Genomic DNA, 72,089 nt, shown 5'->3' with positions numbered 1-72,089 from the left:
ATTCAACCTATTCCTATGCATTACGGGTAAAAGGACTCACCCTGCACTAGGCCCATGGATGGAGGAACGAATTTACTTGATTTAGGAATTGAGTATATGTATTACACCGACATGTCCCACGCCATACAGACCTGCAAAACACTCCTACATAACTCATTTATAATGCTTTAAACACACGCTCGCTAACTGTAAACAGTTAAAAAAACACATAGCACACCCTACAGACATGCCAACGGCTCGTAAATAAGCTAAACATTTACGTCTAAATAGCCAAACAACTCCTAATTTTCGGAAATAATTTCAGTGCATAGGCTGATGGAAGGAGGAATGAGTGTACTTTATTTATTTGGGACATAAATTTTTGAAACTTTTGCGTCTCATAGGTTTCGATATGTAAGGCTGACCTAAGGAAGGTTCTGAACTCCAGTAGTGCACTACACTTGCCAACACAACCACACCCATCAAGATATTCATTCCAATCCAGTCCTGTAACTCCTCTACAGATAAATTTGTCCACTTATTTGTTGACTCACTCACAGTCTGACCAGATTGCCGTTTTCCGCAAAAACTGCTCAGACTGAGCTGTGCTCCTCGGGAAAGTAAGGAAGGACTGTACTCTATTTATTTCAAGCCTTTTTATTTAGTCGTGGAGTATATTTGTCACAAAACACCCGCACTGATCCCACTGTGGTCATCTGACACAGGCCACAAACACGTAAACGACTCCTACTTTCACCACACAATAGCAGACTGCTCTTAAATAATGCAGTCCACAAACATCCGCAGACGAGCACTGTACTCTTAAACTCACCAAGTAAAGCACAGCACAGTGCACAGACATGCTCGAAAAATGGTGCAACAGACGCGCCCAAACACCTCCAGCTGCCAAAGTGACCAAAAGTCTCTGCTCGGCCTCCCCCAAACATGGCCTCCTCACAGTCGCATTCGCGCCTAACGCTGGAGAAAATTCATATCACCTATATGCCTTAGATTACGCTCCAAGCCAGGCCGCATGCCGGTGCAGCCGGTGTAAGGGGGGATTCCACAGCCTCCACCCAAGTTCAGCTTCCGTGCCCACTCATGACAGCCGACCAGAAAGGGCACTCTCCTCTGACACATGTGAAAGCTGCATTGTTCTTCCCATGTTTACCGCCGGTGTCTCAGGTCTGGACCTGCCCTCACGTCTATTGTCAGAATAGCCCATAGCTCTTTGAGACACGCGATTAACGACGCCGTGAAAACACTATAGTGACGGAAAACCTATCACTCTGATCTGCGCTGCAGGGCGTGTAATGATTGACAACACTTTATTTATTTTTAAAACAACTTATTTAACCATACAGTATATCTATCACACTATCACAAAACACCCACTCAGATTTGCCCTAGGCCATGTCGCACAGCCCACAGATATGCACCCAATCATAATTTCAGTACACGCAATAGCAAACTACTACTAAATAATTCTTCACACTGATGTGTAGATGCCCTCAGTACTCATAAACTATCCAAATAACGCATAGCAGACTCTGCAAATCCGCTTGCAAAATAACTCAGCACGAGTGCGCAGGTACCCCCTCCGCACCCTGTCCAAAGGATCGTGAAGTCACCCATCCGTCTCATTCAGACCTCGCACAGCCCCTGCTCGGCTTCCGCAAGCGTGAGTTGGCGCAGTCGACAGACTGTTCAGCTGTCAAAGTACAGACAGACGTCCGTGCAGGTCCGCGATCCATCACAACCCCTAGCCGCGACCACCGAATGTTGGTGAAAGTCAACTTTATATCAACGTAGCATAATTCCAAAGTGCAGCCTCCATATGCTAGACACATCATAGCACAAGTACACGTCTTTACCTCCTATGACACACCGAGCATTGCACCTGACACGACATTACACGGCCCTTTAACTAAACATCCTGCTACCGCTCGATTTGGAGCTATTTTTCCGCTATTAACCCTTGTCACTAGTGGTCGAATATCACTATCTATAGATTTCATAAATTTACACATTAAAAAAATTCTCGTGCCACGATTTAGAGACTCCTGTATCCGAACACATACCATAATTCAACAACTGTCACTTGCTCTTATCTAATAACTCATACATCAGGTCTGGTGGGGGGGATTATTTACGCAAAAAGGTGTCGAACTATGTTGTGTATAAATATAGCTCCGTTCTTGTTCTTCTTAACTGTATGCTATTAAATTAAGGCACTTTGTGAGCTGTTGCTATAGATAGATATGGTGTGCTAAGCTCCAAGACTTGGTTACATTTCGAGAAATGTGGTGCACTTGGAGGGGGTTAGGACTAGGAAAGCTCTATTCAGTCAATATATGTGGAGTGTAGCTGTATTCATCTGCTCGGTTGAGGAATAATTGGGTAGTGATGTTGTGGGGTAGGTTGGTCAATGCCGAGGTGAGCATGGACTTTTAACGTAAGATGGCGAGATTGCTCTTTGACCGCCATATGCAGAGAGATTGATCGAGTACTATGCACGAGGTCTTAGAAATATGTATAGCATTGTATGGTATACTTTGATCGTTTTTATATGTTCGAGAATTAAGTGTGAATGGACGTGCTAAGCAGCCATATGAATGTTCGCAATGATACTTGCAAAGTAGAGGAGGTATGGTTTAGCTATGATACTGAAATTAGGAAAACAAGCAGTCACATGACATGGACTTAATGTAAAATTTTTCGCGATATCAGCTGTGATGGATAATATTACTGTGGATCAGTGGTGTCTTATACATCCCCTCCGTGCATTGGGTATGACATAATGATTGACTGGCAATGCTTGTTTGGGTTGGGGAACAAATTTTGGTTGATGGACCGAACCTTCCAGGGTTGTTAGCACCGACCGCGGTGATGCTGTACTCGTGTGCAAAAATGATCAATCACTAGAAATGGAATGCAGAGTTATCAACTGTTCGGTAACTGCGACATATGAGTTTAAATATAGATGTGGTTAATCACTTTCGAGGGGTAGAGGGTAGTTCGGAAAGTCGCCACAACGCCACCAGGCTCTTCTAGTTTCCTTGTGTTGTGGGTGTCCTTTATTTAAAATCATTCAATGTTATGCTATCAACTGTAAGAATATGATTTACAAGGTGCAAGGTATAGTTTCCTGTGAGAGGCCGTGCATGTCCGTGTTAATGTCTGTTTAGAATCAGACACTGACTTCGAAGTCACGGCAGAAAGACGAAATGTTTGGCAGTGTGCAAATGCATGTTAGAAAACACTGTTTGAACAAGTCTCAGAGGTAGCTTCTCATTCGCTTAGAGTATGGGTGATCAAACTTTAAAGTGGTCTCTGCAGCGTCTGTATATTTAATATGATCTTGTTCTTATAAGCAGCTGCAGTTTGAGGTGTCAGACTTGGTGAGTTGTTAGGAATTTTTGGATAGTCGCACACCGAGTTATTCGGGGAGAGTATTGTGAGTTCCGTTTGTCCACCCTGGAGGTGGATCGCATTGGTGCCTTCGTGACTTGTAAATATGATGAGCTTTTAAAGCAGGTAATTTTTTTTCACTGTTTGATGGTAGAGAATAAAGATGATAGGGTGTTGAGAATCTGTTGTATTGTATCTAGTTTGGGACGTGCAACATTGCGCGTATTTCCGGCGAATGGTCAAAACAAGGTCCTCTTGCAGTAACTAAGGTTGTTCTGTTTCTATACAGGCTGCAGAAGGTAATGGATATGTCTTTCTCCAACTTAAAATTGCAGAGATCGGATGGGTGAAGATAAATGCATACTCATCTATGCTTAGAAAGGGAGAACGCGTTTTTTATTAAGTGAATTCTGGAAGGAATGAAGATGGTCTTATATATGCTAGTGTTTAAGATTTGTGAGTGGAAATTGTCAGCGAAGGGAGAATGACATCGGGTTCGCTGGTTGGGGGAGACACTGTTTACATGTCCTATAGGAGATGCAGGGGCAGGTAGAGATCTGCGCTATTGAGGAATCCATTTGTGCACTGTATGTCGTTAGACAATAGCTGGAGAGCAGGTATAGAGACAGCCCACTTCAGCAATCTGGACTTGGGGCTGAGTGGACGGCTGTTTAGATGGACAGATATGTGGCTTTGACATGCCCCGCTGGCGCTCGGACGCTCACTTTGTAAGGTGCTATGGGTTTGGTTTGAGCATTTAGTACTAGTTTTGGTGGTTATTGGATTAGGAACTGTAATATTGAAGGTCATGTCCTCAGCAGGAATGCTGTGTAATTGAGTAAGAGTGTTTACGTATTTGAAGATATGTTTCGCGCTTGGAGATGTTAAGTTGATGGCTCAATTTAGGTACCACTGTAAAAAATAGCTGTCTGCAGCTGAAAGAAAGAAAGAAAGAAAATGGGGTGCCTCCCCCCCCCCCAAGACCTAATGGATAAGTTATTAGATTAGATAAGAGCAAGTGATAGTTATTGAATTATGGTACGTGTTCGGATATAGGAGTCTCTAAACGGCAGCGTATCAATTTTTTTAATGTGGAAATTTATGAAATCTATAGATAGTAATATTCGACCGCTAGTGACAAGAGTTAAGAGCGGAAAAATAGCTCCAATTCGAGCGGTGGTAGAATATTGGGGCCATGGTAATAATATTTAATTCAAGTTGGAGGTGGTAAATATGGACCAGGCTTTGAATATTGGTGTGAGTGTGATATGTGCTTGGTGGTCTGTATAAAAGTTTCACTCTTTTATTGGGTTTGGTATTTCGCGGGGGGGGGGGGGGGTGTAAAATTAATTTTACTCTTGAAAGTGCGAGAAAGATGAGTTGATTGGTGTTTAGATAGAGGCTACGTTTGTAATTCGAAGAGAGGGGATGAGAATAGTAAATTGATTTATGAACTTGGTTTGTGGGGTGATATATGAGCGTCAAGATAGGGTTGAGAACGTTTGCGTACATTGATGGTGGAGGTGGGAGGAGTAAATTAGATCTTTTTTTTTTAAAAAAAATGATGTAAAGTAAGAATAACACTGAGAAGGTTTTAGATGGCTGGTCACGCACGAGGCGAGAGCAGGGATGTATAGTTATGTTTAGTTAAAGGGCCGTGTAATGTCGTGTCAGGTGCAATGCTCGGTGTGTCATAGGAGGTAAAGACGTGTGCTGGTGCTATGATGTGTCTAGCATATGGAGGCTGCGCTTTGGAATTATGCTACGTTGATATAAAGTTGACTTTCACCCGAATTCGGTGGTCGCGGCTCGGGGTTGTGATGGATCGCGGTCCTCTGACAGCTGAAGAGCACGTCGACCACGCCAACTAACGCTTGCGGAGGCCGAGCGGGGGCTGTGGGCGGCCTGTAATTAGACGGTTGCGTGACTTCACGATCCTGGGGACAGGGTGCAGACGGGGGTACCTGCGCAAGTGTGCCGAGTTATTTTGCGAGCAGATTTGCAGGGCCTGCTATGCGTTATTTGGATAGTTTACGAGTACTGAGCGTACGTACACATCAGTGTGAAGAATTATTTAGTAGCAGTTTGCTATTGCGTGTACATAAATTATGATTGAGTGCATGTGTCTGGGCTGTTCGACATAGCCCAGGGCAAATCTGGGTGGGTGTTTTGTGATAGTGTGGTAGATATACTGTATGGTTAAATAAGTTGTTTGAAAAAATAAATAGAGTGTTGTCAATCATTACACGCCCTACAGCGCAGATCAGAGGGATACGATTTCCGTCACTGTAGTAAGTGTTTTCACGGCGTCGTTAAACGCGTGTCTCAAAGAGCTATGGGCTATTCTGACAATAGATGTGAGGGCAGGTCCAGACCTGAGACACCGGCGGTAAACATGGGAAGAGCAATGCAGCTTTCACATGTGTCAGAGGAGAGTGCCCTTTCTGGTCGGCTCTCACGAGTGGCGGCGGAAGCTAAACTTGGGTGGAGGCTGTGGAATCCTTCCTTACATCGGCTGCACGGTCACGCGGCCTGGCTTGGAGCATAATCTAAGGCGTATGGATGATATGAATTTTCTCCAGCGATAGGCGCGAATGCGACTGTGAGGAGGTCATGTTTGGGGGAGGCCGAGCAGAGACTTTTGGTCGCTTTGGCAGCTGGGGGTGTTTGCTGGCGTCTGTTGCACTATTTTGCGAGCATGGCTGTGCACTGTGCTGTGCTTTATTTGGAGAGTTTAAGAGTACAGAGATCGTCTGCGGACATTGTGTACTGCATTATTTAAGAGCAGTTTGCTATTGTGTGGTGTAATTAGGAGTCGTTTACGTGTTTGTGGCCTGTGTCAGATGACCACAGTTGGATCAGTGTGGGTGTTTCGTGACAAATATACCCCATGACTAAATAAAAGTGCTTGAAATAAATAGAGTGCAGTCCTTCCTTACTTCCCCGAGCAGCACAGCGTAGTGTTGTTGTGATGCCAAGTGTACTGCCCTACTGGAGTTCAGAAACTGCCTTAGGTTAGCCTTAAACATCGAAACCTATGAGACGCAAAAGTTTCAACTGAGTTGTCCCAAACAAATAAAGTACACTCGTTCCTTCTTCCATCAGCCTATGCACTGAAATTATTTCCGAAAATTAGGAATTGTTTGGCTATTTGGACGTAAATGTTTAGCATTATTTACGAGCCGTTGGCATGTGTAGGCTGTGCTATGCCTTATTTTAAACTGTTTACAGATAGCAAGCGTGTGTCTAGAGCATTATAAATAAGTTATGTAGGAGTGTTTTGCAGGTCTGTATGGCGTGGGATATATCGGTGTGAGATATATACTGCATTCCTAAATCAAGTAAATTCGTTCCTTCATCCATGGGCCTAGTGCAGGGAGTATCTTTTTACCGGAAACCCGTAGGAAGAGGTTGAGTCCTGGTGGCTTAGTTTAGTGGTGATGACCTACATTTGCAGCAATTTTCTTAGGTTGGTGGCGGAAGGGCAAGTGAGCTTTGTTTACTCTCAGAATTCAAACTTGCCGCTAGTAATTAGGAAGAAGTGGCGGTCGGGTGGCTGGGTTAGTACAAGTGCCCTTTCTTTCGACCACTTTCCTTAGGTTGGTAGAGAAAGCGAAAGTGCCCTTTCTTTACTGCCCGAATTCAAACTCCGCCGTCCGGTCCTCGAAAAGTAGTTGAAATTATGTAGTTGAACACATTTGCATACTATATGAAATTGTAAATTGAATTATTTAATATGATTAAAATTGATATGGAATTAAGTACGTAGGTAACTGATAGGTTAGATGAGCGATGTGGGAGTGAGCAGTGAGCATGTTTACAGAAGACTATGTCCGTCGCGTGTATGGAGGGTGTGTAACGTAAGCGGGGTGGCGGCCTGGTGGCACGGCGTGTGTCCACTTATAACGAGCGTGCGAGAGAGAGTCAACTAGCGAGCGTTCTCGTGGCGACCAAACATGCTGTTATACAGTAATGACAGATTCCACTGTCGAGAAAACATAGGCGCCAAAAGTAGCACAGCATTCTCGGTCGCACAAAGACACGTGGTGGACGGTGAACGGTCGGCATCGACACGCTTCAATGTGGCCAGGAAAACAACTTTCGCACCAAAAGTGTGGCTGGGCATAGTTTGTGGATCGGCTGACGGTTGTGTGATTCAGCTCTGAGGAAAAAAAATTTGGACGGAATTGTGCATAGGTGACGAATACACTTGGTGAATGGAAAAGGGACTGCTGTGACGTCAAACTCGGCAAGTTCCAGCATTTCTAGCGAAAAACATGTTTACGATGTGGGAGCGATTGCTGGTCCAGCAGCTAGCGTGGGCCGCCCCCCTCGCCCCACCATAGGCATCAGCAGCACGCGCGCTGGCCGGCGGGGCCTGGCCAGAGACACCTCACCCGTGGCGCCTGGGGCTATGCAGCCGCTTGCTCGGCGACCGTGGCGCCTGGGGGACGGGGCCAGGTGCGGCGACGATTTCAACCAATTCAGTTGTACTGTGGACGTCGTGGCGACTGCACTCGGATCTCGAACATGTGTACTGATTGTGTTGGAGAACACGTGATGACCGTACTGCTTGAAATAAAGACTTCAGTCCCTTTCCCCTACAAAATCAAAGGCATGAGTTAGGTTAGTATAAGTGCTATTTATTATTTGACGCAATTGTGATGAGCCACAAGTGAAAAGGTTAAGCTACCTCGAAAGTTCGTACGTGTGATAGATTATAGTTTTGGGATTTGAACGTGTGCTAGATTTTTGTTGTGGATGTAAAGCAAATGGCTTTCTCGCCGAGAAAATCGGACATCTTGAATAAACAATAAATGATAATAATAAATAGAAGTACAGTTTTCGAAACATTGCTGTGTTGGAATTTGAATTTGGCCCAATTTTGTAGTGGAGGTAGGCAAATAATAATAAATAACATTAATAATAATAAATTATGAATTATAATTAATAATAATCAACAATAATAAAGACAACTACGGTTTTGCAGCAGGTCAATAACAATAAATAATAATAAATGACAATAAATGATAACAAATTATACTAAATGATAATGAATGATAATAAATGGTAATGAATTATAATGACTGTTTATAAATGGTAATGAGTAATAATGAATAATAATAAAGAAAAGTAATGTTTTGCAGCCATTATCATGCTTGATTTTGAATTTGGAAGGAATTATCTAGTGGAGGCAGGTCAATAATAATAGATGTTAATAAATAATAATAAATGATAATAAATGATATAAATGATAATGAATGTTAATAAATGATAATAAAGACAAGTACGGTTTCGCATGCAATATCCTGTTGGAATTTGAATTTCGCGTCTATTTTCTTTGGAGGCTTAGGTTAGTGGACGTAGCCCAATTGCTCTATTTTCCCGCCAAAATTCAAAATTCCCTCCATTTTTTCTGAGATTAGGTTAGTGGAGCTAGCACAATTGGCCTATTTTCCCACCAAAAGCCGCCATCTTGGATGATGTCATCGCCGTCATCTTGAATAAATTTAACAACAATGCTGTGTGTCCTTGAACATACTTAGTACCACTACTACCAGCATAGGATGCCGCATAGCCTATGAGGCTCTGCCGACCAGTTTGTAATGAGAACTTCTCTTTATTAAATGCATGGATAAAATATTTATCGTCAAATAGTACTGGCTACACACATGGTACACATCCATCATTAACCTTTTTACTTTCCCATCCATTTTTTTTCCTTTTTCGTTTTAATTCTATTTTCTTTCAATAAAATTACTGTGGCAAATGATGAAACTTCTTGTCTAATTTTATGAAATGTAAATTCTCACTTTTTTACTTTTTTGAAGAGGTAGGCCAAAGGAGTCCTTTCCAAAAGCATTTATTGCTCTCTCCTTCAGTTTATTTAATAGGAATTATACTTGCGGATGTTTCTGAATTATTGATGTATTTATTTTCCTACGCCAATTTGCGACAGCATTCGTTGTCCTCTGACAGTCCTTAAAACATTCCACATTTCAATTGCTGTTCTAGGATTTTGCATCCATGGACTGATCACATAATGTGCGAATTCAATGAACTTCTCTCCATTGGGCATTTTCTGTATTATTTTCATCCACACTTCACTAACACTGTTTGGTGGAAGATGTGCCACAGCAGCAGACATGCGGCAAAAAAATCGGACTCCTTCTTTATCCATTTACGTATGTTAATCCAAGTTGTTTTATTCGACGGACATTAATTGAAGTGAAAATTGCAGACATCAGTTGAAGCGAAATGAACGTTGACATTTAATCCCCTAATGCTCGAATAAATGTCTAGATGAAAGATAAAAATCAAAAATCTTGGTGCTTTAGACGTGCCCGAAACACTAAGGTGAATGTAGCACTTGTCGGAAGCGTTAGTAGCTTCACCAACAACCAGCATCTACCGACACTGGCATTCAAAAACAGATAACATTCCAGTTATTTGCTCGGCATTGGTATAATTTGAATTCGCAACACTCGGCCTAAGCGATTAATTATAGTCATTTCTAAGCCTGGCAGCAAACTGTGCGGTGGAAAAGATCTCCGGTCGGAAAACCTACAGTGCAAGAACTGCTTGCGCTCGTGAGTCTCAGAGTCGTAAACATCACGGTCGGGTCTGAGAGTCCAGGTAGCCCGCTGGGCGCGGTGTATCCCAGCGAGACGTGTCGCCGGCGGATAATGGGACACAAATTGCCGGCTTTGAATTTCGAAACCTGTCGTTTCAATTCGAGCCGCGTTTTATCGCCGATCCGCGCCGCCTAATGTATTATCTACTGGGCTGCGAAAAGGGGTTGGAGAGGTTGCGTGTGTGTGTGTGGGGGGGGGGGGGGGGGGACACATGGTACCCCCACCATTTCGATAAACGGGCCTCCCCATCGCTAGCGTCAACGCGAACTCGCTGTCACGCGCTAAAGACGGCTGCGGTGTATGGTTCAACAGCGTCTGGTACTCATAAGACGTAAGGTGTGTAATAGCTAAAAGTCTTTTTGTGTGCTTATTACGTGGAACAAGTGTCTGAATGAAGAAACTGTCCAGATTTATTTATTTTAAATGGCATTAACTGGTAATGTAGATTTCCTATTCCACAACTTCCGTGTAGACGTTCGTTGTCCAGGGTGCAGGGCCATAGCTTCATACTTACGTTTGAGGCGATCTTTCAGCTTTATAAATAACTGGCTGTTACGCGCGGCTGTCCTCGCACAACAGATGTTATGGTGAGCGACGTTGAGTAAGCAAGCTACTCTGTGTGCAACTGTCAGCTGTCCTCACGAGTCGAATAGGTTTATTTCTTCCGGTTTGTTTTAGAGTGCAAAAAAGAACTGGCGTCATACGCGCCCAAGCCAAAGCTATAAAACACGAAAACAGAGAAGAGTTAAAAAAAACGACTACGCGTCAGTCCCGATTGACGTAAGAGACGACAGCTAAAAACAGCTTGTTACTCAAATTAATTATCGTGTAAATTTATGCTATGTTCATGAGTAATTATACAGATAGCCCATGGATCGCTATGACATTCGGAATCCCTCACAAATTACCGGTGCTGAACGCATGCAAATTATGTTTAAAATGTTTTGAATGAGACTGGTAGAAAAGGCTAAAAGCATAATATAAGCAAAAATCATTAGATAAACGACAAGTTAAAATTTAAGACATGTACATCAACGATTCTATTTGATGAGAAAGTTCCTGAACCGTAATTGTATTTCATATTCGCAAAGAATTATGAAAGTAATTGACATAGCATTTATATTATCAAATGGTAATTTAAAATATGGTGTTTTATGTAAAACTACTTATCAGAAGCGCGGTACAGCGTGTTTCAAAAATAATTTTCGTATTTCCAACGTATATCCACAGAGGGAAAAAAATTGTAACAGCAAGGAGTTGTGTGACAGGAACGAAACTTGGTAGGCTTGTTTCTACGTCTGAAAGATGGCGTCTCTTCGTGTCTGCTGCATAGGAGTAGTGCTGATAGCACCACTATGAGAAAGCAAATCAGATTTGCTTTAAATACACGCTGTAACAATCGTGAGCGTTAGTTGCCTTCAAGAGTGGAAGAGGTGAGTTCATATTAGTCAGGATAAATTATCAAAATATAACAATATCTGTTTCTGGTTCATTTACTTTTTTTATAATTTTATTTTACCTTTAAATTTTTCGCGGATGGGTACTAAATTTTATGTATATGTAAAGTAAAGTGAGTTATATTTGTGGTTGAACATCTTTGTATTGTATGTGAGTAATGAAAGTAAAATACTATGTAACATGTTTATTGTGTTAAATACGTTTCTGATGACCTTTCTTATTTAAAAATAATTATGCATTGTTGCTAATATAAATTTGACAATTTAAGAAATGGTCACACTTAGCAACAATACAAGAAATAGGAGTTATGTAAAACCCAGTGTGCTTTTGTTTAAAAAGAAAGTGGCCCTTGGGAATGGAAACGGCGGCAAGGGCGAATTGTCGCACTACCTACATCAAATGCAGGAAGTAAGACACACAGTCTGTAGGCAGCAGTGATTGAGGTAACACCTTTGTGGAGCAAGAGAAGCTTTGATTGGAAAATTCACACAAAATGCATCGGATGGAGACTGCAAATGGCTTATAGCATAGCTGCGAGTTGTTGGGCTAATGTCAGGGGCAGCTACTGTATAGGTTTGCAGGTTTGCGCTAGCCCTCAAGGAATATTTTTTTTCAACTGTGTTTGCCTTCTGAGCGTTCAATACTAGTGGAGAGGTAGCGCACCGTTTATCTCTCTTGAAATGCCCGGGCTCCAAATGCCGAACGCAGCAGAGTTGGACGGAATGTGCCGACGGTGACAGCGGGTTGCACTGTGGCTGCAAACGCGTACTTGGGTGTCTCAGAGGGGATGTGGGGTGCGGGGGCAGCGCTTGGCAACACTGTACTCGTATGCGGGCCTTGGTGTATAAACACCTCACCCAGACCACCCTGCCAGCCACAGAAAGAGGGCTCGAACTCTTCCGAAGGGAAACGGAACTATCACATCTTCGACAAAAGCGGGGTTCTCGCGCCATCTTACCAGTTCAGGTGTACCTGCGAGTGAACTATTTCCTGTGCGTTGTGTTAGTTACTTTAGTGTGTGCTACAGTGATTATCGAGGCTCAAGTGATAAGTGAATACGTGAAATAGTGAATTAGGTAGTTTCATTGCTTTCTGAAACCCTTCAGTTCATGGAAGTTTGAAGAAAAATTTGAAATCAAGAGGCTAAGTAGGCCGATTCCTGCTTTAACAATTTCGCAGACCGTTAAAACGAGAAGTCGCCAATTGGCTCTGAGCACTATGGGACTTAACATCTATGGTCATCAGTCCCCTAGAAATTAGAACTACTTAAACCTAACTAACCTAAGGACAGCACACAACACCCAGTCATCACAAGGCAGAGAAAAATCCCTGACCCCACCGGGAATCGAACCCGGGAACCCGGGCGAAAGTCGCCAATTCAATAGGAAATATAACTCTGAATTATACAACGAGCATGAATGGCTGTGTGGTTGTGATACGAAAAATGCCTTACTTTGTTTTCCTTGTTTATTATTTGGAGGAGATCTTTCATGGTCTAAACACAGAGTCTGTGACATTCAACACCTTCATGACAAAATTAGAAAGCGCGAACTTTCTTCAGTCCATGTAAATAACGTTTTGAATATGGCAAGTCTAGGCAATGTAAATATACCTACCCAATTAGACAGTGGGTACAGAAGGTCCGTGGCATCACATAACCAAAAAGTTACCTATACTAGGTATATATTGAATCTAATTATTAACTGTATTCGTTTCTGTGATGCATTTGAACTTGCCCTTAGAGAACATGATGAGACTGAAGATTTCTTCCAATCCAGGTGTTTTTTTGTTCCTTGATTAATTTTAGTGCAGAACTAGACTGTGTATTAAAATCGCACTTAAAGAAAGCCACAGTTTTCAAAGGAACCTCAAAACCATCCAGAATGAACTCCTCCAGTGAATGCTTGAAGTCGGCCAAGAAGAAACTAGAAAGGAAATTAAGGGTGCTGAGTTTTTGGCCGTAATAGCTGACAAAAGCAGTGACGTAGCCTATATTTTCTACATGGTAATAGTGTATAGGTACAGTCGTGTTCAAAAGTATCCGAACGACCTGAATTGCATTTCGCCTGATTCGCATGCAACCCACATGACGCAGCTGTCTAGCAGGTCCTCTAATCGCTCCTTGGTACAGTCGTTTGACTATTGAAAATGGTTCCAACAAGTCACCACTAGAAAACACTGCTCTGTATCGCAATAACTCAAGATGTAAAGTAATACTACGATACTACAAATATCAGGGAACACCTTATCACAGGTAAGACTGTCCTTAACGCTTGTAAGCTCACATTTACTACGATAAACGCATACCTGAAATGTTACCACTCTCATTTTTACGTCAGATAGGTAATGCACGTAGTAAGTTCGTCGTATTCATGATTTCCTCTTCAAAGTAACATACCTTACTTATTATGTAACACAAAATGACATTAAAAGTTTAAGTTATTCACGAGCAGCTAGTTGTGAATATGTATGAACTTCAAATGACACGACGAAGCGTCTCGTTCTGCATATGGATTCAAACCCAGGTCATGCAGATTAAGCAAAGATATCGTGACTGACGGAAACTAACGGTCATTCCTGATTATGCATACAGAGAGTGATATACCTCGATTTTAGACAGTATCAATTAGCAAATACCAACTTTAAATTACATAACGCAAACATTTTTAACGGACGCGAATTCCTACCCAGTACCTATTGTCCGTGTTAACGAACTACGAGAGATGTTAAATATTGCTTCTTAACAAGTAACTTACTTGCAATGCCGTGAGGTAAAGCTTTGTGTTGGACAGGGATTCGAACCCAGAACCTAATCTACTGGCTATCGAAGCACAATCAACTGTGACATATCGGATTTTCTCGGCAGTAGCTAGATGTTTTAACCGAAATGACGAGACGAAACATTAAATTTTTCCTTCCCAGGACTCCAACCCGGTACCTATCGCTGTTATATTCTAGAGAAAACGAACGTTAAATATGGGTTTGTTGCACCAGCAGCGACATGTAAGCATATTTGAACTAGAAATAATATGACGAAGGGTTCAGTGCTGACTGGGAATAGAGCTCCACACATATCATTGTTGACTACACACAAAGAGACGTCAGCTACCGAATTTTTCTCCACCAGCAGCTCGGAATAACGTCTTGAATTTACAGTGATCTCGCAAATAGTTCTGTCTCTGTCTGGGAGTCAAAATCGTCAAATATCGTTAGTGTTGACAACGAATGAAAATACATTGAAAATCGAAATTATTATCCACCAGCAGATAGGCGTTGTCATGCTAGAGCTTGATAATACATAATGAAATCTTTAGTGCCGGGCCAGGATTCGAACCCATTCACGCGCAATATGTGGAGAGGTTGAAGAATCTGCAGTTTTGAACAAACAACTAATTGTAGCCGACCTGTATTGTCACGAAGGGATCAAATTCCGCGTTAAGGGCGGTCTGAGTTGCATTCACAGTTCAGAACCAATTTTATCGACATACAGAAGCTCAGATAAAATATGGAATAAGTGTCCTGTGAGCCTACATAGCGTTTGTTTCGTCACTAGAAATAAATAACTAGTATAAGAAAGGTTACTGGTGATAGAGTTTATACATGTCGCCACTCCAGACTTTATTGTGGCTCAATCTAACGTCTACTTGGTAGAGGAGGAATATCATTTTTAATGTGAATTTCAGACCACAATGCCATTATATCTTCTTCACTTGGTATAGCCAGAAGAGAATGGAATCTGCCTCTCCCTATCTAAAATCATTGACCAAAGCTGGAATCGAACCCATACCATAATTATATGAACCTATCATCATCCCAACAGACCACCAAATCCGTTTCTCAGTGCCTCATTTTTCTATCTAACGCCGTTGTGTCACACTGGCTTAGACATCTGACACACAGGCTCCCTGTATCAATTTGCAGCATGTTCAGTAAATTCATTTACTTGGTTGACCGAATCAGCATGAACTAGCTGCCTCGGCTACCCAGTGCATACATTCAACTTTATTTTGTAATCGCCAAAATAAAATCACGTAACTGCCACCAACACAGAACTTCCAACAGTGTAGGATGCAGAAATTTAAATAGAAAGTGTTCCTTTCCACTTGAGCTACTCTATTGCGCTATCTGTTTGTTGAAAACGTCGTGCAATGCAAAAGAAAAGGCATAACTGTTTGTCTCTCTTAAGTATTCTCCTGGCCATATGCATTATCCCACAGCGCTGTGGAATGCAGAAGTTCTGGGGAACTTGACGTCTGGAGGTGCTGCAGCTATGTCTCAGATAGTAGCGTAATGGTAAGTATCGTGCGCGGTTGCTAAGAGCTTGTGAGTTCGAGTACACTCACTGCTATATTTTTTAAAACGCAATTCTGCTGTCTGTTAAAGTTATTAATCTATTGGAACTTGTAACATAATTCCCTTCACTTCTCAACCCAAAATAGTCGCGTGTGTGGAAAGGGCAAACTTCCACGACATTTTATTCTTTTCAAGTTTAATAGACAACCAGGCAGCAGATGCCACTCGAAACTTTTTTTTATGTACGGGTAGAGCGCATCGTGCCAAATTACGTCGGAAAAGTGTTTTCTACATTACCTTGTCGTCTGGTAGTGGAATTTTATTCTTCTTAAAACCTTGGTTGACAGCTTTAAGTCAGAACAAGTTTTATACATGCATGTAATCAATAAACCGCATGTGCATTATCAGACTGTTATAGATAACATCAGAGAATTCGCATATATCGTTGATGATTAATTTCTCTCTCATGTTTACTCAAGAGGTATGCAAATGTGGCGTTTCATAAATAAAGTTATGTATTCCTAGAAACGCAAAATTTGCTTGTCAGCAGCGGAAAGAGGCGTTACCTGTTGTGGAGCATTGTAAATTTTTAACCATTGTACCGAAAGTATTTTCTTGCGATTTCCTTATCGATGTTTGATATGACTGTTTGTAGCTCTTTCAGAGAAGGGATAAAAACGCTATACTCAGTGAGATTTTAACTGCGAACCATAACAGACGCTTTTTCACAGGTCAGCTGGTAAAGAATATGTCTCTTAGCTTCCTGTTACGAGACCAGTTGTGTCTAGAACTCGAAAACCACTATTTGAAGGACGAGATTAGTAGCGATTTCCACGTGCTGCGACTTTCCTGGGCTGAAAACCGTAAATTTACAATCTTTTGTTACATCTCGAGTGATAATAACTCAGATTATTCAATGGACATGACAGGTAAAATCAAGTGAACTTTGAGGCTTAATTCCGTGCACACCAGGAAGTAACTCTTCGATCACAGAGTTGCCAAACATACAGTGCCTTGTTGCCAAATCTCAGTTACAAAACCAGCAGGAAGACGACGAACCGATGTGATCCTACAGCGGGCTGGGAAGTAACCATAGCTTGTGTCTCCAAGTCGCGGCTGCTGCGGCCTGGAATACGTAATGCGTCTGATTCACATTTCTGTAACTAGGTTTAGGGACTGGAGCGTAGTTACTAATAATGCTCAGAACTGACTGCAAACTAAGCATCAGAAATGAGTACCTCTCATAGTTGTTTTTATATTTCTTTCGTAAGTGTACTCAAAACTAAAAAACTCATTCACACACGTTTTCGTGCCTCGCCGATAGTCGAATGTGTGTGTGTGTGTGTGTGTGTGTCTGTGTGTGTGTGTGTGTGTGTGTGTGTGTGTGTGTGTGTGGGTGTCTTTTACAGAGAGAGAGAGATAAAAATCAAAAAGAATGAGAGAGAGAGAGAGCGAGAGAGAGTAAAAAATTGTAAAGAAATTGAATCATGGTATGTAAAGAAATCTTTCATTAAAATGACACGTTCCACATCATTACGAAATATCGTATTCATGATCTATGAAACAAGAATTAATCTAATGTAATCTAATCTAGTCATATCATACTGATGACTAGCATGAAGAGTCATGAATTACCGAAATTTTTGCCAATACCAGTAACCAAATAGTAACTTGAAAATAAAAGTCGACAATTATTGTAATAAACCGGGACTTCTATAAAGACCCTTTCGTCCCTGTTAACTAGCCACAAAAGATGTCTGATATACCTCTGTTCTGAAGTAACAAAGTGTGCATGCATTAAAGATGAAGTGCATGATGTGAAGTTCTGTGACGGAGTTAGGAACCCAACACGTAATCGGATTGTGAACTAAGTAAAATCAAATGTTACGTATTGGTTTTTCTTACCAGCTGCTAGGTGTTTGGATTAAAATAAGAATACAAACTTTTGTGTCCAAGCGACAATCGATCCTGCACACCTACCGTGCATCCACGAATATAGCTTAAGCATCAGTTGTTTACTCACCAATAGTAAGATGTGTGCGTGTTTGACCAGAAATAACGGCACCTATTGTGATTGTTGGCAGCACATGAACAGAAATTAAAAATGCACGTTAATTTTCACTAACAGGCACGTTATAGGGCTTGAAATGAAATTATGAATATTTTTGCACTGTATAAGGATTCGAACCCACATACTTGCCGTTGGAGGAGACCTAGAGAAGATTGCAGTCTTGAGAAAAGGAACGAAATGATTGAACTATACTGTTCCGAGAGATTCAGATCCTCGAAAGAGGAGATACGAATTCGAATCACAGTGCAGCACCAAATTTTTCAACGTCTCTATTTCATTCAAGTACAAGTAAAGTAAGAGCCCTATTCCTTTAATTGCTATCGGTTCATCAAATAAAATAAAATTTTCTAATGTAAGTAAGTTTACTGGCGACTGCATTTCTGTTTACCATGACTTCCGCTATGTCGTTTCCCAACGTAAACCGGCTCTGCCCACTTTTTAGAGAAAGGAACGTGATGTTTAATGAGGATTCTTGATTATAACGTCTTTCTGTTGATGTTACCAGGGCTAAAGTAAATCTGTTTGTGCCTCTTAAAAGTAAATGCCTGACCCCACGCATTGCACCTGTGATAATTCGTTCCGCCAGACCATTGTGGCTACATTTCCCAGCCCCATGAGTGTGCTGTAACAGATGATGTGCTTATCTTACAAAATATAGTCATGGTGGAAAAAACTCGAGTCTATTAAATAGTTAAGTAGAAGCAAGCTTCTGAAGCAGAGATTATGCTATTCTCATGTCAGCAGGATGTAAAGACTCTTCTAGGCATCACAGGCTCTCCGTGAAGCCATTTTGGAATTTTCACAAATTTTGCAAATTTCTTAGTTCGAGATAATCCACTGAGAAGTGTGAAGTTACCGGATAATTCGATTATTACCGTCATTATTACTATTATTTTCTTCATACCGCTGCTGGAACACTGTACTTGAAGATCTTTTGATGCCTTTTGCTCATTATAGAAGTAGTTTCCCAAGAACAGGTTCTTTCCCTGTCTACGGAATCCTTATCATGTTAATATTAAACATCAGTAAATACTCGTAGATTACATTAAAACTGAAGCAATTGATGGCGACGTTACTTGATAACAAAAACACGCTGCCTTTCGTCTTTTACTTGCGCCTAGATATGGCTATGGGGTACTGCCAAAGCATAAGGCAAGAGATCTTACTGCCTTCCGATATACGTCGCTGTCAATTCTTCCATATGATTTGGTCGACATGACCTGTTTCAAGTTGTGTATGACAGACAATGTTTTAGAAAATCTACTGTTTTCCTTTGCAATAAACAGAAAGATTTTCATTCTAAGCTATCCAAGTACAAAATTTTTGCAATATTAGTTCAAATTTAATATTCGTTTCTATGATGTAGGAAAACTCGCACCCGACTCGTTGTCCTTATACTTAGTTCAAATGGTTCAAATGGCTCTGAGCACTATGGGACTTAACATCTGTGGTCATCAGTCCCCTAGAACTTAGAACTACTTAAACCTAACTAACCTAAGGACATCACACACATCCATGCCCGAGGCAGGATTCGAACCTGCGACCGTAGCAGTCGCGCGGTTCCGGACTGCGCGCCTAGAACCGCTAGACCACCGCGGCCGGCCTTATACTTAGTCGCTGACCATAAATTCTAGCTCAGAGTGACACCAGATTAAGTAACCTAATGTAGCGAAGACTGTTTGCCAGTGCTCTTTCTCACCGAAAAATACGCAGTTCACTTATTGGGCTCCATAAGTACACTGTAACAGTAATTTCTGTGTGTTGCAATGCATACTCATTGTAGAACATAGTGGTGCTCTCTCTTACACTTCTGTATACAATATGCCTGGCCTAAATGGGCCTTTAATCATTACAGGCCCTGGGTAGTGCAACATCATACTGACAACGGTAATGTGCTTATACTGACAATCTGACTGTTAGTTTTACCTGATTTTGTAATCATTTAAATAAAATAACCTAACCTTCCAGTGGGAGACATTTCGTCCCCCTTTTCCTTCTGTGAATTTTGTCTGTAAGCTTTTTGCCTTCCAACCAGTGAAATGCGATAGAGTACGGCCGGTAAACGATTCACAAACCACGATTTAGTGCCGTTAAGACGATTTATTTAAACGTCATAAGACTGCACATAGGTGCAATCGATTTCGAGGTGCAAAGTGTTTGTTATCTTACTTTTTTGTGACAGGTGGGTATAAGTGATTTCCACAGACTTTTTATTGTACTGAAATAATCTTTTGTCACAACGAAACAAGGTAAGTTCGTATAAATTTTGTAGGGAACTGTAATCGTGATGGAAGATTATATACCTGAATGTTTGACACAACGGGTAGGAGAAAACGCTGCATATTAACCAAACCCCGCGCCTCCTCTCCGTATCCTCCTGTGACACGAGGACGGGATTCCCCTTGCATACCGCTACAGAGCTGTTCCTAGCACAGCTGAGAATTGGCAGCATCGTCACAAACATTAGGTAACACTGTGACAGTGCAATCACTTCCGCGTATGGTACTGAATTGACTCGCTAAATTCACTTGATATTCCCTTTCCATTTGAATGACTCGTGCTATATAATCCTCATGTAAACTAAGACACTGAGGCAGAAAATTCAATTTTTTGCCTAAAGTAATGCTATTCTTCACATAAGTGACAACTTTTATTATCTTTCACGATGCGTTATGAGGCTGAGCGACCAATACCATGATGAGAGTGGCGTAAAGGTAGCAGTGTGTCCGTAGCCCGGTGGTACCGCCCGTGTCTCGTGTCAGAACGGCTCAATCAGTCCGACCATCTGCCTCTGAACACCGCATGCGTCTGAGTTTTCTGGGACCCATTTACTGCCTACCGGCGGGGGCTGAGGCACTGCATTGTCTCGCCTTCTGCCGACAACGTCTGCTCCACTCTGCAAGCTCGATCATGTAAAATGCTTTAATGTTGTTGAGAGGTGACCCATAAAATCTGTCTACGATTTGTGTTTCACTCTTGATAGCAAAGAAGGCACAAAACCGATTCTATTTGATGAGTATTTTACTACACTAGAGTGCAATACATCAATGTGGCACACAATTAATTTCATTGTTTCTGATCCAGTGCACTACCATTAAAGCGTCACATTCTTTTCTGTTTCATTGCACAGAAGGTTCTTCAAATAATTTATTATTGTCATGGATTCATATGTGTTAGTCAAGGTACAGAGAGTAAATGCAACAGAATGTGTTTGGTTTCTTTATTTGATTCTCTATGGTAAATGGATGCAAAAGATTGTGTCAATACCTATCAGAACCTGCTCTATAGCTACTCAGGCAAATTGCTTGTTTTGAGGTCTATACCTAAATTAATGGAGAAGTGAACGCTGTTCACAAATGATACTTAAAATATTCAGTGGATTTAAGGCGACAAAATTGCCCATATTTGAAGCTACCCAGAGAAAAAGTAAGCTGCTAGAGCCACTGTTAGCAAATGTCTGCAGGGAGTTCCTAATTGCTACTGTGGAAATTTAGCATAGAGGCCCTATAGTAATCAAGAGGTTCATTTCACTCATACTTATCACCATGGCATGTGAGTCTTAAGTGAAGAACAATATTGAAATTCGTATCGCTGATGGTCGATTCGAATTTCTTCAGAGACGCTGGTACTGCGAAGCAGCTTGGCAGAGGTTTTCTTGAAGTGAAATGATCAGTATAAAACGTTTGTGCATTAGTATCTAAATATTTTAGCATTTAAGTTTGTTGCTTACAGAAAATAAGTTTCTATATGTCCCCCCTGGAAAATGTTTTTTTGCGTCCTTGAAGTTACCTAATGGCGTTTTTTCTTTTAAAAACATAATGTATAAGGGTGCAGTAGTCAAAAAGAAATTCAAGTGTCTGCACCAACATTGTTTACGTGGAGTAATATTTATCTGAAGAACCAAATTAAACATTAGTAAGAAAGTGGGCAAAATTCATACTTCTGGTTTTCCAATACTTCGCCGTTTCATTGCCTGGATAGGCTGGAGACCTTTAGTATATGTTTTAAACCATTGAAAGAACTTGAAACTGAGTTGTCCTAGCTTCAGTATAATATTACTCATAGTGCGTTTCTATTTAACTGCAGGGTAAAATCTCAGGAAAAGAATTGAATAGTCTGATTTACTTACCCATTAGACACAACACTCAGTCAAATCCTGTAAAAAGGGTAACACTATTGATTAGCTTTTCCTATTAAGAGGACTATCCTCACATAGGGTACTTTATTTGAAAACTAAACTAAATTTTAATAAGACGGTTATACCAAGGAGGACTATTTGTTCTGTTGGGATATAGTATACGTGGCAGCATAGAGAGAGAATTTCCTGTTATTTTGGTAAAAGCATCCTAAATTACAATAGTAAAGGTAGGGTTGTAAACAGCTCACTGAGCTTGGACGAGGTCATGTACTTGGGCCGCGAGAGGCTGCATGTTCCTTCTGCGATACTGAAGGAAGACCCGGAAAGAATGTAGCCACTCTAGATGATCCTGGCTGGCAACAGTGGTCACGAGAACGTACAGTCGCAAGAAGAGAGGGCTCCAGATGGCCACGTGGCATTTTCGAGAGCGACGATCATCGTTTTCGGCGTCTCGCTCCGGCTCATCGTACTGCATCTGCAGCAGCTATTTGAGCTTAAGTTGGCACCACAGTGACACAAGTAACTGCTACAAATCGGTTACTTCAAAGACCCCGAGCCAGGCGCGCTGTAGCGTTCATTCCACTGACTCTTCACCACCGCCATTTGCGACTTTAGTAGTGTGAATCGAAATCTCGTTGGAGGGCAGAGTGGAAGTGTGTTGTGTTTTCTGATGAAAGCTGGTTCTGCCTCGGTACCAGTGATGCCTGTGTGTTTTACGACCAATGCAAAACCTCGGTAGAGTTTCATTCAGATATTTACGCACTCGGCGTCTCCAATGAGGTGGTGGCCAGTCTTGAAAAATGAAGTTGCCTTCGTTTAGCCTCGGAAACAAACTGTTTTGTAACATAGCGACATACTGCTGCTCGTTAGCTGTATTTCCACTGAAGAAGAATGGACCGTAAACAGATGAGTACGACATCGCACAAAACACGTTCACTTTGGATGATTCTCGTACACGTTCAGCGTGTACATGTGGGTTCTGTAGGCCGCAAATTCGAAGAATGTGTTTGTTTACTTTCTCACTAAGGCAGAAAGTCGCTTCATGACTGAACACGATGCGCTGTGCGAAAGTGTTATCATTGTCAATAGCATCCTTAAGGTCGTCGTAAAATGTTACACGTTTGCGTTTGTCGTGATGGCGTAGGTCCTATAATACCTGTAATTTGTACGGCTACGTTATCAGTCAACGTCTCAAGACATACCATTTGGTTGTTGTAGGCAGTTTCAACTCCCCACTGGCATGATGAGTTAATTTTGTATAGGTACGATGGAAAGGGTTTGAATTCGTGCGACGTTTTCGTCGGAAGCACGATAGTGGCCAGAACCCTTTACTTCACATACACATCCTGTGTATACAAACTGTCGATGCCATCTGTGAATGTTCGATCCATTCGAAGGATCACTTTGGTACCTGAGCGTTAAATGTCTGTACACTATAATCACGGTATTACAGTTAGCGATCTCCAGAACGCAAAATGATTTCTGCTGTGGACTAGTCATTATGCAACATCTGACGGTGACCCAAGGTCCCAGAACCCCACAAGTGATCTGCTGTGAACAGCGAACGATTTGAAAGGCGGCCACTGTCGACGTAAACTTTCGAGCATTTGGTTCTAGCATACCTTCCTTTGCGTTATGTCACAAACATTAAGTCTCAATTAAGCATGTAACTGCAAGATAGCAATTAATTTATGAATCAACGGCAACCGGTCACTGTTTACCGTTTTGTTTTTCATGTGCCACAAAATACACCATGGCTGTTTGTTCACAACCAAATGCAGCTTAGTACGTTAGCACGAGCGCGAAGTGCAGCATGTCGTTGTTTATTGCTGCACATTTTTGAATTGAAATGTATTTATTTTCGAGGCTCACATCCACCATTATTGTCAACGATATCAGCAACTGTGAAAAAAGGAATGTAATCTCAGTGATGCATCTTTCCTGAAAAAAATAAGCGCTATGACTGAAAGTCCACAACACAAAGCATCTAAACATATGAACGAGTCTGTGAAAGATAATACTGTTACTTTCCCCGAATTAATTCGTGCATTTAAACGCTACACAATTTTCACCAGTTTTCTTCACGTACACTAGAATGTGTTTTTGTTACAACTAATAAATTCTGTATGTGTGAACCAACAAATATATAAAGATCGATCTGTATCCAAACAAGACACAGTACTTTTACCAGCAGTATGTCATCCAGTCGAAGATTCAAATATCCCGCGCCTACAGCTCCCTCAGTGAGTCTAGTTATATTTCATTACAAGGCCTTTCTGGTAACTAAGCGAACAGTAGACACCCGACAACTAGCGGCGATGAGTACAAGCTATACAGTATATGCGTTCCTCCAATAACAGCACCGTATCTCAGCGGTCGATAATTTTGACAACACAATGCTTTGTAATACCGATACGTACATTCCTTTTGAAACACCCTGTATTTCGACCTCCTGCCTCGATTTAAAAACACCACTTTCTTCACAACTTTTTTTTCTAAAAATGTTTCTGAATTAATTCTCATATCACATTCTGAATGATCTGTTGATGGAAGCCATCCCATACAAAACCTGCTATGTCACTTAATAAGAGATATGATTCTGATTTCCTAATGTGTTAGTGAAGATGGAGATAATTTCTAAAAGAGAAACCAAATACGAAAACCTATGTCATGGAAAGGAAAGCTTATAAAGTGTAATGATTGATATAAAAAGGGACACATAATTTCAAGAAATTTTGTACAGTGTGCGAAGGTGTCTCTCATGTTACAATGTACCCTCCTGGAAATTGAAATAAGAACACCGTGAATTCATTGTCCCAGGAAGGGGAAACTTTATTGACACATTCCTGGGGTCAGATACATCACATGATCACACTGACAGAACCACAGGCACATAGACACAGGCAACAGAGCATATACAATGTCGGCACTAGTACAGTGTATATCCACCTTTCGCAGCAATGCAGGCTGCTATTCTCCCATGGAGACGATCGTAGAGATGCTGGATGTAGTCCTGTGGAACGGCTTGCCATGCCATTTCCACCTGGCGCCTCAGTTGGACCAGCGTTCGTGCTGGACGTGCAGACCGCGTGTGACGACGCTTCATCCAGTCCCAAACATGCTCAATGGGGGACAGATCCGGAGATCTTGCTGGCCAGGGTAGTTGACTTACATCTTCTAGAGCACGTTGGGTGGCACGGGATACATGCGGACGTGCATTGTCCTGTTGGAACAGCAAGTTCCCTTGCCGGTCTAGGAATGGTAGAACGATGGGTTCGATGACGGTTTGGATGTACCGTGCACTATCCAGTGTCCCCTCGACGATCACCTGTGGTGTACGGCCAGTGTAGGAGATCGCTCCCCACACCATGATGCCGGGTGTTGGCCCTGTGTGCCTCGGTCGTATGCAGTCCTGATTGTGGCGCTCACCTGCACGGCGCCAAACACGCATACGACCATCATTGGCACCAAGGCAGAAGCGACTCTCATCGCTGAAGACGACACGTCTCCATTCGTCCCTCCATTCACGCCTGTCGCGACACCACTGGAGGCGGGCTGCACGATGTTGGGGCGTGAGCGGAAGACGGCCTAACGGTGTGCGGGACCGTAGCCCAGCTTCATGGAGACGGTTGCGAATGGTCCTCGCCGATACCCCAGGAGCAACAGTGTCCCTAATTTGCTGGGAAGTGGCGGTGCGGTCCCCTACGGCACTGCGTAGGATCCTACGGTCTTGGCGTGCATCCGTGCGTCGCTGCGGTCCGGTCCCAGGTCGACGGGCACGTGCACCTTCCGCCGACCACTGGCGACAACATCGATGTACTGTGGAGACCTCACGCCCCACGTGTTGAGCAATTCGGCGGTACGTCCACCCGGCCTCCCGCATGCCCACTATACGCCCTCGCTCAAAGTCCGTCAACTGCACATACGGTTCACGTCCACGCTGTCGCGGCATGCTACCAGTGTTAAAGACTGCGATGGAGCTCCGTATGCCACGGCAAACTGGCTGACACTGACGGCGGCGGTGCACAAATGCTGCGCATCTAGCGCCATTCGACGGCCAACACCGCGGTTCCTGGTGTGTCCGCTGTGCCGTGCGTGTGATCATTGCTTGTACAGCCCTCTCGCAGTGTCCGTAGCAAGTATGGTGGGTCTGACACACCGGTGTCAATGTGTTCTTTTTTCCATTTCCAGGAGTGTATAACTTAGGTCAAGACGTAAAATGTAGAATTAATATGAACCACTCGATTTGGAATAGATTTATTAGTCGGATTTTGTCTCGGAGTTCTGAAAAGCGCTGCAAGTTGTATCAAATTATGTCACACTATGGAGCATCGAGGTATGCGGTTCGTACTGTGAGTGCTCACACTGGTGCCATTACCAAGCAAACTTATTTCATGCCGCTCCCGATTTAAGTTCTCTGTCGCAGTTTTGTACATGCACCGTCCAGCCACAGTAATGTGACGACTTGTCAAAAGCCTGAAAAACAACCTTTTGCAATGCGGAACTCTGCAAGACGTGCAGGAAGAGAGTCGACAAGGTTCTGGAAGATACCGACAGGAATGTGGAGCCAGTGCTGGGGCCAGCTGTACACGGATTCTCGGTTGAGGATTGATTTCGCGAACAGCCCGTTCGAGGTGGTCCCACAGACTATTAAATCGGTTTAAATACGGGGAGTTTGGTGATCAAGAGAGTGTGGTTAACTCATTCTGATGCTCTTTCAACCACTCACGTACATTGCGCGCCGTGTAATACGTTCTACTGTCCTGCCTTCAGTCCAGAACCGCGCTGCTGCTACGGCGTCAGGTTCGAATCCTGCCTCGGGCATGGATGTGTGTGATGTCCTTAGGTTAGTTCGGTTTAAGTAGTTCAAAGTCTAGCGGATTGATGACCTCAGATGTTAAGTCCCATTTGCTCAGAGCCATTTGAACCATTTTGAACCATTCACTGACCTGTTGTTGAATGACATCATGCTGAGGAAAACAAATTGCATGTCGCGGTGGACATGGACCTCAAGGTTAGATGCACAGATGCACTGTGCCTTCTAGAATGGTGAGAGCACCTATGGAATGCTACGACAACATTCCCCAGACAACAATACTCCCTCCTACGACCTGAACCGTTCCGACGATTGTTGTAGGATGTTTGATTTCAGGCGTTTCACGGTGATGAGGGTATAAATGGTGATTCATCCGAAGAGATCACTTTGCCGATGAACAAGAGTCGGGTTGGGTGCATGAACCAGGGACCTGTTGCCAAGGCCCAAGTACAACAACGTTCACTGACCAATCGTTGAGGAGACACTGTTGGTAGCCCCTTCGTTCATCTGGGCGGTTAGATGCTTAACAGTTACATGTTTATTCGATCGTTCACATCTCCCCAGATGACTTTCAGCCCTGTTATTTACGGCCAATTGTGCACCACAATTGCCTGAGCTCCAGTTTTTCACAGAGTCATTTTGCCACTCAGAGTGTACTGTAACCACAGCTGCGTGCGAACAGTTTACAAACTCAGCAATTTTGGAAATGCTTCCATCTTTGGCCTGAATGCCAATGATCATTTCCTTTTGGGTTCCACTTCCACATTACAACAACAGCTGCAATGTTTGTCCTGTGTCCCAGACACACTTTATATACCCTCCACTGATAGTGCTGCCACTTGCGTCTGTGAGTGGTAATTGCACGTTGACGTTGAACTTAGACAGTGGTCACATTAATGTGACTGGATCATGTACATACACATGCATAAGATTTAAAATGCACGCTCTTGTCTCAGAAATAAAACAGTTCCAATACCGAAACTCAACCAAGTTTTTCTGGAAGTCATCAAACACATGCGACAACTGGGAATCCCATCGCAAAGATCCGCATTTGGTGACTCTGTCTGCCACATCCCCAACTCGTTTGGAGATAACGGTCGAAAAGGAGGAAGTCTGTATCAACCTGTGCTGCTCTCAAGAGTTGGGAACGAAAGAAAGAGAGAGAGAGAGAGAGAGAGAGTGAGAGAGAAACGTGTTTTGGGTGCTGTCAGTAAGCTGCTTCAGATTTCAGGTATGTATGCCGGTGGGTTCTTTGAAAAGTGCGTGACCGATTTCTTGTCTGGTGAGAGCTACATTTCCCATCATTTGTGGGACACTGCGTCACCATCATCTGAGTTACAGTGGGACAGAAAGTCCGTTCCGGTCAGGTAGAAACTCCAGGTCATCCTTCCATCCCTCCCACGGGCGCCCGACATCCCTCCGACCAGTCGATTAGCAGAGAAAAGCTTTTTCTGATTCGTCTTTTGTCTTCCATTCGCAAAGGGCGCTCTCTGTGATTGCGTTTTTGTTCCTACAGTTTATGCTCCATTGGACAGATGGCCGTTGACGTTTAGAGCGTGAAACGTCTGGAAGCAGATGGGTCCAGCCTGGAGAAGGGAGTGTTACGGTCTGGGAAATGTACCTGTTCCATTCCCTGGGTGATCTCAGCAATTTGGAAGCGCAATCAGTCCTTGGGGACGCTGTCCACCTCAATCTGCAGTTTGTTCTTCCTCCTCACATTGGCATCTACCAGAAGGACAATGCAATGTATAACACAGCTCGCAACGTATGTGAGTCGTTCGAAAAGCGTCAGGATGGGTTTATCGTACCCTCCCCCCCACCACCCTCCCCCCCCCCCAGACACCAATGTTCCCTCATTTAAACCCAGTCATTGAGAGTCTGGGAGACCACCTCGAAGTGGCTGTCCGCGCCGTGAGAATCATTGTACTGCTCGCCATGACACTGGAGTCAAGCACGGTTTCACAACCCTGTTGGTACCTTCCAGAACCTCACTGACATCCTACATGTATCGAGCTACAAAACGTGGTTATTCATGCTTTTGACAGGCAGTCTCATTGATGTGACTGTACATTTTTGAAAATTTAAAGCAAGTTTACAATCTTTTCACTACTTTGAAGTCTTAGCAAGGTCAGGCTAAACATATATTCGGTTTCTTAAAGACTGCATTTCGTTGTAGTTAGCTGCATGGTCTGCTAGAAGTCTGAGGTCGCTATTAACATTGTCGAGAATGTCATTAACATACGGTTACTACAAGGACAGCAACACACCTTTCACTAGGGTACACCTGAAGTTATCTCTACATCCATCGTCGACTCTCCATTCATGATGACTTTCTATTCCACCATCCCAAAAAATCGTCAATACAGTCGCAAATTTTGCTCGATGCCATATACGATCGCACTTTTGATAATAAGAGTAGGCGCAGTGCTCAGTAGAATGGTTTTCGGATATCGAGAAATCCTGCATCGACTTGACTGCTTTCAGGACGTCATGTTATGAAAGTGTCAGTTGGGTTAGACATGATGCATGTTTTCGAAACCCATATTGACTGGCATGGAGGAGGAGATTGTTCTCTTCGAGAGAGATCATTATGTCTCAGCTCGGAATACGCTCAAATATTTTACTTATAGCTAATACAGGTGTTTCCTGGCAATTATTATTCTGATATGCGATTTGGGAATGGAACAGGGGAAGAAGAACAGATAGCCATGCGAGACGCTTCGTAACATGGCTGTGTAGATGTAGATACAGACGGGTTCATACTTCTCCTCTGCAGATGGGGATAACATTGGAGAGGGGTACAGACGGCGTGAAAGACTTTTAGAGTTTGCATTTGATTGTAACAGTAAAAGATTGTGGCGTTTAGATGTTCAGAGAGGCGTGGAAGGGCAGCGGCTCGATTCATTACAAGGGAGAAACTGACGAGAGCGTCGGCAGACAGATGGAGGCCACACCCGCACAGTTTCTCACGCTCCGTCGGTGGACCTGACAGCTCGTGCCGTCGCCTGCCGCCAGAGGCGCTGCCTGCCACGGGTCTGGGTCTGTGTCGCTCTGCTGCCTTTGTGCGGCGCCCCGACCGCAGCTGACACACAACTCTTTGTGGCTTTTACGCCCGTTACGGGCTGATGCTGCGATTCGTGTCCTGCTGTTGACAGCTAAATGACCTCCGATGGAAAATCAGTTATCGGTGCAAACTCTGCGTCACCAGAGACAGCTCCGCTCAAACACAGCTCTGAAACCGCTCAAAGCGATTCAAATGTCAGCATTTTACTCGTCAGATTTTGCCTTTCCTCTATACCGAATGAGCTCGTGGGAATAGAACGAGGATGGGTATACGCCATACGTAGCGTTGGACGCTCGCTACACTGTACCTAGAATCTGACAAGGAAACCTCCCCATTGCACCCCCCCTCAGATTTAGTTATAAGTTGGCACAGTGGATAGGCCTTGAAAAACTGAACACAGATCAATCGAGAAAACAGGAAGAAGTTGTGTGTAACTATGAAAAAATAAGCAAAATATACAAACTGAGTAGTCCATATGCAAGATAGGCAACATCAAGGACGGTGTCAGCCCAGCAGTGCCGTGGTCCCGTGGTTAGCGTGAGCAGCTGCGGACCGAGAGGACCTTCGTTCAAGCCTTCCCTCGGGTGAAAAGTTTAACTTTTTATTTTCAGTTTATGTGACAAACGCTTATGTTTTCATCACTTTTTTGGGAGTGATTATCACGTCCACAAGAAAACCTAAATCGTGCAAGGTAAAAGAATCTTTTTACCCATTCGCCAAGTGTACAAGTTAGGAGAGTCTACAACATATTCCTTTCATGTGACGCACATGCCGTCACCAGTGTCGTATAGAATATATCAGACGTGTTTTCCTGTGGAGGAATCGGTTGACCTATGGCCTTGCGATCAAATGTTTTCGGTTCCCATTGGAGAGGCACGTCCTTTCGTCTACTAATCGCACGGTTTTGCGGTGCGGTCGCAAAACACAGACATTAAACTTATTACAGTGAAGAGAGACGTCAATGAACGAACGGACAGATCATAACTTTGCGAAAGTAAATATAGTAAACTTTTCAGCCGAGGGAAGACTTGAACCACGCACCTTTCATTCCGCAGCTGCTCACGCTAACCACGAGACCACGCCGCTCTTGAGGTCACACTGTCCTTGATGTTGCATATCTTGCACATAAACTACTCAGTTTGTATATTTTGCTTATTTTTTCATAGTTCCACACAACTTCTTCCTGGTTTCTCGATTGATCTGTGTTTAGTTTTTCAAGGCCTATCGAATGTGCCAACTTATAACTAAATCTGAGGGGGGTGCGATGGGGAGGTTCCCTTGTGAGTGACGTTGTTTACTGCAAAGCCTATAGGACAGACGCACTGCGCAATACACTCACAAAGACAGGTAGGAACCATCGAGTGATGCGTCGTGACAAGACGATGGCGCAACGGCTGCTGCCTGTAAGAGCTATCTGTATAACAGACGCATCACCCTTTCGCATAATCACAAACGTACACTACGTGGTCGAAGGTATTCGGACACCTTATATAATGCGGAGCTGACCGCTAGATGCCAGAGATGCGAAACCCTGGGTATAAAAGGAAATGGGGGAGGGGGGGGGGAATGTTTTGTCAGTCCTTCTAATTCCTATAATCAGAGTTCCCTTAGACTTTATACCTGTACAACTGTTCCATGTCGAAGTCGGCTGTTAGCAGCTGGCAGACAGCCTAACACGACGTACGCGACGCCTCACAATCGTTACAGAAGAGAGGATGGTCGAGGTGGCACACCGCTTGACCGGTCGATCTCACCCTCACTCGATGAGTCGGGAACTGCCCGCTAAACGGCCGGGTGTCGGCTTATCTAGCCCCAAGCAGAAGGATATTTCCGGGACAATTTCCACACACGTGATCGCCAGGAATTAATTTGTTGATCGTTGAGACCCCTTCCTCTTGCCTCTAATGGACGTTGGACGCACCTACGTGTTTGTTGTCAACTGTGGTACTTGCTTGTAAACACTTTTGAGTCGGCCAGACTTTGCAGCGGAGCTGGCAACCTGCATCGCTGATCTGTCTGCTGTGTTGCCGCTGCCTTTGGCGTATGTGGTGACCGCAACACAGAATGTGAATGTTCCGAGCAGAGTTCAAGCCGTCATGAAGTTGAATGGTGGAGACGACCCATATTAAGGTCCGCTAAAGGCTGTATGGATGCTTTTGATCAGATAGTACATTTTCATATACAGCCACCAGGTAATAAGGATTGATGAGAACGGTTTTCAGTGGTACTTAGTATACCCATACAGTCAAGGCGATGCAACAGCTGAAGAAATAAATGGACATCTTGCGCCTGCTACCAGATCAGTTTACAAAATTTATCGAAATAGTTAGAAAAGTAGCGATCAGCACTGTCAGTAAAGTTTCCTCACATCAATCTACAGTAATATCAATGTTAATAAGTGTCAAGGCTCAATTGGAAAAGATAAATATTGATGTTTTGATATTGGAGACTGAAATGTTAAGATTTTTTTCTTTTTGCCCTAAGAATGATTGCTTCAAAGTCATTTTGTATGTTAAATTAGTGCAGTCGCTACAGCATTATTACTTGACAACCCACAGTATACTCCTAGATTTATCTCTTAACTAAATGAGTATCTGACATGACCTAGATTTGTTTTTATTACTTTAGTCCATACCCTGCTCCCTTTGTCCATCTCCTCTGCTCTCCTCTCTTTGTCAACCTCAACCACACCCCACACTCTGCCTGTCTCCCCCATCACCTCTCTCGGTCCATCTTCTAAGTTCACTCTCTCTATTTCCTCCTCCCCACTCTCTCTGTCCAGGTGCTCCTTCCCTTCTGTCAATCTCCTCCTCACCTCTGTGAGGCCATCTTCTCTGGCTCCATTTATTTTGCTCCTCACACATTTTATCTCCTCCTTCTTCTCACTACTTCCCCCCCCCTCTGTGTACCTCTTCCTGCCCTGCTTCTGTGAAGCTACCCCTCCTCTCTCTCTCTCTCTCTCTCTCTCTCTTTCTCTCTCTCTCTGTCTCTCTGACCATGTCCCCTTCCCTTTTTTTGACCATTTCCTCCTCTCTGTCTCTCTGTCCATCTCCTCCTCAACCCAATTCCTTTCCCTGGCCATTTCCACCTCCCCATCTCTCTGTTCATCTCCTCCTCAACCCTTTATCTCCTTCTGGTCCCTCGCTCTGTCCATTTTCTCCTTCTCCTCTCTCTTTCCGTCTCCTCCACCCTTCTCACTGTCCATTTGCTGATTCCTGTTCTCTCTGTCCATCTCCTCCTCTACCATGTCTGTCTTCATATTTCCTTAGGCCCCTCTGTCTGTCCATCTCTTCCTCTGTCCTTCTCTCTTGCGTGTTATCACTCCACCCTTAATAGCAGGTTGCTGGTTCATAACTGCACAGTATTTCTTTAATGATAGTAAATAATAAGTCTATCAAGTTTGACTGAGTCAAGAGTTTAGAAGTTTTACACCCCTTGCTTTGACTGCAAAAGCTCATAGATATATTTAATTTATTTCACTCATATCTACTAGTGAACTGCGCCCTGCTGTTTCGTTTTGGCATAGCTCAATGTTTATATCTCCTGAACTATGTGTCATACAATGACATAATTCTATAGGTACATTAAGGGCAAGCCGGTCGGAGTGGCCGTGCGGTTCTGGGCGCTACAGTCTGGAACCGGGCGACCGCTACGGTCGCAGGTTCGAATCCTGCCTCGGGCATGGATGTGTGTGATGTCCCTAGGTTAGTTAGGTTTAATTAGTTCTAAGTTCTAGGCGCTTGATGACCTTAGAAGATAAGTCGCATAGTGCTCAGAGCCAAAGCCATTAAGGGCAATTTGTTGATACTATATGCGAAATGTTGCGAATAGATTTAGTAGCAAAGAAGTAATAGATTTAAAAGTCATGCAAGATGCGACAGTTTTTCACGCTTCACGCTTCATGGTGGTTATAACGTCATATCCCGTAAACTATGGGTCGTAAAGGTAAAATTTTGCAGATACGTTCAACGAGGCCATTTGTATATGAATACTGTCTGGAAACCTTGTCATGAATACACTTAGTAGTAAAGAAGTAATAGATTAAAACATCATGCCCGATTTGACACTTTTACTGCATGAACCGAGAAAATGCAATAAGAAATAAACTTTATCAATTTAATCACTTTTTGGGTGCTGGCAGCAAGCAAAAGTTTCGTAGAAGCTCGAAATTATCTCCAAGTCACTAAGCGATATCATTCTAAAACACTAATTGATTAAATTCTGGGTATTCATATGTCGTGGCCTACACTTGTTTTTCTCCCTCACCGATTTCGTAGGTTAGTAGTTGTTACCCCACAATGATTCTTCGCAGGCAGAAAGTGATATATGACCAAGTTTGGTTGAAATCGGTCCAGTGGTGTAGGGCGAGACGGGAGAATATACATACATACACAGCTACATGCACATGTATATCCACTTTACGAAGTATAGCTGACGCCTATCATCAAGTGTCTGCCGGTTCATGTTATGCAATACCCCCAAGACGCTCTCCCGTAGTCAAACAAATTTAGGGCCATTCCTGCAACCCTTTCTTGTATGCAAGCAATATCCTCTGCTAGTCCTACTTCATTTATGTCCCAATACTTTTCCACACATTTTGAAATTGGTCGCACTGGAGTAATGTAAGTTATTTCTTTCGCAGGATAACAGCATATTCCCAGTATCCTACCAGTGAATCCAAAGCTGCCACCTGCTTTACCTATTTATGATCATTCCATTTCATAATCCCACATACACACAGGTATTTGCATCAATTAACTGACTGCAGGTACGATCCACTGATGTTACGGTGGCAGCGAATCATACTTTCAGGTTTTGTGAATGGCGCAATTTAACATTTCTGAAAAGTTATAGGAAAATTTCTATATATCACAAAGAAAACTATAACATGTACAAACGTTATATGTAAAGGTGCATGGCCACTGCAAATAGAATTACGCTCATATTACGCGCTTCCCTTGAGTCTAAGTAGTAGTCTGCAATTACTAACCCTCTAATCAAATAAATGACTCTCTCATTTTACGTTACTTTTAAATGTTTAATCCGTTTCCCTCGCATTAACATTTTAATCGTGTGCACTTTCACTTTGATTTAGATAACATTTACAAGCATATCCGTCACCAATGATACAAAGTTACGAACAAGTGATGTTAATAAACTGTATCTAAGTTATCGATTTTCCTCGTAGTTATTTACTTTGCATGTCAACCATCTGGAAAAGTATTTATTCTATTCGCTAGTCAAAACTGCACTACTTCCACAGCAAATTTTAAAAGGATGAGAATCAGAGCATTATTAACTCGTGGGAGATGGGGGGCTTCGTAGGCCTACTGACTCAATATTTCAGTGTTATATCCACGTCCTATGATATATGAACTTGAAATCAAAGGTAGCTGTTACTGCTTTCACAACTGAGTGGTTATAGAATTTGTTAATTAAAATTAATTTAATTGATTTTATTCTCCATGTGCCTTGGAAACCCCTCCATCCTGTCGGTAATACAACGGAAACATTACAGGTGAGTGAGACTTGGGTTTTAAATATTTAAAGCGAAACGAACTTTTGCGTTGTTGTCTTCAAACATTTTTTTGTGACGTCGACGGTTTATATTTTTATTTTTTCTGTTGCTGTTAAACAAATAACATGGATAGGCAACGTTTACGTGGTAGTACTATTCAAAGAGTGCTTGAAGAAGTCTTGAATAAATCAACTTTAGATGAAAGCGAAGTGGATTATGATGTGGAGGAAACTGAAACTGATTCTCCATCTGAGAGCGAAGATGAGGTTCAGCCCAACACACCAGATGCTAATGATATCAATTGTGATAAATTCATTGCTAGTTGTGGGCGCGAGTATGTTACAGAGCCACCTCTAGAATATCGGCGTTCTGTACAAAATATGTTGTAGGAAAGAACGAGACTAAGACAACAAGCAAAACCTGAGTCTCCGAAAGAGGCTACAGAGCTCATTTTTATTCCTCCTCAGATAAAACTACACACAAATGAAGTGGCTTCTCGACAAGGTGTTCAGCACACAGATGAAGGTGAGTTATTTTTATATAGGGCTCATACTAATCATGGGTTCAAATCAAGACAATAAGATACGGTATCTGTCCAAGATTTATAGTCTATGCTTCAGGGCTGAAAAGTGTGTTGTCGATCAGCGAGTCGTACCAGATTTTTCGGATTGACTAAAGTATTGAGGTTTGATGATAAGAATACAAGTGAAATTCATCACCTAACGGACAGATGTGTTCCAATGAAAGAAATTTTTGAAAGCTTGAATTCTTCATTTCTATTGTATTTCATTTCTGGCCTACACACAACGGTGGATGAGATGTTGTCTATATTCCGCAGTCGTTGCCCACTTAAGGTATTTCTAAAAGGATAACGTGGAAAATATATTCTAATTCGAATGCTGTCTGATTCTGAGATTAGAATGTGATCAGCATGGATGTCTGTACAGGAATGTCTGGAAATGCACAACATTTAAATAGAACAATGGATATTATAACGAGTCTAATAAAAGCAACTGACAAATAATGTCGCTACGTCACGAAGAATCGGTACTACACTTCAGAGGAGGTTGCCGAGACTCCGTGGAATGATATTCATCTCACACTTGTTGACACCATGCGATCGAACAGACGGCACATTCTTGAAGAGATGAAGATTACAACTGGCCGCAGTGTACGCTCATCCCTTTTTTTTTTTTTTTTTTTTTTTTTAATACTGACCCTCAGACACAGAGGCCACCAATTACTCTTGTATCAACTTTAGTCCGTGAGCAACGAAAATGTGCTTTTGACATATAACTCAGAAGGGATGATTAGTGAACACTCGAAAAAGACTAACATAAGCCATTTTTTATAACTCGACAAAAGGAGACGTGGACATCATAGAACAGATGGCTAGACATTACAGCACGAAGAGAGGAACAAGAAGATGACCTATGTCCCTCTTCTACGCACTCATTGATATAGCAGCAAGAAATGCACATTCAGTCTTCCTTCTCAAATTCGCAAATCCGAAAAAGAATTTCCTAAACTGCAGAAGAGTTTTTCTCGCTAACTTAGGTCTTGAGCTAATAAGGCCTCACGATTTACAATCTGCTTCATATTCACCCATAATTCCTCTACATCTACTTTACTGGATAAGTGATGTCAGTTCACATTTAGCCGGCCGTTGTGGCCGCGCGGTTCTGGGCGCTACAGTCTGGAACTGCGCGACTGCTACGGTTGCAGGTTCGCATCCTGTCTCGGGCATGGATGTATGTGATGTCCTTAGGTTAGTTAGGTTTAAGTAGTTCTAAGTTCTAGGGGACTGGTGACCTCATAAGTTAATCGGATAGTGCTCAGAGCCATTTTCAGGTCACAGTTAAGTGAGTTGCCAACAACTGCTTACGTGCTCTTTCTAGCATACACAATCTGCTAGCCTTCCTGACTTACTTATTTTCTTTCGTAATCATAGTTGCTATAATGACGTCATGGACACTCATCCCCATTTCTGCACTGAAATCGTCGATTAGGTCCGTCCTATTTGAAGCAACAAGCTCTAAGATATTTCAATTGCGTGTGGCCTGCCGAACTAGTTGCTCAAAACAGTTTTCAGCAAATGCGTTCAAAAGTATTTCGCATGACTGTATGTCTGTAGCCCAGAAAAGGATCCATAGACATTCCAGTCTATATTCTGCAGGTTAAAGTCGCCTGCAACTAATATTGCATGATCGCGGTATTTACGCGCTACTGACCGTAGGCTTCCTAAGGAAGACTCTAGAACTGTCACCGCTTTGTCGGGTGGCTGGTATGAAGTCCAACAGTTAACTTTGTTTCACCTCAACCTGTTATATGCTACCAGATAACGTCACTGTCACACTGAACTTCGACCTCAATGGAGAAAATATTTTTTTTTCTTTTGGTCAACTGCAGTGAATACTCCACCCTCCTATGACCTCTAAGCTGTCTTTCTGTTATACCTTCCATGACTCCCTAAATATCTCAGAGCTTTCTACTTCGGGTTTCAGAGCGCTATCAGTCCCTAGAATAATTTGAGCGCGAGAACTTTTCCTGGAGCGCAGTATATTCGGGAACTTTATTGCGAATACTTCGTCAGTTTGAGAGGTAGCATGAGCCCCCTCTCATATTTCTATCTTACTCTGAGTAATTCGATTTTCCTCTCTAATTGCATGTGGTGAAAGTTGCTCTTCCTTCACACACGGACTTCCCACGCAGCGTCTCTCATTACCCGGATGGTCCAATGACAGGTGGGTTCTGCTGATCTTGAAAGGGTTAACCTGATGGGTGTGAGGGAGTCGAGTGGATGATTCCAGACGCAGACATTGCCATAAGAGCGGGGGCGACACGTCCACAGGCGCCTGACAGAGCGGCTGGGCTAGAGATTCCGTTACTGTGCAGAAACTTTGTGAAAACACTTTCTGGCGGGCTACCAGCGAGGCGTGGGAATCACTTGTGTTCACAGGCAGTCTTGGCAGGTAAATTGCAGCGTTTTCTGCAAAATCATAACTATGATTGGCTTGCTCAGGGGATAGCTGCGTGACGTAGCAAAATTGGCGCAGAAATTGGCGCCAAGTATCTCCATTGGTGGAATAGTAGTGCGTTGGCAATAGAGTGGAATTTTCCACTGGTTTTCGAGTTGCTGATTGGAACGTTTAACCACGGCCACTGTCGTGGGGGCGGGAATGTTCGGTGTTCGGCTTGTATGGGTACTCTTGAGGGAGTCAGCTCTCCCCTTTCGGTCGGAGTAAGTTACAAGACTGAGCTCTCGCTGCTCTGGACAGCCTGCCTTCCGTTGGCTGTCTAATATACTTTCATTTAATTATAACTGTTTGACGAAGTTGCTGGAGTTTTGACTTCAACGTAACTTTCCGAGTGTAGTTGGCAATTGAGCGGTCTGCGACAAGCGGCCTATGTTGTCCGTCTTGAGCAGTTTTAGTTAAAGTTGACTGTATCAGAGTTACTGTGTGACTTCGCTTGCTAAAATCACTCACTGTACCGTCAGTGATTGTGTAGCGAGCCTTCTTCGTCTCCCTCAGAGGCGTATTTGTGTTGCTAGGAAGTCTTTAGTCTGGAGCAACCAGGCCAGGAGAATTTGTTTTGGGCTATACTCGAAGACATTATCATCACCACGACGGGACGTCGAAGCAACCAGCCACCGCCTCCGGTTTGCCAGATCGTGTCCTTGCAGTTGAGAAGACAGCTTGGTAATGTATGTCCGCAGCACCGGCAAATCGGGGAATTTTGCTATGTGACAATCAGAGCTCAGCAGGGTGCGCCTGTTCCCGTCTTTTCTAACGTGGTTCTGTCTTAGGTGTCCACTGTCTGAGTTCTCACTACTGTAGCAGCTATTAATGTTGTGTTGGCTGTATGTTTCTCTTAAGATTTGAGTTGCAAGGAATTGGCTCCACATACCACTTGGTCATAAATGTCACAATCTAGTTTATGGACAACTTCACCTTCACATCATTTATTTGAGTATCCAATTTGACGTATTGTAAATGTTTCATGTGTTTTGTTTATTATTTTGAGTTTAGTCATAATAAATCAAATTGTTATTTTGGACAGAACTTTCCTTCTGTGGATCGGTAAAGCAACCTTTTCATTTCTCACTACGTTAATGAAACTTTCGTTTATCAAATTAATTTCTATCAAATTAAATTATTGCAGGCGCCAAACTCTTTTCTATTCCACTTGCAGGGTCGATTACAGTCAGTTCGCGTTTCTTCTTAATCCATGTGCAACAGCCAAAGTCGGAGTTAGAAAAGGGGGGCCTTATAGCATCATTTCCATATGAAGATTCTAGAAGAGTTTAGTGTCAAATACACTGCTAGCTCCGGCACCTCGCAAGTTTGCTCATAAAATTTTGACGTTCGAAGTGTCTTTACTCTGAACGTCTTCTGACTTCCGTTGCTGCGTATCGACTGGCGAGTGTTCATCAGAAAACTTCAAACTACCGTCTAGCCTAAAAAAACCCTCATGTGCACTTCGCAAGTACTCGGCTACCTGAGCAGCTGCTCTCTTTGTGTGGCGCACGCCTGACCTACCCAGGGAAGTTCCACAAATCTGCGTTGGATTTTCTCTCTTTATCAAACGCATCTGGTGAGGAAACCAGTCTAACGAGAAATTTAAAGTATTGGTCGTGCTAGAGTTATGTAAGTCAACGGCCTTGCCGCAGTGATAACACTAGTTCCCGTCAGATCACCGAAGTTAAGGGCTGTAGAGCTGGGCAAGCACTTGGATGGGTGGCCACCCAGTCTGCTGAGCGCTGTTGGCAAGCGGTGTGCAGTGAGCCCTTGTGAGGCAAACCGAGGAGCTACTTGATTGAGAAGTACCGGCTCCGGTCTCATAAACTGACATACGGCCGAGAGAGCAGTGTGCTGACGACATGCCCCGCTGTATCCGCATCCCGTGACGCCTGTGGGCTAAGGATGACACGGCGGCCTGTCGGTACCGTTGGACCTTCCAACGCCTGTACGGAAGGAGTTTAGTTTAGGGTTATGTAAGCTATCTGCTTTTTAATGGACTACATTTCCTGAGGATTCTTCTGATGAAACTCATCCTGGCAATTGCTTTGGATATTTTAAGGATATGACTGCTTCCAGTGATTCTTCTGCAATCGTGCACTCTTACTGTAATCGGTATTACTGTCTATGTATACGCAGTACGTCACATTTGTTTATGTTGAAGGTCCAATGCCACTCCGTGTACTACGGATCGAACGTCTGCAGGTCTTTCCGCATTTGGGTACAATTTTCTAGCGTCACGACTTCTATATATACACCTGCACCATCCGCGAAAAGCCTCATGGAACTTCCGATGTTGCCTACTAGGTCACTTATATGCACTGTGAAATGTAATCGTCATGTAACGTTTCCTTGACGCACGCTCGAGGTTATTTTTACGTCTGCATACTTTTCTCCTTTGAGAATGACATTATGTGTTCCGCTTGCTATAAACTTTCCAATTCAATGACGCAGATGGTCTGATCTTCCGTAGGGTCGTGTATTATTCATTAGGCGCCGGTACCTATTTGTATAAACATACTGTGAGAGTAAGATACCCCACTACCACTACTGTTGGGGGTGCGGATGAGAAGGAGTGACGTAAAACTGTTTGAAAATGACTTTTTGGTATTTATTTTCTGTATCTAGTTGACTTAGAGTACTCTTAAAAGTATGAAGTGCAATTTATCTCTTATTTGTGCTGTTCAGTGCGTCCAATAGCTCGCGAGAATGAGCACTGCACCGAGCTAATAGTTCTGTGGAAGGGTCTTGACACCTAAGATCACGGCCCACAGCTGAATACCACAGATGAAAAACAGATAGAAAAGAGCACAGAATTAGGTGTACTTATGAGCAATACATGTCGTACATGTATATGCTGAACTTCTCCTCCTAAGCCACTGGATTAGTTTTAACAAGTGCTTACTGTCTACAAAGAAATAATGTGGAGATAAAACCAACGTCCCATTTGACTGAGAAGTTGAGGAGGAGAATGAGAGAAAAAGACAGGGAGGAGATCGTTAGACAGGGGGGATGGACAGAGGGAGGCAGAAGGTGGAGTGGAGGAGATTGGTAAAGGGTGGGAGGAGACTGTGTTGTATGAGAGGTTTGTGTGGGAGTAAGACCAGCCTGATATATTCTTTTACAGTGGCTACACATGTGTATAGGCATGCCTGAGAGAAGGCTGAGATGGATACTGGAGGATATGGAAAGGCAGAGATCGGAATGGGATGGACAGGATAGAGAGGGCAGGAGGGAATTAGTAGGGAGACAAGGGTCAGGAGGAGAGGTAAGGGTAGAGAGAGAAGGGGAGTAGGAGATGGAAAGGAAGAGAGGGTGGAGGATGAGGTGGTCATGTAGGGAGGTGAGGAGGTGATGGGCAGAGAGAGATGAGACTAGAAATTCGTCCAAGAGGTGTGTGCATTTTATGTGACACTCGTGTATGCAGAAAAAGCTGTGGGGAAGGTCTAGTATGTACTGTACACAAAGCTGAGAGTTTGTTTGTAGATGGTAAAGCTCCTCCCAGGCCCCTGGACATAGCATCTCATGCCTTATAGACATGACTTGCAGGACAGCCTCCACATCGGAAGCAGGAAATTGTTTTCCATCTGTCCAGCACAACAGGCTTATTCAGATGAGGTAGTATGTCTGCTTTATCAGTGTGCTTTGGTGGCAGCCTACACATCATTGGGAAAAATGGCTTCCAAGGCTCTGTCATACAGGCTCTGCTGCATGAGAGGCGTGTTGTAGGAGTAATATCAGCCGGCTTTATCAACCTCTTTTGCATGGCAGACAGATATCAGCTATGGCCTGAAGATGATGTACTGAATCACCAGCACTGGTTGCCTTAAAATAACATCTAAATGATGGCTGCAGTTGTTTAATTTTATTATGTGCCTGGGGAAAGTTGGAGATGGATAGAGAAGGAGATGGAGAGACAGAGGGGAGGGGGGCAAGACTGGAAGTATTGGGACAGAGAAGCCAGGACAGAATGAATGGGGATAAACGGGAATAAACAGAGAGCGAGAGAGAGGGGGAGAGGGATGTGGACAGAGGGAGCAGGCAGAGGAGATGGCCAGAAAGTGAAGAGGGGAGACAGCGAGGTTTAAGTAGTTCTAAGTTCTAGGGGACTGATGACCTCAGATGTTAATTCCCATAGTGCTTAGAGCCATTTGAACTATTTTGAAGAGGGGAGAGACGATGGGCTGAGAAGTGGGATGAGGGGATGGATAGATATGGAGGCTAATAGATGATAGGCAGAGAGGAAAGGAAGAGACAGATCAAGAGGTGTGTGCAGTATGTGACATATATGTACACCGGTGAAGCTGCAGGGAGGAGGCTAGTTTATTATAAAAGTGCTTGTATGTGTGTTTTACCCATCTCGTAATGATAAATTTCAAATAAACTTAGTACACAAACCTCATTGCATGGAAGGAAGTCTATGGGTATAGGAACTTGAATCGTGAACTTACTTTCAAAACTTTTTCTTAAGAATTTACTTCATTTACTAGCGATTCATCAAGAACATTAACACATTTAATCACACTATGTGAGCGTGGAAGTAGTTGCCAGTGGGTAACAGATGAAAAATAATTTCTTTCAACAAGTGGAATTTTATTGCAAAAACCCTTTCCTTTAAAAAAAAAAACATTTAAAAATTATAATCAGAAAGCACCCTCTAAATATCAAGTTACAATTTATTCAGAGGCAGAAATAACATTTTTTTTTTTGACAGTTTGAGCTTTCGGGCTGAGAACCTTGCCGCTCCCTTTTGACACGGCCCTAGTCACGGCCGCTCACAAACACCTCTGAAAGACTACACTGGTGCAAATCTGCAACACACCAGATTACTTTAAACTAAAAATTTTAACAACTCACACAAACACATAATCTGTGCACCCCGTAGGAGGGATGGAAATGGTACAAAACACTCACATTAAAAAAAATTACTTGCAACCGAAAGTGCAACTTATTTTTAAAGGAAAACTTTTACGTTGGAACGGTGGCAACTTTATATACTAAAATGACCATTTAAATAAAAACACATGAAAACCAGTCTTACATAAAATGTACAAACATGCTCTACATTATACATATACTGCCTCTCAAGGTAATAGGCAAGATACAAACATATTTCAGGAATTCGGCCGTTACACTTCAGGCAATAAATTCGTTAACACCGAATCCGACAACATGACAGAGGCAGCTATTAACGTACGGCAGACCGACAGACAGACAGACACTAGCTGCCTAACAAATGCGGACGACAGACAGATGGGCAAGCTGGGGACGAAAGACTGACCAAGAAAGAAAGTAGAGTTTAACAAGTAAATGAAACAACATCTCACGAATCACTTAACTTCTAATAAACTGCGATGCCTGGCGAAGACCTGGCGCAGCACCCTCCAAAACGCTCTCCCGAACCGTCCGCTGCCAGCCGCTTCAACGGACACAGGAAGGCGCGCCGATCTCCCGTCTCACGGCGTCACAGCTCGCACCGGTCAGCTCGACGTCGTGGTTTCACTCCTGTTGCTCTCGTGTAGGCCGCGAAGCCACTACCCCTCGCTATACGGCGCGGCCCACTGGACTGACGTGGCGACCTCACATGCGCCGACGCTCAAGACGGACAAGTCATCTTGTGTCCGGTTCCAGTACGCGACCGAACAACCGATCGATCCAACCGCCAATGACCTTTGCCCGAGCAACTCGAGCAGACTGGCGGCCTAACACATAGTAGCACTCCGGTCGACCGACAGACACTGACTGGCCCACACCGACCCGGCTGACCAACTGAGCAGACTCGCCCCCTAGCGAGCTCATAGCACCTCTTAAATGCACGTGAGCAGGCTACCTTTACCCTTTCCCACCATAGGGAGACACCAAAGCTGCGATTGCCACAGCGGTGCCACCGCCAGAATCGGAGGGTGACTGCTTTACACTACGCTCTGCGGCGCTCTTCAAAACAGAAACTTTTACCACGGCTCAGAACTATTTCCCATTGGGGTGGAGATGTGGGTGTAAACGGGGTGATGTGCGAGAGGGTCAGGAAGGAGTAGAAGGACAGAGAGAAGAGGGAGTAGTAGATGGATAGAGGAAGAGAAAGAGACAGAGAGAGAGAGAGAGAGACAGACAGACAGACAGACAGAGAGTGACAGAGAGAGAGGATGGAGATAATGGACAGTCATGGGGGTAAGTAGGAGATAGGGGTAAGTAGGAGATGGATAGAGGGAGAGGCGTCGAATGAGTTTGGCAGATAATAAGAGGGAAGGGGATACGGATAGAGATAGGGGGAGAAGAAGATCTGTGTAGTACATAGGATTTCCTAGGAGCAGTGATCGATGTTCAGGGAAAGGAACGATCTTTCAATGTAAAAAAAATTCTAGTCAATACGGACTCTAAAATGCATACTTTCGGACCAATGAGCCCTTCTTCTTCGAAATTGTTGAAAAAAATTCTTCGACTGTAAGCTCTTTGGTTTTCGTATGTTGGAACAAGGTAGTAGGGACCAAAACAAGAAAAAAAGTGCAGCAAACCGGTAAGGAAAAATGTGAAGAAGATACGAGTGTAACATGCCGTCGACAGTGTGGCCATGAGAGACAAATTACAAGCTCGGATTACGAAGGGATGAAGAAGAAAATAGGCAGTAAATTTCGCAATGAAATTATTACGCTATTGCCTGAAGCGATTTGGGAAACCACGGGGAACCTAACTCTGTTTAGCCGAAAGGGGAGGGGTGGAGGGTGATTTAAAGATGCTTCATAAACAACATTCAGTTGTGCTCACACTGTGAAGACTGATTGTTGTTGCAACGTAGCATGAACAGATGGGAATTTCTACGGGGGTGCAGGGGAAACGTGATCAAGTAAGTTATAACTATTGCTAAGCTAACTTTAATCAGTAGAAAACAGTTGTTTCTTACATCGTTTGGCGCTGCAGTGGTCGGGATGGCGAGGGACTGGCTGGGACGTATGGGGCTGACGACGTTCTGAACGACCAGTAGTGTACTCTCGGCGTAAGCTCGAGGAGCTATGCTTCAGCTGTTGCTGTAGACCCATTAGTGTTGGGAATGTAGGAGGTGATCGCAATTCAGGAACTAAAAAATTACAAGGCATGTGGTGAAGACCACGTATTTGCAGAAATCTGGAAGAATGCTAGAAAACCTGTGGTCATCAATATCCACCAAAATCTAATTACAATGGATCACTGAGGAAATTCCAGAACACTGGACCTCAGGAATAATTCATCCATTATTTAAAAAAGGAGACAGAACCAACCCAGATAATTACAGAGTTATAAACCTTCTGGACAGCAAATACAAAATTTTCTCCTGTATAATTTACAGTAGGATCAAAAACATTATGGAACCCCAACTTGGAGAATATCAAGGGGGATTTGCATGATACAGAAGCTGCTCAAACGACATTCTTAGCCTGAAACTAATAACGGAGTATTTTAAGTATTGAAACAAAGTTATTCATCTCATTCATAGATTTTTAAAAAAAGCATATGATAGGCCCACACTTCTAAAAATCCTTAGATCATGTGGCCTCCATCCTAAACTGGTAAGACTAATCAGCTACCTTTACCTAACACAAATTCGAGCGTCAAGCTTAGAGGAGAAATGTCAAAAGCTTTCACAATAAAAACAGAAGTAAGACAAGGTGATGAACTGTCCCCTTTGGTTTTCAGTGTGGCCTCGACTACATCATGACAATTTGATAAAAAGAAAATCCATGTAAAATCAAAATTGGAGGAAAATCAGCAATAAGAGAAAACGGCCATGGGTTTGCTGACAATTTAGCTCTCTTAGCCCATGACATGGAAGAAGTTCGTACTCAGATCACAAGTCTCCAGAAAATTGCTTCAAAAATATGATTACAAATATCCTGTGAGAAAACAGAAATCATGCCCATGAAATCTCTTTGAAGAGAAAAAAATCTTCATAAATGATCAAGCAATTAACATAGTTCCACAATTTAAATATCTTGGAGAAATTATTTTGCGCAACTTGGATGAGGAAGCAACATCGGTAAATAGAACTAACAAAATGAAAAAAAGCGCAATTTATAACCTGGTCAGCATATAATAAGAAATGCCCGTCAATAGACACTAAGATCCAACATTACAAAACTATAACTCTCCCAGAAGCAACGTATGCTTGTGAAACTCTGTTCCAAATTAAAAATGAAAGAACAGATCAACTACTCAAGACTGAACGAAGAATTATCAGTAAATGCATCAATAAAAAATACCAGGTTGATGAAGTCAGGAGAATCCTCCCTAATGAAACTGTCTGTTGTGAGATTGACCCAATCATCAGCACAATGAAGAAGAAAAGAATCTCATATTTCTTTCATGTCTTACGACTGCCTGACAATACTATTTTAAAACACCTAGTGATGATGAGTATCGGAATGAAGACAGAAGAACAGTGGGTCAAAGAAATTCAGCAAGATCTTGATGCAGTCCGACTCAGAATTACTGATGTAGAGAACAAAAACAAAATTAACATTCTATTTACGAATCATAAATTTTCAGCTGAAATGATGCAAAGAAGACCGGTAGAGATTTCAGACGAGTTAAGAAAATTGCGTTCAGAACGAATGAAAAGTTACTGGGCTGAGCGCAAGAAGCAAGTAGTCTAATCTTCAAACAGAAAATGAACATGGAATGACTCGAGTGATCCAATGTAGCCTATCAAGTTAATAATAATAAAAATGTAGATATCGCTTCACAGAACATGTTGAAACGTAGTGATACGATACTACGTATTATGGTATGGACATAGAAGATTCGAATATCTTGCATTGAAGATGGTGACAAAGTGGCCGAAATCAATCTGCAAAATAAAGAATTTCAATATTTACGTCTGACGCTGTCATTTATCAAAAATATATGTCTTCACATTGTTCTTGTTGTCATCTTATAAATAAAATTAAGCTGTTCCCACCTGATTAGGAGCAGAGACTGAGTGAATACCACAACCTTGACACAGTTTCCACATTGTGAGCAATGTGTATGCATAGTTTCACTCGTACACCTTAACCTTATTTACGACACGTGGTCGCCCTCAGAGACTCGATAGAAACCCAAAATGCGTACAGTTCGTTTTTGGAAAAAATCCTCTCGGGTGACGAGACACAATGTTATCCGTATGAACATACCACATAACAACAAAATGCCGAATGGCTTGAAGGGTCAGCGCTTTGACGACATAATCGGCATTCATGCCAATGTAGCGTGTCAGTTGAATAAAATTACAAAAACAGATTTTTCTGGAAGTTTCAAGTGACTGTGTAGTCGTTCTGTGCATTGTACTCAAGAGGGAAGAGACCATGTACAAGTAGAACACCTGAAGCATTCAAAGCACCATCTTAACGTTTCTCTATTCTTCAAATAGGAAGAGGAAATAGATGAAGCTGCTTTGTTTCAATATTGGCTTAATATCAATTTAGATTATTTAGTTACAACAAAAGTTACACTGGGAAGGGTAATAAAATATATAACCTTTGTTATTGATTTGGTATTACTGAGTGAAGACTATGGAATCAAGATGAATGTGAAGAACATCGAGACAGCGATTTATACAAAGTAGTCAATGAATATGAAGTCGGAAGTTTGTAAAGATTTAGTGAAACATGTTTATTACTGTACATAGAATGCAAAGTCGCCAGTTATTGAGGTATAAAACAATAATAATTAAGGCAAACGAATTGTTTCACAAAAGCAGGTGCATTTTCTATGTTTAATTAAATAAATATTTAAGGAAAGGTTTAATAGAGTGTTTCGTATGGAGTGTTTCCCTGTATGGTGCCGAAACATGGGCACTATGGAAGAGACAGGAGGAATGTTTAGAGGCTTTTAAAGTGCGGGTCTGGAGAAAATTGAAAACAGGTTGTGAAATTATCTGATGAAACATGTAATGAAGAGTTATTAGACAGCTTGAAGGAGAAAAGATAAATACTGGAAGCAATTAAGAAGGGCACAAGAAACTGGCTGGGACACCCAATGTGAAGAGACTGCACACTAAGGGATGCATTAGAAGAAATGGTGAGTACAAAAAGTACCATAGTTATAAGGTACCAATGAACTGACAAAACCAATATAAATGTCTCACAAGCAGTAACGAAAAGGAAGACGGAAAACCAGAAGAACTGGACAATGCTGGTCTTGTAGTAAGGGACCTGCCTGAGGGACATATGACATCACTGTGAACATCGTCATCAGTAAGCTTAAATTGGAAAAGAGATGCAAGTAGTTGGAAACAGTATTTTTTTTAAACTGTGCGTAAAGCCAAATTCATGCTGATGGTTTTAAATGCATCACAGTCATTAACTTTCACAGGTCTTAAAATGAGTTTTACTTTTGTTTTAAGCTTACTGCTTGGTTAAAGACTTAGCTACAGCTATGGCTAGACCAGAATGCAGGTGAGCGAGCATGCCCCAGCCCACTAATTCGCCTTACTGCACAATAGTTGGTTTTTAAGAACTGTATCGACTAATCTTGTCCTGGTGTATGAAATGAATTGTCGGAAATTCATTCACACTGTATGGGACCGCCCAAATTGACGACATTGTAAGTGACATTTAAAACAATTGCCTTGTTATTTAAAATCCCTCAGGTAATGATTAGGCAACGCAATGTATCCATTGAAACCAAACAGGTACCTCTGCGACCCGTGTCAAACTCTACTTGCGCTCAAAGCCAATAAATTTCATTGAACGATTTTTGGGTAGTTATTGGACTTAGTGGTCCCAAGCCTCGTGCACCAAAGACCAAGACTCAGAGTCCCTCCATTGCTATGAGTCTCTTTAAGCCTTCGCCACTAATATTCTAGTCCACAACAGATAATCATCTTAGCAGAGTATAATTTGAAAAATCTGTGGTGTCACCGCCAGACACCACACTTGCTAGGTGGTAGCCTTTAAGTCGGCCGCGGTCCGCTGGTATACGACGGACCCGCGTGTCGCCACTGTCAGTGATTGCAGACCGAGCGCCGCCACACGGCAGGTCTAGAGACACTTCCTAGCACTCGCCCCAGTTGTACAGCCGACTTTGCCAGAGATGGTTCACTGACAAATTATACTCTCATTTGCCGAGACGATAGTTAGCATAGCCTTCAGCTACGTCATTTGCTACGACCTAGCAAGGCGCCTTTATCAATTGCTATTTATGTTGTGATGCATGTACCGCCAAGAGAGATGTTCACCAATTGTGGATTAAAGTTAAGTATTCCAGCAGCTACGTATTATTTTTACTAGACGCAACTCCTTTAAGTGTTCCAGACCTCACGCCAGCCTGCGTGAGCATAAACGCGTGCCCTTCGGCCTCCCGTCCTAGTGGATTGGCTGTCTTGCCAGTCCACAACAAAATAACTGTAAATAGCAAAGACATACAGCAGGAGCTACTGATGATAAGTTATGAAATGAGGACAAAAAGGATTAAAACTACACCTGCACTTACTTTCAGTTACATTGTGTTAAAAAGAGACGTTGTCTAACTTTATTTTACCAGACGAATTTCAAAGAGGAACCATGTCCTCACATTAAGAGGCGATTACATTGTGTGTTTCAGATGTTGAAACACTTTGTTTCTGAGTGCGAAATTCTTTATTGTCATAGTTGCAATTACCATAACAGAATTAATGCGTAGATCTGTTTCTCATATTTACGAATGAGTGTGTACCAGCAATTTTCGAATTTTCAGACATATATCACGAACGCTGAAGTGGCACACCGTAATGGTGGCTGCCTGCACCGTCGAGCGAAGCGGCTGGCGGCGGCCCGCCGCCACTGTATCTCAGCGTGAAGGATGCGCCGGCCTTATCGCGGCCCCTGAGCAGCACCCAGCCCGAGAGCGGCGTGAGGAGCGGTGGCCCGCCGGTGACCCGGCGGGGGCGGACCTCGTAAATCAGGCGCTGCCTGCAGGCTGCCGCCTGTGGCCGAACTGGCGACCGTGACAGGATGCGGCCGCTCCGCATGGCCGGTTCAGCTGCGTGGAGCACCGCGTTCTCCACAGCAGCTACATCTGTTGGCTGTAACTACTGAGTGCTGCTGAAGTTGAATGATTACATGATATTAAAAAGATAATGGCAACAATAAAAGTATTAGCTATTCTAGTAATTCCACACTCACATGTTAGTTTATTTCAGGCTATATTTATTCACCTAACTGTGTGATTCATCACTGATTAATATAATTTGTATTTTTACCACCTCCGTTTTGTAAAGTTTCCTGGGATACACTGTTTGGGTTTTAAGGGCTTTGATTCACTTTATAGTGTGTCTGCCCAGGAATTTCTTCTTCGATCGATGAGCCTCTATCCAGTCTCTATTATTTTGTAGCCTATCTTGGTTTTTCACACACTCAGACTGTGGGCTCCAGTGCTTCTTTCTTTATAGGTGTTGTTACTGGTTTTATCATCCAGGAAAGTATCGAATCCATCTTCGAAGCTTTCTTACCTTTACGTTTAATCAATGCTCCTTTTCTTCCATTGAAACCAACATCCATTGCCCTGCAGTGCCAATAACTAGCTGACGTCAAGGTAGCCTTTATAACTGAGCCGATCGTTTACTCAATGATTGCTGTTGTAACAGTACACGGTATTTTAGTTGCTGCAACGAAATCATCACCTATCATAATTCACACCATATTACATTGTCAATCTTTGACAAATGAACTTGATACTCTACGTAATTGGACATGTTTCTGATCATTTTCATGTCATTAAGTGAAGTTGTTCAGACATGTTCCTGCCAAAATGCAATAGTAATCGAAAGCAAAATGTAAATAAGAAAGCCAAGGCAGTATCTGTATAATAGACAATCACTGATAACCTAATTAAGTTCAATACAGGTATCATTTGGTTCCAATTCAGCAAATATAGAAAAAAAGGGTTAAATCTATAGACGGCAGTCTTGATACTTACACACTAAATAATGTAACAAAAGGCAAAAAAGTAAAAGCCCACCGTCTTGCGATAGTACCTATCGGAGAATGTTGTGAAAATATTGCTACACTCTTGCTCCATATGATAATTCTAAGAAACATGAGGAAAAAAAGGAAACAGAATAGTCAACCATCCCGCCGTGAGAGATTCCACAGTTATAGTCGAACGAAATATCCATAGAAAATTTTAGCACCATCTGGGATTGTCTAAAGTCAAAGAATGGATCCAAAACATCAACCCGGTCTGTTCTAGATCGATCTAGTGCTGAAACTGAAGACAAGAGAAAAACGAAACATTAAACTAAGGTTTCAAGAATTCATCCACGAGGATACTGCTACATCGGTACCTGACCACTCACACTCTTACAAACACAATAAACTGAAATAAGTTCCCGCAGTATTGAAGAAAAGACCATTAACGTTGAATACGAGCTTATTATGTGGCTCTGTTTAAGAAAGGGCAAGACAACAGCCCTACAAAACTACAGTCTACAGTCTAAAATCGTGCATCTATTACTGGATCCCGGACAAAATCCTAAGCTCAAATATTGTGTAATTAAAGATGGGAGAGAAGCTGCTGCTATCAGAGAATCAGCACAGGTTCAGGCAAACCAAATCCTATGAATCACAGCTTGTTTTATTGGCACTCAAAATCTTGCAAACAGTAGGCACTGAATAATAGGTAGAATACATTTCTTTCATTTCCGTCAATCATCACAAAAAGTTAGTCCTATAACATCCGGATTGGTCAGCAATGACCATCTTCAAATCTGCAGCAAAACATGAGAAATTTTAGTGTAACCAGGAGGCAGTTTACATCTTAAAACAGTAAATGTGCCATAATGTAAACTTTCATAGACATAGAAACGTGCGCTTAGAACAGGTATGTCGTAGCACACCTGCTTTACAGCATGTCCTTATACACCCCTGGAAATGTAAAAAAGAACACATTGACACCGGTGTGTCAGACCCACCATACTTGCTCCGGACACTGCGAGAGGGCTGTACAAGCAATGATCACACGCACGGCACAGCGGACACACCAGGAACCGCGGTGTTGGCCGTCGAATGGCACTAGCTGCGCAGCATTTGTGCACCGCCGCCGTCAGTGTCAGCCAGTTTGCCGTGGCATACGGAGCTCCATCGCAGTCTTTAACACTGGTAGCATGCCGCGACAGCGTGGACGTGAACCGTATGTGCAGTTGACGGACTTTGAGCGAGGGCGTATAGTGGGCATGCGGGAGGCCGGGTGGACGTACCGCCGAATTGCTCAACACGTGGGGCGTGAGGTCTCCACAGTACATCGATGTTGTCGCCAGTGGTCGGCGGAAGGTGCACGTGCCCGTCGACCTGGGACCGGACCGCAGCGACGCGCGGATGCACGCCAAGACCGTAGGATCCTACGCAGTGCCGTAGGGGACCGCACCGCCACTTCCCAGCAAATTAGGGGCACTGTTGCTCCTGGGGTATCGGCGAGGACCATTCGCAACCGTCTCCATGAAGCTGGGCTACGGTCCCGCACACCGTTAGGCCGTCTTCCGCTCACGCCCCAACATCGTGCAGCCCGCCGCCAGTGGTGTCGCGACAGGCGTGAATGGAGGGACGAATGGAGACGTGTCGTCTTCAGCGATGAGAGTCGCTTCTGCCTTGGTGCCAATGATGGTCGTATGCGTGTTTGGCGCCGTGAGGTGAGCGCCACAATCAGGACTGCATACGACCGAGGCACACAGGGCCAACACCCGGCATCATGGTGTGGGGAGCGATCTCCTACACTGGCCGTACACCACTGGTGATCGTCGAGGGGACACTGAATAGTGCACGGTACATCCAAACCGTCATCGAACCCATCGTTCTACCATTCCTAGACCGGCAAGGGAACTTGCTGTTCCAACAGGACAATGCACGTCCGCATGTATCCCGTGCCACCCAACGTGCTCTAGAAGGTGTAAGTCAACTACCCTGGCCAGCAAGATCTCCGGATCTGTCCCCCATCGAGCATGTTTGGGACTGGATGAAGCGTCGTCTCACGCGGTCTGCACGTCCAGCACGAACGCTGGTCCAACTGAGGCGCCAGGTGGAAATGGCATGGCAAGCCGTTCCACAGGACTACATCCAGCATCTCTACGATCGTCTCCATGGGAGAATAGCAGCCTGCATTGCTGCGAAAGGTGGATATACACTGTACTAGTGCCGACATTGTGCATGCTCTGTTGCCTGTGTCTATGTGCCTGTGGTTCTGTCAGTGTGATCATGTGATGTATCTGACCCCAGGAATGTGTCAATAAAGTTTCCCCTTCCTGGGACAATGAATTCACGGTGTTCTTATTTCAATTTACAGGAGTGTATAATGAAGCCATAGTGGCATCGTCACAGAGTATACACAGTATCAGCTTAGCATCGTCGTACGTATTTGAAATGTGATGTAAACTAGACCACAATACCGCCGGAGTCATACTGTTATTGACTACTCTTCATAACAAACTGCTGTACAGTAGCCACAACATCAGTGGGCCGGCCGGGGTGGCCGAGCGGTTCTAGGCGCTACAGTCTGGAGCCGCACGACCACTACGGTCGCAGGTTCGAATCCTGCCTCGGGCATGGATGTGTGTAACGTCCTTAGGTTTAAGTAGTACACAAGGTATAAAATGAGAGCACATTGGTGGAGCTGTCATTTGGAGTAAGAAGATCCATGTGATAAGCATTGAGACATGATTATGACAGCACGAAGGAAATTAACAGGAATGGTAGTTGGAGCTAGACACATGGGACGTTCCATTTCGTTAGGGAATTCAATATTCGGAGATTCACAGATCGACCGTGTGTCGAGAATACTAAATTTCAGGCATCACCTCTCATCACGGACAACACAGTCGGTCCGCAGCTCGTGGTCTCGCGGTCGTGTTGTGGCTTCCCGAGCATGGGGTCCCGGATTCGATTCACAGCAGGATCACGGATTTTCACCTGCCTCGAGATGACTCGATGTTTGTGTTGTCCTCATCATTTCATCATCATTCTTGAAAGTGGCGAGATTGGGCTGAGCAATGGTTGGGAATTTCTATGGCCGAGCTGTTCTGGGCGCTTCAGTCTGGAACCGCGGGACCGCTACGGACACAGGTTCGAATCCTGCCTCGGGCATGGATGTGTGTGATGTCCTTAGGTTAGTTAGGTTTAAGTAGTTCTAAGTTCTAGGGGACTGATGACGTGACATTTTAAGTCCCATAGTGCTCAGAGCCATTTGAACCATTTTTATTATTCCACTCTCGAAAAGCGCACGTAACAAGCCAACACCTATGTCTTTGTGTGTGAGCTCTGATTTCCCATATTTTACTATGATAATCGTTTCTCCCTATGGAGGTCGCCGCACCAAAATATTTTCGCATTCGGAGGAGAACATTGGTGAATGAAATTTTGTGAGAAGATCCCTCCGTAACGAGGAACGCCTTTGTTTTAATGACGTTCAACCCAAATCCTGTACCATGTCCATGACACTCTCTCCCCTATTTCCGATAATTCAAAACGTGCTGCTCTTCTTTGAACTCTCTCGATGTAATCCGTTAATCCTATATGGTAAGGATCCCACGCCGCACAGCAGTAGACCAAAAGAGGATGGAAAAATCGTGGGTAGGCAGTCATTCGTTTGCCTTTCCATAACATTTTCTATGTGTTCTTTCCAATTTAAGTCGTTCGTAACAGTAATTCCGAGTAATTTAGTTGAATTTACGGCTTTTATATTTGATCGATTTATCGTGTAACCGACCTTTAGCTCTCATGACCTCACACTTTTCATTATATTGGGTCAATTGCCAATTTTCGCATCATACAGATATCTTTTCTAAATCGTTTTGCAATTTGGTTTAATCTTCTGATGACTTTACTAGACGATAAATGGCAGCATCATTTGCAAATACCTAAGACAGCCGCTCAGATTGTCTCCTAAATCGTTTGTATACGTAAGGAACTGCAGAGGGCCTATAACACTACTTTGTGGAACACCACAAATCACTTCTGTTTTACTCGATGACTTTCCGTCGGGTACTACGAACTATGACCTGTCTGACAGGAAATCGCGAAACCAGTCGCATAACTGAGACTATATTCCATATGTACACAATCTGATTACAAGCGGACTGTGAGATACAGTGCTGGAAATCTAGAAATACGGAATCAGTTTGAAATCGTTTGTCAGTAGCACTAAACTCTCAAAACCTGTGTTTATTTTGTAACAATAGACCGCTCTCTTCAAGGTGATTCATAATGCTCGAACATAATATATGAGGGTCGTTCAATAAGCAGTGCCCCACATTTTTAAGTCATTAATATCTTAGACAAACGTCCTTGTTGATGTTTCACATTTGACGTTTGTTCTGTGCGCTGGTGAAGTTTCGAACCGTCCTGGCAGACGACTGAGCCGTAGTACAACGTCAAAATGGCGTCTACATACGACTCACGTTACAAGCAGCGTGCTATTATTGAACTCCTGTGTGCAGGAAAAGAAACCATGATAAACATCCATAAGCGTTTGTGTGCAGGGCGGTGCTGCAGTTGACAGGAGTACACTCGGGCGACAGCTGAAGAAAGGTACAGACTCAGGAAATGTGGAGAGGTTTACATATTGAATAAAGTGGGTGCACGCCATGATCATCCACGCACGGGACGTCCTGTCACAGTGACTGCTCCAGACATGCTGGGTCGTGCGGATGCCATTATTCGTGCCAACCGGAGCATCACAATTCGACATTTGGCTCTACACTTATCGTTCAGCATTGGAAATGCCTCTTCAATGATCGATACTCTCGGATATTCAAAGAGGAGCTCACGATGGGTTCCACGAACGCTCACAGTGGACCGCAAGACTCAAAGAAAGGCCATTTCATCTGAATTGTTGGAGCATTTTGAGACCGACGGAGAGGCCTTTCTGTCACGGATCGTTACGGGGGACGAAATCTCGGTGCACCACTTTGCGCCAGAAACTAAAAGGCAGTCCATGGAATGGCTTCATCCCCATTCACCACAAAAGAAGAAATTCAAGACAACCCACTCTGCTGGAAAAATCATAGTGTTGCCAAGAGTGCCATCAATTCAGAGGCATACGTAAAGACTCTGAATAAACACAAGAACGGTTTCTGACGTGTTCGTTCGGACAAGAATCCAGCAGAAATCTTGCTCAAACACGACAATGCACGCCGACACACACGTCTGAGAACGCGGGAACACATCGTCAAATTGGATTGGACATCATTGCCTCATTCACTCTACAGTCCAGATCCGGCACCCTCGGACTTCCATCTCTTTCGGCCGGTTAAAGATTCTTTACCGGGAACACACTTTGAAGTGTGTGTCGAGTGAGCGGCTGGGTATGACTATTAAGTGTGGAGCTATTGCATCAGCATACTCAGAAAGGAACCTAACTGATGTACTGTCTGGACCGGAAGACTTGCTTTTATTAAGTGATTTACATTGCTTCGCTACTCCGAGAATACATACTTCTAAGTTAATCATGTTGACAGCTGCTCTTGATTAGAATTCTGGAATATTTACGTCGTCTTCTTTGGTGAAGAAATTTCGAAAGGTTGTGTTTAATAACTCTGCTTTCGCAGCACTGTCGTTGACAGTATTTCCATTGCTATCGTGCAGAGAAGGCATTGATTGTGTCTTGCTGCTAGTGTACTTTACATACGACCAGAATCTCTTTGGATTTTCTGCCAGGTTTCGAGATAGTTTCGTGGTGGAAACTATTATCAACATCTCGCATTGAAGCTCGTCCCAAGTTTCGAGCTTCTGTAAAAAATCACCGATCTTGGGGATTTTGCGTTCGTTTAAATTGGCCATGCTGTTTTCGTTGCGCCGGCGGAGGTGGCCGTGCGGTTCTGGCGCTGCAGTCTGGAACCGCGGGACTGCTACGGTCGCAGGTTCGAATCCTGCCTCGGGCATGGGTGTGTGTGATGTCCTTAGGTTAGTTAGGTTTAAGTAGTTCTAAGTTCTAGAGGACTTATGACCTAAGATGTTGAGTCCCATAGTGCTCAGAGCCATTTTTCTTCGTTGTTTCTACATCAGTGTTCTGATCAGTTTTGTGTATCAAGGGGGAATCAGCTCCTTCGTTTGTTAATTTATTTAGAATAAATCTCTTGAGTTGCTGTCGATACTATTTCTTTGAATTCTACACTTACTTCGTTAATTTGGAGAAAGTGGATATTGTCTCTCAGGAAGGCGTCAACCGAATTTTTATCTGCTTTCTTGTTTAGGCATATTTTTTGGAGTATTTTGAAGGTATTCAGTCTCGCTACGACAACCCTGTGTTCACTAAAACCAGTATTTGTGTTGATGCTCGTTATTAGCTCAGGATTATTTGTTACTATAAGGTCAAATGTGTCTTCACTAGATATCGCCATCGTAAGTCTACACATATTAGTGGATTATAAGATTGTACACAGTGCAATAAAATGAAGAATATTGTAGGCAAAGTCTATCGTGGAGTCACTAAGTGTGTAAGTCTTCACGTTACAAAAGGCAATGAATCAAAAGCCCCAAGTAAAGTTATATTCAAACTTGTTAGAAAAGGAAGCGGTTAAATGACAAAATGAAATTCTGGTACGTTCTGTGGTCATTGTAGACGAAAATAATAGCATACACAAGAACAAGGTTATGCAGCTAATAAAATAAAACAAAATTGATATAATAATTAGGGAAAGAGGCGAAATGGATGAAAACACAAAACTTAAGCGAATAATTAGAGCTCTATGTTGACGTAGGCTCCAGAATGTAGCATAGGTGAGAAGTCTGGGAAACGTAACCGCCAAAGGGTCTTTCACACCGTGCGACACGTCGTTCGAAGAAAAGTATGAGAAAATATTGTTTGAGTGACTTAATAAGCCTATCTTGTGAATAAAGCATATTACGTGAACAGAGAAGGGACAACCAAAAACGGGAGTAGTCGGTGGGTTCCGTCTTCCTACATTTCCGTAAGGCATTCGAGAGCATCACTTTGTCGAATCATAACAATAATACGCTCGTAAGGAGTATCTACCTTTAGCGACATGATACTCGTTCATAATAGTTTTGACTAGTACAACCGAAAACATTATCCTGGACGGGAATAATCCTATAAAAACCAAATTAGTTTAAGGAAACGTAATAGGAGCACTAATGTACTAAATATATATAAATTATTTATAAGGTGCGGTGACCAGAATAAGTTCCGTTCGCTGACGATACTGTTTCTTAGACGAAAGTAACGTTGCCTTAATATCACCAGGGAATGAACGATTTGGACAGTAATTCATCTTTCTGTGCTCAATGGTAGGTCTCTTCAAATGTACATGAGTGTAAGGTAACGCACTTAATGAAGAGCAAGCTAATCTTAGCCATGCAGTAAATGAAGCAGCTTGTCAAACGCTTTAGTGTGTAGCTGTATAATATATTCGAATGGGATCTATACATAGGTAAAGTAATACAGAAGCTCAGTTGGGCAAGTTTTGCACTTGGAAGTATTCCGCACTAGGATGATTTTGAAGACTTGTTCCTGTAGTCTTATATGGCAATGCACCTAAAGCGAACATCGTATTTGTTGAGGAAACACAAGCAGTGCAAATACTGCGTAAAGGAGGTGATCATACCCATTGCAGAGATCTTTGCGAGGAGCTTGTAATTTTTTGTACGAACTTTTCAGTTATTTATTGTAGATAATAAAAATGAAATACAGCTGAATTACATATTGTACAGACACAGTACGAGTCATAAAAGTAACATTTGGGTACACTGGGCACATGCTTCCGTCTGTTCTAGAATTCATCGTGGAGTTCCCTAAAAGAGTTTCCACAAGTTCCTTACATAAAGTAAGAAATGGACAAGCCCTGTCAACAAATTAAAAATATACTTAAGTTGCTACTCGTTCTAAAAATAGTTGGTTGCGTAGATAAAACGCTCAGAAATTTCTATTAGCTACATGGCAGACAACAGCGTACGTTTTAAGAATGCAGGGCAAGTAGTAGCACACTACGGACCGCCGTTGATCAATAAAGAATAGACAAACTCCTTACACTGAAAAGTCCCAGTCTAGTGATACAAGTATGAAGCTAGTAGAAGGAGATAAACAGAAGTTATTTAATAGCTGAGGAAGCACTTTTTTTTATTTTTTAGGTGTAGTGGCTCTTCTTCAGATTCATTGTTACGTTTACGCTGTATAGCCATGTCTGCGGAGTTGCCTGACAGACAGTTGTAACAACAGCAACCACAACATATTTTCAATCAGGCTCACAGACGGTTCCACCTCTGACAGAGGGTGGTAGCGTAGTACCACTACTATACAATCAAAGTTACGTCCACTGAACTAGAACGTGACAGTCTCATTCCACACATGGGGAGTATTTAGAGGGTCGTGCTCCCAACGACACCGGATTGTCTTTGAGTTGTTTTCGACTGTTAACGAGAGCTCTAATGTAGTCTCCGAGTACCTGCTTCCCGGACTTCCCTGACGACGCTCTAGAAACCAGCGACTCTCGACAGGACTTATACTCTGGGACTAGTAAAGCGATTTGTTTAAGACTTTGTGTCTAAGTGGTCATTAGCGGACTTGGATGGTTTACACCGATAAGAGTTGTAACTGTACCTTCTTACTGTATTTACAGTATAATAAACCTGGTGACTCATTTTTGTCACTAAGTAATTGTGCAGCCACATTAATAAATTGAGACAAAAACTTTATACATAATACCGCACATGGCTAAGATACTCAGAGTACTTGGCATAGCGTAAACAAAAACTGTATTAAGCAGTTTAGTCTTAAAGGTACGGAATTAAGGAAGTGATACATGGATGAACGGAAAGAAAAGTATAGTAGTATTTTAGGAGCCTCAGATGCAGAATTAGGGAACGATTGAATAAATCTGGGAAAAGGAATGCAATAAGAGGCGAATGGAAAGCTTTGAGAGATGGAACAATGACGCCGGCTCAGGTACAAATAATAAAAAATGCATGCCGCTGTATAAATTCTAGGATAAAATACAATATGATCATAGTTCGTGAAAAGAGAAAATATTTTTAAAAATGCAGGAATGCAAGTAAGCAAACGGGAATAAATAGCTCTAAAGTTTGAGATTGACACAAACTGCAAAATGGCAAAGTAAGAATGGGTAGAAGAGAAATGTACGACAGCAAAAGCACTCATGAGAATGGCGAACATAGATGCCACCTACAGAAAAATTAAAGAAAGCTTTGAAGAAAAAGTAATCACTGACCAGTATATTAAGAGCTCAGCTGGCAAGCCGGAACCAAGAGAAGAAAGGAAAGCTGAAAGGTCAGGCAGTTCCATCGCTGCCCTCGGTTGTTGGCCATGGGTAATTACAATCACGAATGCTTCTGCTCAGTTGATTGATCAGCCACATAGCCACAGGTCAGCTATTAGAAATTCCGCTGTCTACCACTGCCCTTGAGCACCCGAGCTGAGACACAAACAAATCTAAAGGCCACCTGTGTAAGGGGTCGACAAAAATGTGAAAACACAAAAACACAACACTCTATAATACTTAATACGGTGTAGAGAAATCGTTGTCATTCAAAACAGCTTTCAGCCTCACAGAATGGACAAATCCAGGCCTCTATGCTTTTATGTGGCGATTTTGTTTCACACTTCCTGCGAAATTGTGGTAAGTACACGTAGCGATCATGGAGGTGGATAGCGATCACGAATTCTTCTGTCCACAGTAGATCACAAAGGCTCAGTGATATTGCTAACTAGTGACTAGTGGCCAAAGAAGAAGTGACTATTCATCCGCAAGATCATAAACCCAATACTGGACGATGTGAGCCATCGTCTTTGAACAAGATAGCACAGCTGAGGAACAAACACTGTACCATAGAATGGACCTAACCAGCCAACACAGCCTTCACACACAGCGGCAAGGAGGGACGGGCTGGGCTACGGAGAGGTGCAGCAACTGTCATCGTATGAAAGCTGGACAGGAGCTGAGATGATTAGCGAACAAAGTAACATAACAGACAGAAGGTTTACTTAACTTGTATTTCTCCAAGTGTACGAAGACTCATTACAAATAACGCAACAAGAAACACAGACCAACGATCACAGTGTCGACAAGGAGGAGGCTCTCTGAATTAAGTTCAAACAGTGGAGTTGGAGCCTTGACCAGGTGGCGTCTGCGTAGCGCCTTGAAGCGAAGAGGCTCAAAGTGGGGTCTGTGGCTGCCGCCGCCCGTCCTTAGACCGCTCCCAGTACAGAGCAGCCGCCGGAGTGTCTCAGCTGGCGAGCAGTGCTGGCCACGTTGGGTCCTGCAGGACTGTTGCCGGTGTCTGACACAAACTTGCAGTTTCGTTGCCAACTCTGACGCCCATGCGGTGGTGTCGATACGTGATACCAGTCAAAATGATCACATAATCATCGTCAGTAATGCGACTTTCCAGAGTAAATGAGGGCCAGAAATTGTGAACAACGTGGAGTAAGACTCATCAAACTAAATAATTTTCTTCCGTTGTAGTCAAGGCTTCATAGCTTTGGGACTTAGTTTCCCTGTTATAGGAATTTGCATCACTAATGGGTGATTTTGTAATTCCAGATCGCCCGGAAATTCTTAGTTTATAGAGCGTCTGTCGTGCTTATATTTCGTCACTATGGAAAGACGTCTACAGACGTTAAAGTAACCTCTGGCGTGCCACAGGGGAGTGTTATGGGACCATTGCTTTTCACAATATATATAAATGACCTAGTAGATAGTGTCGGAAGTTCCATGCGGCTTTTCGCGGATGATGCTGTAATATACAGAGAAGTTGCAGCATTAGAAAATTGTAGCGAAATGCAGGAAGATCTGCAGCGGATAGGCACTTGGTGCAGGGAGTGGAAACTGGCCCTTAACATAGACAAATGTAATGTACTGCGAATACATAGAAAGAAGGATCCTTTATTGTATGATTATATGATAGCGGAACAAACACTGGTAGCAGTTACATCTGTAAAATATCTGTGAGTGTGCGTGCGGAACGATTTGAAGTGGAATGATCATATAAAATTAATTGTTGGTAAGGCGGGTACCAGGTTGAGCTTCATTTGGAGAGTCCTTAGAAAATGTAGTCCATCAACAAAGGAGGTGGCTTACAAAACACTCGTTCGACCTATACTTGAGTATTGCTCATCAGTGTGGGATCCGTACCAGATCGGGTTGACGGAGGAGATAGAGAAGATCCAAAGAAGAGCGGCGCGTTTCGTCGCAGGGTTATTTGGTAACCGTGATAGCGTTACGGAGATGTTTAACAAACTCAAGTGGCAGACTCTGCAAGAGATGCGCTCTGCATCGCGGTGTAGCTTGCTCGCCAGGTTTCGAGGGGGTGCGTTTCTGGATTAGGTATCGAATATATTGCTTCCCCCTACTTATACCTCCCGAGGAGATCACGAATGTAAAATTAGAGAGATTAGAGCGCACACGGAGGCTTTCAGACAGTCGTTCTTCCCGCGAACCATACGCGACTGGAACAGAAAAGGGAGGTAATGACAGTGGCACGTAAAGTGCCCTCCGCCACACACCGTTGGGTGGCTGGCGGAGTATAGATGTATATGTAGAATCGGGTTCAAAAATCATCTGTCACGATCACTCAACATTTGTTCGCGTTGTGACTTAGCGGACGACATTTTTCCGCTTACCCCTGTATGTGAAGATGAGATGGGAGAGACAGCACCGTGAGAAGAATTTGGCAGAGTACTGGATGACCCAAATCGATAAAATCGTACATTAGCGACATCCCTCATAATTTTTGACATCCTTTGGAGAGCCAGCCATGCCAAAAGTAATGCACATGGTGTGCGAGATATAAGAGACAGTCGAAATGGTGATATTCCAAGAAAACTGTAATAATTTGATTTCCTTGGAAGGCGGGTGCCGACAGGTGTAAACATTACGGAAATACAAATCAGTTTAATAATTCGTGGTTGCAAAACACTGACTCGAATTATTTAGAGAGGAATGGAACCCAGTTTCATTCTGGAGACGCACAGAAATGTACGGCCACATAGGCAATACTGATTTGAAAGATAGGTTAAAGAAACGCAAAGCTAAATTTATACCATACATTCTTCGAAATTTTGAAGATAGGAGGCGAGTGGAATGGTTACAAGATGACGTCCAAGAAAAGTAAATCAAGAATAATGGAATTTAGTCGAATCAAATCAGATAATGTTGAAGGAATTAGATTAGGGAATAACAGATTACTTACGCTATTTAGGCACTGGATGAAATAGGAGGTAAATAAAATGCAGACAAGTACTAATAAGAAAAATATTTCTTGAAAAGAAAAATTTCTTTAACATCGAATTCTTACAGCTGTCTCCGACCACTGTTGTCAGGTGGTCCTTTCTGGTAGTGGTTAAATGTGTGTGGAAATCTGCAGGATTGATTCTGCGGTACCGCAACGTGTGAGGAGTCAAAAATGCTTTATCAAAAGCAACATTATTTATTATTATACTGAAGAGGCAAAGAAACTGGTACATCTGCCTAATATCGTGTAGGCGACCCGCGAGCACGGAGCAGTGTCACAGTACGACGTGGCATGGACTCCGCTAATATCTGATGTACTACTGGAGGGGCTTAACACTATGAATCTTAGAGGGCTGTCCATAAATCTGTAAGAGTACGACGGGCTGGAGATCTCTTCTAAACAGCAGGCTCCAAAGCATCCCAGATATGCTCAACAATGTTCATGTTTGGCGAGTTTGGAGACCAGCGGAAGTGTTTAAACCCAGAAGAGTGTGGTATCGCATTGTCCTGCTGGTATTGCCTGTCGGAATGCACAGTGGACGTGGATGAATGCAGGCGATCGGCAGGATGCTTACGCGCGTATCACTTTTCAGAGTCGTATCTAGACGCATCGGGGGTCCCAAATCACTCCAACGGCGCACGCCCTACACCATTACAGAGCCTCCACCATCTTGAACAGTCCACTGCTGACATGCAGGGTCCATCGATTAATGAGGATGTCTTCATACCCGTACACTTCCATCCTCTCGTTACAATTTGAAACAAGACTCGTCTGACCAGGAAACATGTTCTCAGTCATCAACAGTCCAATGTCGGTGTTGACGGGCCCAGGTGAGGCGTAAAGCTTTGTGTCGTCCAATCACCATGGGTATACGAGATGGCCTTCGGCTCCGAAAGCCCATATCGATGATGTTTCGTTGAGTGGTTCACACGCTGACGCTTGTAGATTGCACAGCATTGAAAACTGTAGAAGTTTGTGGAACGGTTGCACTACAGTGACGCTGAACTACTCTCTTCAGTCGTCGTTGGTCCCGTTCTTGCAGGATCTTTTTCCGTCAGCAGCGATATCAGAGATTTGATGTTTTACCGGATTCATGATATTCTCAGTACACTCGTGAAATGGTCGTACGGGGAAATTCATACTTCATTGGTGCCTCGGAGACGCTGTGTCCTATCGCTCGTGCGCCGACTACAAGTTCAAACTCACTGAAATCTTGGCAACCTGCCGTTGTAGCAGCAGTAATCGATCCAAGAACTGCGCGAGACGCTTGTTGCCTTGTATAGGCAATGACGGCCGCAGCGCGATATTCTGCCTGTCTACATATCTCTGTATTGGTATACGCATGCCTATACCAGTTTCCTTGGCGTTTCGGTGTGTTGCGTTTCATAGAGCACTCCGATCATAAATGCCCAGTCACATGCAGGATGACAGATATTGAAATATACGAAAAGAGACGTAAATTAGGTACAAACTATGGCGTGTACCCACTTTATTCAACATGTAAACATCACTACAGATGTTATGTTATGACAGATGTTATGTTATGACACGTTCGATATGCCTGCTATCATTGGCGATGATGTAGCGCAGACAAATAGCAAAATTCCGCATGATCCGCTAAAGTGTCGGAACGCTGGTGCTGTCGATGAATTCTTGAATGACTGTTTCCATCTCAGCAATGGGTTTGAGGCTACTGCTTTACGTCCTGTCTTTAATACTGCCCTACAAAAATAAGTAGCATGAGTCCAGATCCGGAGAATATGGCGGCCAATCGAGGCCAATGCCAGTTGCCTCGGGTACCTCCGAGCCAGAATGCGGTCCCCATAATGCTCTCCCAGGACATCAGACACTCTTCTGATTCGATGGGGTCGAGCTCAGTGTTGAATGAACCACATCTTGTCGAAGTCAGGATCACTTTGGATGATGGGAATGAAAGCATATTCCAAAACCTTCACGTACCGTTCGGTAGTCACCGTGCCATCAAGGAATATCGCACCGATTATTCTGTCACTGGACACTGCACACCACACAGTCTCCCGTCGAGGATGAAGAGACTTCTAGATGGCGAAATGCGATTTCTCAGTTCCTCAAATGCGCCAATTTTGCTTATTGACGACCCATCCAAATGAACGTGGGCTTCGTCGCTAAACCAGACCATATTTACAGGAAAGACTTGTTCGACAATTCTGTGGACAATCGTGTTGGAGGAAGCCAACAATTGCTCCATGGCGCTGGGGCTTAGTGACTGATGGACTTGAATTTTGTATAGGAAGAGATGCAGGTCTTCAACAATGATTTGCCGCAGTCTCCTGGTTGATTGCCACCTGTTGTGCAGCTCGTCTCGTCGATTTCCTCGGGACAGCTTGTCTCCTCAGTGTTTTCAGGCGAATCAAATTCTTGGTTTTTAGTACTGTTGGAACGGTTGTCTTCAGCTTGAACTCGGTCGCAAACGTCTTTTGAGCCGCAGTTTGGCTGTTATTACTTGCAAAGTAGGCCTTCACAGGCGCTATAAGCTGAGGCACGCTGTACCTGACATTTTCTCTTTTAAATGGCCGATAACAACAAGGCGCGTGAGCATGCGCATATTAATTCCCATCAACCCCCGCGGCCTACCGTGCTGTTTGAACGTCTTAACGCAAACCGTTCGGAAGTTATGAGGATTTTATTTAACGTAGTTCAACAACTGTCACTGCACTGTCACTGCAACAGAATACAGAGTACTCCAGGAGGAATGGTCAGTATTCAAGCATATAACAGGTGCTCTCATTTGGAGCAAAATAATTGATATAGATTCATACCCTATACCGTATGGTTTCCAACACATTTAATGTACATCGTTATCTCTGGAACAGATGGCTTTACACACGACTGGTTTGGATGATGCTTTACGAACAGAATTCCGAAACCTGTGCTGAATAATTCAAACAATGTTTGGAAAGGTAGAAAACTTTACTGACTAGGAAGAAATATCAATGGGAGTCACACAGGGTTCAACTTTTGGGTCCACTCCAGTTTCTATGGCAGAAAGATACCCGAGCAAAAAGGTCGAAAGTAACGAGGTAAGTTGGGCTACAATAAGACATAAAAATGTCTGGGTAGATAAAAACATACTTGCACAACACTAGCCCAAACATAAATGTACATTAAATTTTGCTGTTTATTTATCTGTCGTGTTGTTCTGCCGGATATGTCCGACTGAACAGACACCACATTGTGATACAAAGGCCGTATACAGGGTGTAATTTTTAAGGTGACAAACCAGATAAACTAGAAAAATAAGCGTGACATGAAAAAATGTGTAGAATCCAAAGCTGATTATTTTCGAGGGGGACATCTGCTGGTGCTAAAATTAGCCCACCACCCCAGCCCCCTGGGAATAGGATGGGAGGCAACTTTAAAATTTCAAATATGAACCCCGACTTTTTATTGCAGAATAAGATTTTACGCAAGAAACTACGTACATTTTATTTTAAACATTTGTTTTGATTCTTGGTAGTTGGCGCTGTAATTCAAGAAAATCCATGTTCTCATTTTTGTGTGGAAAATGGTTATGGATAAATAAAAAATACTTATTTTCTTCGTAAATTTTGATTCGGTAAAACTAAAACTCTCCCTCTCTCCCTATAGGGTGAGATTTCAGACAGAGAAATTATAGTTTTACAAATGTTGACCCAAATACTGTATTAATTTTTTCGACAGATTCGGATAAGTTTTGTTTGTTTCGTGGTAATTAACTAACTAGTCAGATTATTTGTTTGATACATAAAAGTTGCGTGGCCTCATGAATCATCTAAAGCTTGCACCGCGAGTATTGCAGAAATGGAAAGTAATCTGATTAGCGGTTTTCACAGAATGTATCGGTAGTCAAGGGCTCATATGGTTAGCCACTCAACATATTGTAATAATACTTAGAAAGTGTATTTTTGTTCAAATATACAATTTATTAAGTGGAAAATTGGCTATTGACACTAACAAACTAAAAGTAGGGTACGTTAGAATGTTTCTGGTGTTTGTTGCAGGATTCTAGTGCGAGTCATTTACGAGATATCGTATTGTGAAAACATCCTACACCGACACTTTTACAATACTATTGCCAGCACACAATAAAGAAGAAAGTGCATACACTAGTTACGTGGATTCTCACCAGTAACGAGACAATAGACTGTCACTGATTGTATTCAAAGTGACCACCGGCAGCGGCAATACACGCTACCAGTGTGCTAGCATTTCAGTGGAGATATCCGAGCAGACTATAGTAATATGTCGTGGCATATCATCGAGTGTAGGTTGTATGTCCTTGTAGACATTGTCGTTCAGCATTCTCCACAGAAAACAATTTACAGGCGTCAAATCCAGGGAATAGGCCGGCTAAGGTACAGGTCTTCTGCGTGCAATCCAACGATATGGAGAAGATTCGTGAAGAGATGCTGTAGTACTTTGTGTGCTATGGACTGGACAGCCATTATGTTAGTACTACAGGTTCCTCCTAGTCTGCTGAGGAGCATCTTCTAACATCCGTGTAACATGGCCTGTTAGGAGACTGCGATACTTGAGCGCGTTCAGTGTTCCGTCTACGAAAAACAGGCCTGTGAGCTGGTGCTTCACTACCCCACACAACACGGTTACGCTGCATTAACGCTGACGTTCCATCTAGGGAACAAATGGGGATTGTCAAGAGAAAAATGGTGCATGTTTCTGCGGTTTACCTGACCATGATTGGTAAATGTGACTTCATCACTAAACAAGATACGTGATGCATCTTTTTTTTTTATATATAAAGGATGGGGCCCCTCCACGCCCGCACCAACGTGGTGACCAAACCAAAAGTTCTACTGTCACGTCCGTAAGCATGTTAGTTTTTGAATCAGGCGTCACAGGATGCAGGCTGTGATGTTATCCATGCGTCTGGGTAAGATTACTCATTAACATGGTCCATCAGGAGATAGAAGTGGTCGAAAACAATTGAAGGGTAGCGGTTGTAAGTGCAGAGGAAAAAAAGTGCCAAGGCCAGCGCCAAGGGGAAAAAAACCTCTGCGACTGTAGGACGGGTAGTAAGGGCAGTAGCGGCTTGTTAGCTGCGACAGAGCATGCAAGGTGAGGGAAGGTTAACGTGAGGTATCGTGCATCGTTACCTATGTGCTGCGTGGTCGTTAGCTGGGTCAGTCCGGGTGCTGCGGCTGGGCTCGCTTGTAGTCTCCTGGGCCGGCCGCAGTGCCTTTCTTCCTGTAACATAAGAGTTCGGCGCGGCAACGCATGCGTTGCTGTTAGGCTGCGCCTTGTCGTCGGTGACTTGGCGCAGCTTCATCAGGCTGGTGCAGAACGGCGACGATCGGCTACCGTTCAGCGTCCTCCTCTACTGCACGGCGCAGCCCTTCCGTAAAGTAGCTTCCATGAGCTCCGCTTGTTCGGAGAGCTGCGCCAGTTCAGCGTCGGAGGAAGTATTACCATTCGCTCGCGCTTGTGCGATAAAGGCTGCCCTTTTGGCTTCTCGATCCCTTGCGGGACCCGCTCCCGCAGCAGTCGGCGTTGCCACCGGTTCAGCTGGGGCGGTGGTTTTCTTCTTTGCACCTTTGACCTGCGTTGCTGCTGGGGCAACCGCTGGGACAGGCGCGCGAACGTCCTTCTGCGAGGTCGCTGGAGTGTTCGCAGGTACGACTGCGCTGGGGCCTCGGGCGAAGACTGCTCGCAGTTGCCTCAAGCCTCCTTCTCTGCAGCCACGGCGGCTGCGAAGGCAGCCCTCTCCGCCGCCATGACGGCTTTGAGGGCTGCTGTGGCCTCCTTCACGGCGGCGCCGAGTTCGAGGTCACACTTCTTCTCGGGAGAGCGAGCTGCGTCCTGGCTGCCCGTTTACGAGCGGTCGTCCCTGCCCCTGGCAGGTGGATCTGCTGCTGCGCCGTCCCTCAGCTGCGCCGGGCTGTTCTGCGCCCTACGCCGTTTCCGACGTCGTCTTCGCTTCTGCCGCTGCGTCGGTACGGCCGCGGCCGCCTCGCCGCCCCCGGCACGGCTGCGGCTTGAGAAGGCTGCACAACCGCGCCAACTGGCGACGTGCGGGCCGCCACACCGGACACAAGTCGGTAGAGCGTTGCTGCCGCGGTCGCAGGCGCGGCTGTCGTGCTCTTCTGAGCACTTGACGCACCGCGACGCGTTGCGGCAATACTTCGCAACATGGCCCTCGCCCTGGCACCTGAAGCACTGGGGCAGAGGGTCCATGTCGGTCGGGAGAGCCTCTGTCGTCACCGGGAAGCCCAGTAACTTCCGCAAGTCGAAGATGTCGCTCCCGCCGTCGACCGTTTGCACGGTCACGGCATAGAGCGGCGCCCTCTTCCTGTTGGTCCGGTTGTGCAATTTTGCGGTTGCACAACCAAACCCAGCTCGCAGCAGCCCTTCCCGGACCGCTGCCTCGTCACAGCACCAAGGTAACCCCCTGAGGAGTTCCTTGCTCGTCTTCATCCTTCCGACGGAAGGTGCCTTCTTACGCGCCGGCGGCGCGTCGACGACGTGGTCGGCCACTGCGACCTTGATCGCCCTGTGGTCGGCCACGTTTGCAGCTGGAACGCAGATCAGCGAGTCTGTATTGACAGACTCGTAGACCACCTCGTTCTTGGCGCAATTCGTGATGGTGTCGAACAGCGCTGTCCACCCGCCTTTGCACTTGACGTACAAAGGGGGGACAGGCCGCGACTCGTCTTCTCGGGAGTTCCTCGCATGGTCTGCAGACTCAGTGAGTTGCACAACCGAAGGACACTTCGTAGCGGCAGGTTTCCTCTGCGCACCCTTCTTTCCCATGCTGCGAGGCGCGGAACACGACAATCTGCACGCGTTGTAAAAACAACGCACGACAATTTGCTCTCCGCGGCGCCCACAGCACAGAAACCTCTTCACGAGCTCTCAACGGCCGAGTAAGCGAAGCGCGCAACGGCAGCGATGCGCTCGCCTCGCCAGCTCAGGCCGCTCTCTGCGTGATGCATCAGAAGTATCCTTTCTTAATGACCACAGTGAGAAGTTAACACGGTTCTCATAATGGTTTCCATGCAGCTCTTGATGGAGAGTGATGTCACAGGGAAAGAGCCTATGTCGATGGGGAATACCTAGGACACTTCTCTAACTCATGTCACTTCCTGGTGCCATTGTGCGGGAGCTAACGAGTGGATTAACTGCAACAGCAGGAAGAACAGGAAATTTGGACCTCTTCTGTCGTCATTTGTCTGCTTCTGTTACTTTGGCTAGGTGTCACATTACCGCTTTAAAGTAACTGGTTGAAAGAATTGTTACATAATTGCTGATATGGTTGAAGTCTATTTGGATATCTTACCATGTACACCAACAAGAACGAACTGCATTCTTCCTACACTCTGCATACACCATGAGCATGTCGGTTTCTTCTGCACTGGTAAATCTCATCGTCCATTCACGACCTCCATCTTGGACTGTCTCGCACTAATTCATTAGCAAGTGCCAGTGCACTCAGGGAACACAAGAACACACTGTAAGCAAACATGACATCGTGCATAGCAACTATGCAGGTTGAACGGCTCAAAGAAACCTTCGTGTGGAACGTTGCACAATACGATATTTCTTCAACCACTCGCAGTAAATTCCTGCAACAAACACCACTGAATTAACTGCCTCGGCCATCAGGATACGTTTCTTATTTGAACTAAATTCTCGGTTTGTCAGACGCTACTAACATCCATTAAGCCCTTTGCCTGCAGGTTTCGGATGAGTCCCACAACTGTTCGGACGCAGTGTGCATCCGCATTGAAATTGCCGTATTCCGTCTATGCTCAATTGCTATCTATATATGTGTGTGGTGTGTGTACAACAGAATAGAAAACATTTTGTGACACAGCGGCCGAATATCTGGAGAAGATTTTACGAGAAAAGAAGACAGCAACTGCAATTGGGTATTTGAAACAAATTCAACAACTTGACTAAGAGAAGAGATCGGTTGATAGGACACAACAAGACGCATCAATTAATCATCCGTTTGGTAGTGGAGGGATGAGTGGGGATTGAAAATTGTAGAAGTGGGCTAAACATTGAATACAGTCAGCAGGTTGAGATGGAGGCAGATTGCGGTGGTTATTAGACGTGAAGCGGCTTGCAGGTACTAGCCTCACATGGGCTGCAGCATCAAACCAGCCTTCCGGTTGAAGAACATATTATTAATAGTTTAAAGGCTACATACGCTACACCTATGGAGTACATCTATTTTGCAAATTCTTGTTTAAATGAAATTAAGTTACTGCTATCAGAGATGAAGCTCTAAGTTTGCCGAAACCGCTACAGTCATCTGCTGTTGACTATTGGCATATTACAGTGAATGAGCGGAACGGTATACAGATGATGTACAGAGTCCACGCCGAAATACGCACATGATGTACCGCACAGGAAGTCTGAATTGGAGTGCGGTGAGTGATTGAACGTGTACTTCCAGTATAGGTCCGTATGATGGTCAAGGATGTTCACGCAGGCGACCAGACACACGCTCCGATGAATATTTCT

The sequence above is a fragment of the Schistocerca cancellata genome, chromosome 2 (assembly GCF_023864275.1).
Source record: "Schistocerca cancellata isolate TAMUIC-IGC-003103 chromosome 2, iqSchCanc2.1, whole genome shotgun sequence".
Taxonomy (NCBI): Eukaryota; Metazoa; Arthropoda; class Insecta; order Orthoptera; family Acrididae; genus Schistocerca; species Schistocerca cancellata.
This window is presented reverse-complemented; position numbering follows the sequence as displayed.